This window comes from Oncorhynchus nerka, unplaced genomic scaffold, assembly GCF_034236695.1.
Source record: "Oncorhynchus nerka isolate Pitt River unplaced genomic scaffold, Oner_Uvic_2.0 unplaced_scaffold_1795, whole genome shotgun sequence".
NCBI lineage: Eukaryota > Metazoa > Chordata > Actinopteri > Salmoniformes > Salmonidae > Oncorhynchus > Oncorhynchus nerka.
The window spans coordinates 1-71,941 of record NW_027039526.1 but is presented as its reverse complement, the minus strand read 5'-3'; the positions used below and the strand labels follow the sequence as shown (position 1 = coordinate 71,941).

Here is a 71,941-nt window from a genome sequence, read left to right as displayed (position 1 = left end):
AGTCTACAGTTATAGGAGGAGTCTGTTACCACCTACCTGGTGATATACCGTAGCCCTACCCAGTCTACAGTTATAGGAGTCTGTTACCACCTACCTGGTGATATACCGTAGCCCTACCCAGTCTACAGTTATAGGAGTCTGTTACCACCTACCTGGTGATATACCGTAGCCCTACCCAGTCTACAGTTATAGGAGTCTGTTACCACCTACCTGGTGATATACCGTAGCCCTACCCAGTCTACAGTTATAGGAGCCTGTTACCACCTACCTGGTGATATACCATAGCCCTACCCAGTCTACAGTTATAGGAGCCTGTTACCACCTACCTGGTGATATACCGTAGCCCTACCCAGTCTACAGTTATAGGAGTCTGTTACCACCTACCTGGTGATATACCGTAGCCCTACCCAGTCTACCCAGTCTACAGTTATAGGAGTCTGTTACCACCTACCTGGTGATATACCGTAGCCCTACCCAGTCTACAGTTATAGGAGCCTGTTACCATCTACCTGGTGATATACCGTAGCCCTACCCAGTCTACAGTTATAGGAGCCTATTACCATCTACCTGGTGATATACCGTAGCCCTACCCAGTCTACAGTTATAGGAGCCTGTTACCACCTACCTGGTGATATACCATAGCCCTACCCAGTCTACAGTTATAGGAGCCTGTTACCACCTACCTGGTGATATACCATAGCCCTACCCAGTCTACAGTTATAGGAGCCTGTTACCACCTACCTGGTGATATACCGTAGCCCTACCCAGTCTACCTAGTCTACAGTTATAGGAGCCTGTTACCATCTACCTGGTGATATACCGTAGCCCTACCCAGTCTACAGTTATAGGAGCCTGTTACCACCTACCTGGTGATATACCGTAGCCCTACCCAGTCTACAGTTATAGGAGTCTGTTACCACCTACCTGGTGATATACCGTAGCCCTACCCAGTCTACAGTTATAGGAGCCTGTTACCACCTACCTGGTGATATACCGTAGCCCTACCCAGTCTACAGTTATAGGAGCCTGTTACCACCTACCTGGTGATATACCGTAGCCCTACCCAGTCTACAGTTATAGGAGTCTGTTACCATCTACCTGGTGATATACCGTAGCCCTACCCAGTCTACAGTTATAGGAGCCTGTTACCACCTACCTGGTGATATACCGTAGCCCTACCCAGTCTACAGTTATAGGAGCCTGTTACCACCTACCTGGTGATATACCGTAGCCCTACCCAGTCTACAGTTATAGGAGCCTGTTACCACCTACCTGGTGATATACCGTAGCCCTACCCAGTCTACCCAGTCTACAGTTATAGGAGTCTGTTACCACCTACCTGGTGATATACCGTAGCCCTACCCAGTCTACCCAGTCTACAGTTATAGGAGCCTGTTACCACCTACCTGGTAATATACCGTAGCCCTACCCAGTCTACAGTTATAGAAGTCTGTTACCACCTACCTGGTGATATACCGTAGCCCTACCCAGTCTATAGTTATAGGAGCCTGTTACCATCTACCTGGTAATATACCGTAGCCCTACCCAGTCTACAGTTATAGGAGCCTATTACCATCTACCTGGTGATATACCGTAGCCCTACCCAGTCTACAGTTATAGGAGCCTATTACCATCTACCTGGTGATATACCGTAGCCCTACCCAGTCTACAGTTATAGGAGCCTGTTACCACCTACCTGGTGATATACCATAGCCCTACCCAGTCTACAGTTATAGGAGCCTGTTACCACCTACCTGGTGATATACCATAGCCCTACCCAGTCTACAGTTATAGGAGCCTGTTACCATCTACCTGGTGATATACCGTAGCCCTACCCAGTCTATAGTTATAGGAGCCTGTTACCATCTACCTGGTGATATACCGTAGCCCTACCCAGTCTACCCAGTCTACAGTTATAGGAGCCTGTTACCATCTACCTGGTGATATACCGTAGCCCTACCCAGTCTACAGTTCCACTAGTCTAGACCCCGAGAGATCAGTTCGTAGCCCTACCCAGTCTAGGAGTCTGTTACCACCCCTGGTGAGAGACAGTTACTAGTCCAGACCCCGAGAGACAGTTCCACTAGTTAGACCCCGAGAGACAGTTCCACTAGTCCAGACCCCGAGAGACAGTTCCACTAGTCAGACCCAGACAGTTCCACAGTTAGAGGAGACAGTTCCACTAGTCAGACCCGAGAGACAGTTCCACTAGTCCAGACCCCGAGAGACAGTTCCACTAGTCCAGACCCCGAGAGACAGTTCCACTAGTCCAGACCCCGAGAGACAGTTCCACTAGTCCAGACCCCGAGAGACAGTTCCACTAGTCCAGACCCCGAGAGACAGTTCCACTAGTCCAGACCCCGAGAGACAGTTCCACTAGTCCAGACCCCGAGAGACAGTTCCACTAGTCCAGACCCCGAGAGACAGTTCCACTAGTCCAGACCCCGAGAGACAGTTCCACTAGTCTAGCCCCGAGAGACAGTTCCACTAGTCTAGACCCCGAGAGACAGTTATCCCTAGTCTAGACCCCGAGAGACAGTTCCCCCTAGTCTAGACCCCGAGAGACAGTTCCCCCTAGTCTAGACCCCGAGAGACAGTTATCCCTAGTCTAGACCCCGAGAGACAGTTCCCCTAGTCTAGACCCAGAGAGACAGTTATCCCTAGTCTAGACCCCGAGAGACAGTTCCCCCTAGTCTAGACCCCGAGAGACAGTTCCCCCTAGTCTAGACCCCGAGAGACAGTTCCCCTAGTCTAGACCCCGAGAGACAGTTCCACTAGTCTAGACCCCGAGAGACAGTTCCCCCTAGTCTAGACCCCGAGAGACAGTTCCCCTAGTCTAGACCCCGAGAGACAGTTCCACTAGTCTAGACCCCGAGAGACAGTTCCATTAGTCTAGACCCCGAGAGACAGTTCCACTAGTCTAGACCCCGAGAGACAGTTCCACTAGTCCAGACCCCGAGAGACAGTTCCACTAGTCCAGACCCCGAGAGACAGTTCCACTAGTCCAGACCCCGAGAGACAGTTCCACTAGTCTAGACCCCGAGAGACAGTTCCACTAGTCTAGACCCCGAGAGACAGTTCCACTAGTCTAGACCCCGAGAGACAGTTCCACTAGTCTAGACCCCGAGAGACAGTTCCACTAGTCTAGACCCCGAGAGACAGTTCCACTAGTCTAGACCCCGAGAGACAGTTCCACTAGTCTAGACCCCGAGAGACAGTTCCACTAGTCTAGACCCCGAGAGACAGTTCCACTAGTCTAGACCCTGAGTTCAACAAAAACCCTCTTCGCCAACAGTGTGTTCTTTCAGCCCGGTAGCACCGTGACACGCTATATGATGACGTACAGTGTGTTCTTTCAGCCCGGTAGCACCGTGACACGCTATATGATGACGTACAGTGTGTTTTTTCAGCCCGGTAGCACCGCGACACGCTATATGATGACGTACAGTGTGTTCTTTCAGCCCGGTAGCAACGCAACACGCTAAACGATGTCGTACAATGTGTTTCAGCATTCATAGATAATGTGATAATGGCTGTGGCCACAGGGCTAGGATTCGGCTGCTACTGCAGTTGCTGCTAGGCATCTGGCACTACTTTACTCAGCTTAGCAGCACAATGCCATCTGATTGTGATCATCACTAACCCACTGAAGATAATAGACCACAGACCCCGCCCACAGACCCACGCCCACAGACCCAGCCCAGAGACCCCGCCCACAGACCCCGCCCACAGACCCCACGCCCACAGACCCCACGCCCACAGACCCCCCGCCCACAGACCCCACGCCCACAGACCCCGCCCACAGACCCCGCCCACAGACCCCGCCCACAGACCCCCGCCCACAGACCCCCGCCCACAGACCCCCACAGACCCCACGCCCACAGACCCAGCACATAGCTACCTTTGTTAACATAAACCCTCTGGAGCTACTATGATTAGCTACAACCTCAGAGTCCAGAGATACCAAGATGACCTTCTAGGCAACACAACCACTCCTTAAAGCATTGAATTCAACTACAGTACAATGTGTCAGTTGACTGGAACTGAGCGGACGTCAACGAAGAAACCAAGACAACCAACAACACAAACCCCCTGCTTGGTTTAAAGCAAACCAATTGGCCAATCAACGAAAAGATCCAACCAAAAACATCCCAATACCATCTTTCCCTCAGGAGGTGTGTGGTACTGGGCTAATTTGATTGGACAGCAGCCTGTTCTGTTGAGCCTCGCCAAGAGCAGCAACGTCAGGAAGAACTCTTGTCAGTCCTGCCAGCTTTTTCATTTGTGATAAGCGCTTAAGTTAATGTTATTACATAGTGACCTGCTCTCTAGGAACACATGGTGGGGAAAGCATTGTAACAATACTGGGCCCTGTTATCTGGCAGGGTGAAACACTGACTCAGGTCAGACCTGGGCCAGGTCTGTTAGGTGAAGGCATGGCAGAGAGAAGAGACACTGACTCAGGTCAAACCTGGGCCAGGTCTGTTAGGTGAAGGCATGGCAGAGAGAAGAGACACTGACTCAGGTCAAACCTGGGCCAGGTCTGTTAGGTGAAGGCATGGCAGAGAGTCAGGCAGCAGAAAGAGACAGGATACGTAGAGAGTCAGGCCGTGGAAAGAGACAGGATACGTAGAGAGTCAGGCCGTGGAAAGAGACAGGACACAGAGAGAGTCAGACAGTGGAAAGAGACAGGATACGTAGAGAGTCAGGCCGTGGAAAGAGACAGGATACGTAGAGAGTCAGACCGTGGAAAGAGACAGGATACGTAGAGAGTCAGGCCGCGGAAAGAGACAGGATACGTAGAGAGTCAGGCCGTGGAAAGAGACAGGACACAGAGAGAGCCAGGCCGTGGAAAGAGACAGGACACAGAGAGAGTCAGGCCGTGGAAAGAGACAGGACACAGAGAGAGTCAGGCCGTGGAAAGAGACAGGACACGTAGAGAGTCAGACAGTGGAAAGAGACAGGATACGTAGAGAGTCAGGCCGTGGAAAGAGACAGGATACGTAGAGAGTCAGGCCGTGGAAAGAGACAGGACACAGAGAGAGTCAGGCCGTGGAAAGAGACAGGATACGTAGAGAGTCAGACAGTGGAAAGAGACAGGATACGTAGAGAGTCAGGCCGTGGAAAGAGACAGGATACGTAGAGAGTCAGACCGCGGAAAGAGACAGGATACGTAGAGAGTCAGGCCGCGGAAAGAGACAGGATACGTAGAGAGTCAGGCCGCGGAAAGAGACACGTAGGATCACGAAAGAGAGTCAGGCCGCGGAAAGAGACAGGATACGTAGAGAGTCAGGCCGCGGAAAGAGACAGGATCAGACAGTGGAAAGAGACGTAGAGAGTCAGGCCGTGGAAAGAGACAGGACACGTAGAGAGTCAGGTGTGGAAAGAGACAGGATACGTAGAGAGTCAGACCGTGGAAAGAGACAGGATACGTAGAGAGTCAGGCCGTGGAAAGAGACAGGATACGTAGAGAGTCAGGCCGTGGAAAGAGACAGGATACGTAGAGAGTCAGGCCGTGGAAAGAGACAGGATACGTAGAGAGTCAGGCAGTGGAAAGAGACAGGATACAGAGAGAGTCAGGCCGTGGAAAGAGACAGGATATATAGAGACAGAGGAGTGGCTGAGCTATGGATGGAGTCTCAAGGCCACTGGGCTCGGGTGTAAAACTAGCTAATGCCTCTGATACTGATACGGTGTGTATATACAGGGTGATAAACAGGGCAGATGAGTCACACAGCAACAACACGTGACCCTGACCCAAACACAGCACAGCCCGGCCCGGACCTCGTCCCAAACCACATCATTAAAGAGGGGCGCTAGGCGGATGCCGGGAGGGGGGGTCCACAACAACAACTGAGAGGGCTGAGAAGAAGAGCTCTCCAAGAAGACCTGAGCTCATCACTGAATATCCCTAGACCCTGCTTGCTGACCGGTCTATCAGATCTGAAAGCATTGGGTTTAGTAAGCAGTAGGGTAAATTGCTCACACATGTCTAATCTCTTCAGGTTTACAGGAGAGGCTACTGGCTAGGAATTGATTTGGAATTCTGCCTCCAAGGAACAACGACAGCTGATAGGGGGGCAAGTGATCTAAGGAAGAGAAGACTGACTGATGAGACGAGCACCAATAGCATGAAGCCACGTCACTCCACCACAGGAGCCAGGCGCCGTGTGTCACAGGGAAGAGAGAAATACCTCACCTCTGACCACAGCCCTGGAGATCAAACTAAAACACCTCAGCCATGACAACAGAGATGGATATAGCCTCTGTCAGCTGGGTGTGGAGGCCCTGACCAGCCCTCGATAGATTGCCTTTTGACAGCCTTTACCTATTAGGTGTGGAACCTGGGGAGGGGGCAGTCTGGGAGGAGCCTAGGGGAGGGGGCAGTCTGGGAGGAGCAGTCTGGGAGGAGCCTGGGGGGAGGAGCAGTCTGGGAGGAGCCTGGGGGGGGGGTTTGGGCTATCATCCAGAAGGACATCAAGGGGGCCACTGCCTGTTCAGTCTGGGGGGCAGTCTGGGATCTGAAGGACATCAACCAGGAGCCTGGGGGAGGAGCAGTCTGGGAGGAGCCAGGGGGGAGGAGCAGTCTGGGGGGGTCTGGGGGCAGTCTCAACCAGGGGGAATCAGGGTAGACAACCTGCAACTGACTGCTGTTGGGGGCTGCAGGGGAGATGGGAGGACATAGGTGAGACCTGTATCAGGTCAGCGCCAGTCAATACTTCACAGGAGACCAGCCGAGCCACTGCCTGTTCACCCCTAGAAGGTTACCATCTAGAAGGACATCAACCAGCCGAGCCACTGCCTGTTCACCCCGCTACCATCTAGAAGAAGGACATCAACCAGAACTGCCTGATCATCTAGAAGGACATCAACCAGCCGAGCCACTGCCTGTTCACCCCGCTACCATCTAGAAGATCATCAAGGACATCAACCAGCCGAGCCACTGCCTGTTCACCCCGCTACCATCTAGAAGGACATCAACCAGCCGAGCCACTACCATCATCAACCAGCCGAGCCACTGCCTGTTCACCCGCTACCATCATCAAGGACATCAACCAGCCGAGCCACTGCCTGTTCACCCCGACTACCATCTAGAAGGAATCAACCAGCCGAGCCACTGCCTGTTCACCCCGCTACCATCTAGAAGGACATCCTGAGCCACTGCCTGTTCACCCGCTATCATCTAGAAGGACATCAACCAGAGCCATCAACCATCAGACATCAACCGAGCCACTGCCTGTTCACCCTGCTACCATCTTCACGAGCCCTGCCTACCATCTAGAAGATCACATCAACCAGCCGAGCCACTGCCACTGCCGCTATCATCTAGAAGGACATCAACCAGCCGAGCCACTGCCTGTTCACCCCGCTACCATCTAGAAGGACATCAACCAGCCGAGCTGCACTGCCTGTTCACTGCCCCGTTACCATCTAGAAGGACATCAACCAGCCGAGCCACTGCCTGATCATCTAGAAGGACATCAACCAGCAAGGACATCAACCAGCCGAGCCACTGCCTGTTCACCCTGCTACCATCTAGAAGGACATCAACCAGCCGAGCCACTGCCTGTTCACCCCGCTACCATCTAGAAGGACATCAACCAGCCGAGCCACTGCCTGTTCACCCCGCTATCATCTAGAAGAAGGACATCAACCAGCCGAGCCACTGCCTGTTCACCCCACTACCATCTGAAGGACATCAACCAGCCAGCCACTGCCTGTTCACCCAGTTACCATCTAGAAGGACATCAACCAGCCGAGCCACTGCCTGTTCACCCCGCTACCATCTAGAAGGACATCAACCAGCCGAGCCACTGCCTGTTGTAGAAGGACATCACCAGCCGAGCCACTGCCTGTTCACCCCGTTACCATCTAGAAGATCATCAAGGACATCAACCAGCCGAGCCACTGCCTGTTCACCCCGCTACCATCTAGAAGGACATCAACCAGCCGAGCCACTGCCTGTTCACCCCGCTACCATCTAGAAGATCATCAAGGACATCAACCAGCCGAGCCACTGCCTGACATCAACCAGCCGAGCCACTGCCTGTTCACCCCGCTACCATCTAGAAGGACATCAACCAGCCGAGCCACTGCCTGTTCAACATCAGAAGGACATCAACCAGCCGAGCCACTGCCTGTTCACCCCGCTACCATCTAGAAGGACATCAACCAGCCGACTGCCCACTGCCTGTTCACGAGCCACTGCCTGTTACTACCATCTAGAAGAAGGACATCAACCAGCCGAGCCACTGCCTGTTCACCCCGCTACCATCTAGAAGTTCACCCCACTATCATCAAGGACATCAACCAGCCGAGCCACTGCCTGTTCACTACCATCTATCATCTAGAAGGACATCAACCAGCCGAGCCACTGCCTGTTACCATCTAGACTGCCTGTTCAGATCATCAAGGACATCAACCAGCCGAGCCACTGCCTGTTCACCCCGCTATCATCTAGAAGCCGAAGGACATCAACCAGGAGCCACTGCCTGTTCAACCAGCCACTGCCTGTTCAGCCATCTAGAAGGACATCAACCCTGAGCCACTGCCCGTTACCATCTAGAAGAAGGACATCAACCAGCCGAGCCACTGCCTGTTCACCCCGCTACCATCTAGAAGGACATCAACCAGCCGAGCCACTGCCTGTTCACCCCGCTACCATCTAGAAGGACATCAACCAGCCGAGCCACTGCCTGTTCAGCCACTGCCACTGCCTGTTCACCCCGCTATCATCTAGAAGGACATCAACCAGCCGAGCCACTGCCTGTTCACCCCGCTACCATCTAGAAGATCATCAAGGACATCAACCAGCCGAGCCACTGCCTGTTCACCCCGCTATCATCTAGAAGGACATCAACCAGCCGAGCCACTGCCTGTTCACCCGTTACCATCTAGCCACTGCCTGTTCATCAAGGACATCAACCAGCCGAGCCACTGCCTGTTCACCATCTAGAAGGCTACCATCTAGAAGGACATCAAGGACATCAACCAGCCGAGCCACTGCCTGTTCACCCCGCTACCATCTAGAAGGACCCGAGCCACTGCCTGTTCACCCCGTTACCATCTAGAAGGACATCAACCAGCCGAGCCACTGCCTGTTGTGTTCACCCCGCTATCATCTAGAAGGACATCAACCAGCCGAGCCACTGCCTGTTCACCCGTTACCATCTAGAAGATCATCAAGGACATCAACCAGCCGAGCCACTACCATCTAGAAGGACATCAACCAGCCGAGCCACTGCCTGTTCACCCCGCTACCATCTAGAAGATCATCAAGGACATCAACCAGCCGAGCCACTGCCTGTTCACCCCGCTACCATCTAGAAGGACATCAACCAGCCGAGCCACTGCCTGTTCACCCCGCTACCATCTAGAAGGACATCAACCAGCCGAGCCACTGCCTGTTCACCCCGTTACCATCTAGAAGATCATCAAGGACATCAACCAGCCGAGCCACTGCCTGTTCACGAGCCACTGCCTGTTACTACCATCTAGAAGATCATCAAGGACATCAACCAGAGCCACTGCCTGGCTACCATCAAGGACATCAACCAGCCGAGCCACTGCCTGTTCACCCCGCTATCATCTAGAAGAAGGACATCAACCAGCCGAGCCACTGCCTGTTGTTACCATCTAGAAGATCATCAAGGACATCAACCAGCCGAGCCACTGCCTGCTATCATCTAGAAGGACATCAACCAGCCGAGCCACTGCCTGTTCACCCCGCTACCATCTAGAAGGACATCAACCAGCCGAGCCACTGCCTGTTCACCCCGCTACCATCTAGAAGGACATCAACCAGCCGAGCCACTGCCTGTTCACCCCGTTACCATCTAGAAGGACATCAACCAGCCGAGCCACTGCCTGTTCACCCCGCTACCATCTAGAAGGACATCAACCAGCCGAGCCACTGCCTGTTCAGTTACCATCTAGAAGATCAAGGACATCAACCAGCCGAGCCACTGCCTCACCGCTATCATCTAGAAGGACATCAACCAGCCGAGCCACTGCCTGTTCACCCCGTTACCATCTAGAAGGACATCAACCAGCCGAGCCACTGCCTGTTCAGGAAGGACATCAACCAGCCGAGCCACTGCCTGTTCACCCCGCTACCATCTAGAAGGACATCAACCAGCCGAGCCACTGCCTGTTCACCCCGACATCTAGAAGGACATCAACCAGCCGAGCCACTGCCTGTTCACCCCGCTATCATCTAGAAGGACATCAACCAGCCGAGCCACTGCCTGTTCAGCCACTGCCTGTTACCATCTAGAAGGACATCAACCAGCCGAGCCACTGCCTGTTCACCCCGTTACCATCTATCATCATCTCAACCAGCCGAGCCACTGCCTGTTCAGAAGGACATCAACCAGCCGAGCCACTGCCTGTTCACCCCGCTACCATCTAGAAGGACATCAACCAGCCGAGCCACTGCCTGTTCACCCGCTACCATCTAGAAGGACATCAACCAGCCGAGCCACTGCCTGGCTACATCAACCAGCCGAGCCACTGCCTGTTCACCCCGCTACCATCTAGAAGGACATCAACCAGAGCCACTGCCTGGCTACCATCTAGAAGGACATCAACCAGCCGAGCCACTGCCTGTTCACCCCGTTATCCATCAACCAGAGCCAGACCATCAAGGACATCAACCAGCCGAGCCACTGCCTGTTCACCCCGTTACCATCTAGAAGGACATCAACCAGCCGAGCCACTGCCTGTTCTACCATCCATCAAGGACATCAACCAGCCGAGCCACTGCCTGTTCACCCCGTTACCATCTCAACCAGAGCCAGAAGGACATCAACCAGCCGAGCCACTGCCTGTTCACCCCGCTACCATCTAGAAGGACATCAACCAGCCGAGCCACTGCCTGTTCACTACCATCTAGAAGGACATACCATCACCCCCGTTACCATCTAGAAGGACATCAACCAGCCGAGCCACTGCCTGTTCACCCCGTTACCATCTAGAAGAAGGACATCAACCAGCCGAGCCACTGCCTGTTCACCCCGCTACCATCTAGAAGGACATCAGCCACTGCCTGTTACCATCTAGAAGGACATCAACCAGCCGAGCCACTGCCTGTTCACCCCGCTACCATCTATCATCTAGGACATCTAGCCACTGCCTGAAGGACTGCCATCACCCCGTTACATCTAGAAGGACATCAACCAGCCGAGCCACTGCCTGTTCACCCCGCTACCATCTAGAAGGACATCAACCAGCCGAGCCACTGCCTGTTCACCCCGTTACCATCTAGAAGGACATCAACCAGCCGAGCCACTGCCTGTTCACCCCGCTACCATCTAGAAGGACATCAACCAGCCGAGCCACTGCCTGTTCACCCCGCTACCATCTAGAAGGACATCAACCAGCCGAGCCACTGCCTGTTCACTGCATCTGTTCAGCCGAGCCACTGCCTGTTCACCCCGTTACCATCTAGAAGGACATCAAGGACATCAACCAGCCGAGCCACTGCCACTGCCTGTTCAGCCACCCTGTTACCATCTAGAAGGACATCAACCAGCCGAGCCACTGCCTGTTCACCCCGCTACCATCTAGAAGAAGGACATCAACCAGCCGAGCCACTGCCTGTTCACCCCGCTACCATCTAGAAGGACATCAACCAGCCGAGCCACTGCCTGTTCACCCCGTTACCATCTAGAAGGACATCAACCAGCCGAGCCACTGCCTGTTCACCCCGCTATCATCTAGAAGGCATCAGTAGCCAGGTGCATCAAAGCTGGGACCGAGACATCTAGAGGACATCAACTATCATCTAGAAGGACATCAAAACACTGCTTCTATCTCAAGGCCATCAGACTGTTAAATAGCCATCAATAGCTGGCCTGCCCACCCAGTACCCTGCCATGAGCTTAGTCATCTGAAAATCATCAACCAGCGAGCCAGCCAGCTCAACCACCACTGCCCCGGCTACCATTACATCAAGCCACCCTGCACCATCTAGAAGGACATCAAGGACATCAACCAGCGAGCCACTGCCTGTTCACCCACACACACACCATCACACACTGTTCAACCCTGAGCCACTGCCCTCAGAAGCCACTGCCTGTTCACCCCGCTACCATCTAGAAGGACATCACACCACTGCCTGTTCACCCCACTATCATCAGGACATAATGCCTTTATATATTTCTTAATTCCATTCTTTTACTTCTAGATGTTGTGCCATCAATAGCTGTTAGCCATACTACTGCACTGTTGGAGCTAGACAGACAGATGACAGACAAAACAGACAGACAACAGCCAGACTTAATTCCATTCGGCCAGGCGAGGGCCACTGGCTAGACAGACAGATGACAGCCAGGACAACGCCAGGGCCAGGCGGCGAGGGCCAGGCGAGGGCCAGGCGAGGGCCAGGTGATTGGTGATCTCTGAAACTGCAGCATTGTGGAACGGAGCCCTTGCAGGCTGTGTAGGAGGGAAATTAAAGTCCTTTGATAAGAGTTTAACAAACAAGTAAGCTACTGTTCCAAAATCTACCCCAATTGCCATGTACATTACCCAAGTATGCTAACAAGTCAATTACATGAGTTTCAAGGTAAGAAAGATTACGCAACCTAGAATGAGAGATGGAGAAAACACCAGAGAGAGAGAGACAGAAAGAGAGAGAGAGAGACAGAAAGAGAGAGAGACAGAAAGAGAGAGAGACAGAAAGAGAGAGAGACAGGAAGAGAGAGACAGGAGGCCTTTGCCCTGTGGAGTTGACCCAGATATGATTAGCTAGTTTGGCATTTCCTGTCTCTGTATTTAAATGAGTCTGATCTATGCCTCCATGTCAGAGATCACAGGGATCAGAGCTACAGACCATGAGCCCACTGTAGCCTAACCCTAACTCAATGTGGCTCCTTCTAGAACCTTCCCTAACCCTAACTCAATGTGGCTCCTTCTAGAACCTTCCCTAACCCTAACTCAATGTGGTTCCTTCTAGAACCTTCCCTAACCCTAACTCAATGTGGTTCCTTCTAGAACCTTCCCTAACCCTAACTCAATGTGATTCCTTCTAGAACCTTCCCTAACTCAATGTGATTCCTTCTAGAACATTCCCTAATCCTAATTCAATGTGGTTCCTTCTAGAACCTTCCCTAACTCAATGTGGTTCCTTCTAGAACCTTTCCTACGGCCCTGGACGAAAGTAGGGCACTACATAGGGAATAGGGTGCCATTTGAGGCACACACATGGTCACATTGGTAAATGTGACCATCATCATCACCGTTCTAGCCAAGTGTGTTCACACACACACACACACACACACACACATTGCCCCATCACAGTGTGTATTCTTTGAAGGTGACTCATCTAAGGAAATGATTGCACCATGGCTGTCTGGGCTTGTGCTCCAAAAGACTAAAAACTCCCAAGAACAAACAAGCCCAGTAGGGTAATTATAATCAGGTCCATAATTATTGGCACCATAAAATCAGGTCCATAATTATTGGCACCCTAAAATCAGGTCCATAATTATTGGCACCCTAAAATCAGGTCCATAATTATTGGCACCTAAAATCAGGTCCATAATTATTGGCACCCTAAAATCAGGTCCATAATTATTGGCACCCTAACAATCAGGTCCATAATTATTGGCACCCTAAAATCAGGTCCATAATTATTGGCACCCTAAAATCAGGTCCATAATTATTGGCACCCTAAATCAGGTCCATAATTATTGGCACCCTAAATCAGGTCCATAATTATTGGCACCCTAAATCAGGTCCATAATTATTGGCACCCTAAATCAGGCCCATAATTATTGGCACCCTAAATCAGGCCCATAATTATTGGCACCCTAAATCAGGCCCATAATTATTGGCACCCTAAATCAGGCCCATAATTATTGGCACCCTTGACTCTCTTATCACGTCATCCATTATAATGTAAATGCCTGGCGTTGGCTAAACGGTGTTTTGGTAAAATGACATGAAATTAGGCTCTTTGGCCACGCCCACCAGTGGCATCGAAAAGAGGAATCCTCCGCAGAAAAGAACCCCATACCTCCTGTAAAATATGGTGAGGGGTCCTTGACGTTATGGGGTATACCTCCTGTAAAATATGGTGAGGGGTCCTTGATGTTATGGGGTTTACCTCCTGTAAAATATGGTGAGGGGTGCGCTAGTCATGGGGTATACCTCCTGTAAAATATGGTGAGGGGTCCTTGATGTTATGGGATATACCTCCTGTAAAATATGGTGAGGGGTGCGCTAGTCATGGGGTATACCTCCTGTAAAATATGGTGAGGGGTCCTTGATGTTATGGGGTATACCTCCTGTAATATATGGTGAGGGGTCCTTGATGTTATGGGGTATACCTCCTGTAATATATGGTGAGGGGTCCTTGACGTTATGGGGTATACTTCCTGTAAAATATGGTGAGGGGTCCTTGATGTTATGGGGTATACCTCCTGTAATATATGGTGAGGGGTCCTTGACGTTATGGGGTATACTTCCTGTAAAATATGGTGAGGGGTCCTTGATGTTATGGGGTATACCTCCTGTAAAATATGGTGAGGGGTCCTTGATGTTATGGGGTATACCTCCTGTAAAATATGGTGAGGGGGTCCTTGATGTTATGTGGTATACCTCCTGTAAAATATGGTGAGGGGTCCTTGATGTTATGGGGTATACCTCCTGTAATATATGGTGAGGGGTCCTTGACGTTATGGGGTATACCTCCTGTAAAATATGGTGAGGGGTCCTTGATGTTATGGGGTTTACCTCCTGTAAAATATGGTGAGGGGTCCTTGATGTTATGGGGTTTACCTCCTGTAAAATATGGTGAGGGGTCCTTGATGTTATGGGGTATACCTCCTGTAATATATGATGAGGGGTGCCCTAGTCGTGGGGTATACCTCCTGTAAAATATGGTGAGGGGTCCTTGACGTTATGGGGTATACCTCCTGTAAAATATGGTGAGGGGTCCTTGATGTTATGGGGTATACCTCCTGTAAAATATGGTGAGGGGTCCTTGATGTTATGGGGTATACCTCCTGTAAAATATGGTGAGGGGGTCCTTGATGTTATGTGGTATACCTCCTGTAAAATATGGTGAGGGGTCCTTGATGTTATGGGGTATACCTCCTGTAATATATGGTGAGGGGTCCTTGACGTTATGGGGTATACCTCCTGTAAAATATGGTGAGGGGTCCTTGATGTTATGGGGTTTACCTCCTGTAAAATATGGTGAGGGGTCCTTGATGTTATGGGGTTTACCTCCTGTAAAATATGGTGAGGGGTCCTTGATGTTATGGGGTATACCTCCTGTAATATATGATGAGGGGTGCCCTAGTCGTGGGGTATACCTCCTGTAAAATATGGTGAGGGGTCCTTGACGTTATGGGGTATACCTCCTGTAAAATATGGTGAGGGGTCCTTGATGTTATGGGGTATACCTCCTGTAAAATATGGTGAGGGGTCCTTGATGTTATGGGGTATACCTCCTGTAAAATATGGTGAGGGGTCCTTGATGTTATGGGGTATACCTCCTGTAAAATATGGTGAGGGGTCCTTGATGTTATGGGGTATACCTCCTGTAATATATGGTGAGGGGTCCTTGACGTTATGGGGTATACCTCCTGTAAAATATGGTGAGGGGTCCTTGATGTTATGGGGTTTACCTCCTGTAAAATATGGTGAGGGGTCCTTGATGTTATGGGGTTTACCTCCTGTAAAATATGGTGAGGGGTCCTTGATGTTATGGGGTATACCTCCTGTAATATATGATGAGGGGTGCCCTAGTCGTGGGGTATACCTCCTGTAAAATATGGTGAGGGGTCCTTGACGTTATGGGGTATACCTCCTGTAAAATATGGTGAGGGGTCCTTGATGTTATGGGGTATACCTCCTGTAAAATATGGTGAGGGGTCCTTGATGTTATGGGGTTTACCTCCTGTAAAATATGGTGAGGGGTCCTTGATGTTATGGGGTTTACCTCCTGTAAAATATGGTGAGGGGTGCCCTAGTCATGGGGTATACCTCCTGTAAAATATGGTGAGGGGTCCTTGATGTTATGGGGTATACCTCCTGTAAAATATGGTGAGGGGTCCTTGATGTTATGGGGTTTACCTCCTGTAAAATATGGTGAGGGGTCCTTGATGTTATGGGGTTTACCTCCTGTAAAATATGGTGAGGGGTCCTGATGTCATGGGGTATACCTCCTGTAAAATATGGTGAGGGGTCCTTGATGTTATGGGGTATACCTCCTGTAAAATATGGTGAGGGGTCCTTGATGTTATGGGGTATACCTCCTGTAAAATATGGTGAGGGGTGCCCTAGTCATGGGGTATACCTCCTGTAAAATATGGTGAGGGGTCCTTGATGTTATGGGGTATACCTCCTGTAAAATATGGTGAGGGGTCCTTGATGTTATGGGGTATACTTCCTGTAAAATATGGTGAGGGGTCCTTGATGTTATGGGGTTTACCTCCTGTAATATATGGTGAGTGGTCCTTGATGTTATGGGGTTTACCTCCTGTAATATATGATGTTATTTTTATTTATATTTTACCTTTATTTAACTAGTCAGTTAAGAACAAATTCTTATTTTCAATGACGGCCTAAGAACAGTGGGTTAACTGCCTGTTCAGGGACAGAACGACAGATTTGTACCCTGTCAGCTCGGGGGTTTGAACTTGCAACCTTCCGGTTACTAGTCCAACGCTCTAACCACTAGGCTACGCTGCCACCCCATGGGGTATATTTCCAGCAAGACAACGACCCCAAGCACACACAAAAATCCACAAAGAAATGCTTAATTGACCACAAAGAAAAAACCTTTTCAGTCTCCATTGAAAAAAAAACGTGGTTTGAATTGAAGAGGACAGTCCATAAGTGAGGATATCAAGGACCTGGCAAGATTCTGATTGGAGGAACGGTCTAACGTCCCTCCCAAAGTAGGGAAAAGGTTAACGGTCTGCAATTTCAACTCCGCATTTTGACACACAGCCAGGCAACAACAGGAAGCAGTGTGTCGTCAGCAAATCACAGCACAACAGAGCAGGAGATAAGACTGACTCAGAGTCAGTTCCAGGCACAGTAACGTACAGCGCCAGCAGAGCAGGAGATAAGACTGACTCAGAGTCAGTTCCAGGCACAGTAACGTACAGCGCCAGCAGAGCAGGAGATAAGACTGACTCAGAGTCAGTTCCAGGCACAGTAACGTACAGCGAATCACAGCAGAGCAGGAGATAAGACTGCCTCAGAGTCAGTTCCAGGCACAGTAACGTACAGCGCCAGCAGAGCAGGAGATAAGACTGACTCAGAGTCAGTTCCAGGCACAGTAACGTACAGCGAATCACAGCAGAGCAGGAGATAAGACTGCCTCAGAGTCAGTTCCAGGCACAGTAACGTACAGCGCCAGGGAGGAACATCCTGCAGAAACAACAACTCTTACACCAATCCCATTAAATCCACACGTATAGTTTCTGTTTAGGGACCACTCGGAAAATGGGACCCTATTCTCTACATAGTGCAGCACTTAAGGCCAGGGCATCAAAGTGAGAGTACAAAAAGGTCCCCTAAACAGGGAAATAGGGTGTGATTTAGGAAGCAGACTAGTGCCTATTCCTAATTGAGAACCCCCATGAGTCTAAAAGTAGTGCCCTAACCAGGGAATAGGGTGTGATATAGGAAGCAGACTAGTGCCTATTCCTGATGGAGTCTCTGTATACCAACTCTAGTGTCCATGTTTCCTCCAGTCCTCAATGAATACCAACTCTATTGTCCATGTTTCCCCATTCATTCAACAACAGAGTGGTAAGTAGCTTGTCAACAGTATTGCCAACCTTTGTAAAAGTACCAGAACAACACAGCAGTCCAGGGGCCCTGCCAGTCTAGTCTTTATAAAAGTACCAGAACAACACAGCAGCCCAGGGGCCCTGCCAGTCTTTCTAAAAGTACCAGAACAGGACAGCAGCCCAGGGGCCCTGCCAGTCTAGTTGTTCTAAAAGTACCAGAACAACACAGCAGCCCAGGGGCCCTGCCAGTCTAGTTGTTCTAAAAGTACCAGAACAACACAGCAGCCCAGGGGCCCTGCCAGTCTTTCTAAAAGTACCAGAACAACACAGCAGCCCAGGGGCCCTGCCAGTCTGGTGTTTCTAAAAGTACCAGAACAACACAGCAGTCCAGGGGCCCTGCCAGTCTTTATAAAAGTACCACAACAGAACAGCAGTCCAGGGGCCCTGCCAGTCTGGTGTTTCTAAAAGTACCAGAACAACACAGCAGTCCAGGGGCCCTGCCAGTCTAGTGTTTCTAAAGTACCAGAACAACACAGCAGCCCAGGGGCCCTGCCAGTCTTTCTAAAAGTACCAGAACAACACAGCAGCCCAGGGGCCCTGCCAGTCTTTCTAAAATTACCAGAACAACACAGCAGCCCAGGGGCCCTGCCAGTCTAGTCTTTCTAAAAGTACCAGAACAGAACAGCAGCCCAGGGGCCCTGCCAGTCTTTCTAAAAGTACCACAACAGAACAGCAGCCCAGGGGCCCTGCCAGTCTAGTCTTTATAAAAGAACCAGAACAACACAGCAGTCCAGGGGCCCTGCCAGTCTGGTGTTTCTAAAAGTACCAGAACAACACAGCAGTCCAGGGGCCCTGCCAGTCTGGTGTTTCTAAAAGTACCAGAACAACACAGCAGTCCAGGGGCCCTGCCAGTCTGGTGTTTCTAAAAGTACCAGAACAACACAGCAGTCCAGGGGCCCTGCCAGTCTGGTGTTTCTAAAAGTACCAGAACAACACAGCAGTCCAGGGGCCCTGCCAGTCTGGTGTTTCTAAAAGTACCAGAACAACACAGCAGTCCAGGGGCCCTGCCAGTCTGGTGTTTCTAAAAGTACCAGAACAACACAGCAGTCCAGGGGCCCTGCCAGTCTGGTGTTTCTAAAAGTACCAGAACAACACAGCAGTCCAGGGGCCCTGCCAGTCTATCTAAAAAGGCCTCAGTCATTGATGACATTCTCCACTCCAGTCCTTTTAGGAGGCTATAGGGAGCAAATCATTTCCCATAAGACCCTGAGGACTGGCCAGCTGGCACAGACAGTAAACATGTCCCAAACAGCATCCTATTCACTATATCAAATGTATCACCCTTTGGGCCCTGGTCAAAAAAGTAGTGCACTATATTACAGAATAGAGCGCCACTTGGGAGGCAGAACCATGTTGAACCAATGGAACACTCTAGTGCTGGCTAAAGGCCTAAACTATAGTCATGTGAGGTGGTCACAGTGTGTTCTGGGACAGTCTGTGTGTGTGTGTGTGAGTATACGTGAGTTCTCAGGGCAGAGTAGTGTGTGTGTGTGTGTGTGTATACGTGAGTTCTCAGGGCAGAGTAGTGTGTGTGTGTGTGTGTGTGTGTGTGTGTGTATACGTTAGTCATCGGGGCAGAGTAGTGTGTGTGTGTGTGTGTGTGTGTGTGTGCATACGTGAGTTCTCGGGGCAGAGTAGTGTGTGTGTGTGTGCATACGTGAGTTCTCGGGGCAGAGTAGTGTGTGTGTGTGTGTGCATACGTGAGTTCTCGGGGCAGAGTAGTGTGTGTGTGTGTGTGTGTGTGTGTTCAGAACCAATTGACTGAACAGGAAACTAAAGTGTCTTAGTCCAATCTACCTTGTTAAGTCACTTCAGTCATATTACTATGGAAGCCAGCTCTACTCACAGTAAAACCCTCTCCTACTTGGAGGGAAGCCAGCTCTACTCACAGTAAAACCCTTTGCTACTTGGAGGGAAGCCAGCTCTACTCACAGTAAAACCCTTTGCTACTTGGAGGGAAGCCAGCTCTACTCACAGTAAAACCCTTTGCTACTTGGAGGGAAGCCAGCTCTACTCACAGTAAAACCCTTTGCTACTTGGAGGGAAGCCAGCTCTACTCACAGTAAAACCCTTTGCTACTTGGAGGGAAGCCAGCTCTACTCACAGTAAAACCCTTTGCTACTTGGGAGGGAAGCCAGCTCTACTCACAGGAAAACCCTCTCCTACTTGAAGGGGGAAGCCAGCTCTACTCACAGTAAAACCCCGCTCCTACTTGGAGGGAAGCCAGCTCTACTCACAGTAAAACCCTCTCCTACTTGGAGGGAAGCCAGCTCTACTCACAGTAAAACCCTCTCCTACTTGGAGGGAAGCCAGCTCTACTCACAGTAAAACCCTCTCCTACTTGGAGGGAAGCCAGCTCTACTCACAGGAAAAGGAGGGCAAAGCCTCATCAACTTGAAGAGGGAAACCAGAAAGGGAAACCAAACCAGGATGTGACTCACTCCTAGAGAACTCAAAATAAAACAACAACAACTTGGAGAAACAGTGGAAGCAGTAAACATAAAACACTCCTTCCTCTAAGAAAGAGAAAGGTTTCTTTTCAAAGTGGCGACATCACATGATTAAACCTCCTTACAGTATCAACAGGGACAGAGTCATTTCAGAACAGCCAATCAGCTGCTAACAGTATCAGAACAGCCAGTCAGCTGCTAACAGTATCAGAACAGCCAATCAGCTGCTAACAGTATCAGAACAGCCAATCAGCTGCTAACAGTATCAGAACAGCCAATCAGCTGCTAACAGTATCAGAACAGCCAGTCAGCTGCTAACAGTATCAGCTAACAGTATCAGAAACAGCCAGTCAGCTGCTAACAGTATCAGAACAGCCAGTCAGCTGCTAACAGTATCAGAACAGCCAATCAGCTGCTAACAGTATCAGAACAGCCAGTCAGCTGCTAACAGTATCAGAACAGCCAATCAGCTGCTAACAGTATCAGAACAGCCAGTCAGCTGCTAACAGTATCAGAACAGCCAGTCAGCTGCTAACAGTATCAGAACAGCCAATCAGCTGCTAACAGTATCAGAACAGCCAATCAGCTGCTAACAGTATCAGAACAGCCAGTCAGCTGCTAACAGTATCAGAACAGCCAGTCAGCTGCTAACAGTATCAGAACAGCCAATCAGCTGCTAACAGTATCAGAACAGCCAGTCAGCTGCTAACAGTATCAGAACAGCCAGTCAGCTGCTAACAGTATCAGAACAGCCAGTCAGCTGCTAACAGTATCAGAACAGCCAATCAGCTGAACAGCCAATCAGCTGCTAACAGTATCAGAACAGCCAATCAGCTGCTAAGTATCAGAACAGCCAGTCAGCTGCTAACAGTATCAGAACAGCCAATCAGCTGCTAACAGTATCAGAACAGCCAATCAGCTGCTAACAGTATCAGAACAGCCAGTCAGCTGCTAACAGTATCAGAACAGCCAATCAGCTGCTAACAGTATCAGAACAGCCAATCAGCTGCTAACAAAATGAGTTGGGGGAAACCGTTCTACTTCCCAAGGCGTATTGACTGTGTTCCAAATTATACCCTATTCCCTATTGAGTGCCAGGCTCTGTTCAAAAGTAATGCACTATATAGGGAATAGGGCTCTGGTCTATAGTAGTACCACTATATAGGGAATAGGGCTCTGGTCTATAGTAGTACCACTATATAGGGAATAGGGCTCTGGTCTATAGTAGTACCACTATATAGGGAATAGGGCTCTGGTCTATAGTAGTACCACTATATAGGGAATAGGGCTCTGGTCTATAGTAGTACCACTATATAGGGAATAGGGCTCTGGTCTATAGTAGTACCACTATATAGGGAATAGGGCTCTGGTCTATAGTAGTACCACTATATAGGGAATAGTGCTCCATTTGAGAAGCAAACAAAGTCTGGGCATCAATACAGGCGGTAGAAGTAACACGTCGTCAAGCTCCCCACATTCTTCCCTCTAGTGTGTAGAGTCAGACAGAGCTGTCAGGGATACAGAATACTATTGTGTTGTTGACCTAGATAAAGAGGCAGTCTTTCAGGGTGAACCACATTTCTCTGTTTACTTAAAAACATACTCCCCTGTTCACTCAGTCTGCATTAACCACCTGGACAAACTCTCCACAGGGACGTCTTTTAACAAAAAGGGAATAGGGCTGTACAGAGTTTGATAGAACAGGGGCTAGAAGAATGTATCGCACGGCTAGTCATCAGACACAAGACCTGTGAAAACAAATGCAACATATATCTCCAAACCGTTTAGTCAACCAATGACTGCAGAGGTTAGATTGACCCTCACACTTTAACCTCACGGACAATACAGTCACTTCCTGACTCAACTACAACTGTACAGTCACTTCCTGAGTCAGCTAGACTACAACTGTACAGTCACTTCCTGAGTCAGCTGGACTACAACTGTACAGTCACTTCCTGCTACAAATACAACATAATGACAGCTCCATACTATAACCCTGTGGAACAGGGGGCCAGCTCCATACTATAACCCTGTGGAACAGTAGGGAACAGGGGGCCAGCTCCATACTGTAAGTGGAACAGGGCCAGGTCCATACTAGTAACCCTGTGGAACAGTAGGGAACAGGGGGCCAGCTCCATACTGTAACCCTGTGGAACAGTAGGGAACAGGGGGCCAGCTCCATACTATAACCCTGTGGAACAGTAGGGAACAGGGGGCCAGCTCCATACTGTAACCCTGTGGAACAGGGGGCCAGCTCCATACTATAACCCTGTGGAACAGTAGGGAACAGGGGGCCAGCTCCATACTGTAACCCTGTGGAACAGTAGGGAACAGTGGGACAGCTCCATACTGTAACCCTGTGGAACAGTAGGGAACAGGGGGCCAGCTCCATACTATAACCCTGTGGAACAGTAGGGAACGGGGGCCAGCTCCATACTATAACCCTGTGGAACAGTAGGGAACAGGGGGCCAGCTCCATACTATAACCCTGTGGAACAGTAGGGAACAGGGGGCCAGCTCCATACTATAACCCCGTGGAACAGGGGGCCAGCTCCATACTATAACCCTGTGGAACAGTAGGGAACAGGGGGCCAGCTCCATACTATAACCCTGTGGAACAGGGGGCCAGCTCCATACTATAACCCTGTGGAACAGGGGACCAGCTCCATACTGTAACCCTGTGGAACAGTAGGGAACAGGGGGCCAGCTCCATACTATAACCCTGTGGAACAGTAGGGAACAGGGGGCCAGCTCCATACTATAACCCTGTGGAACAGGGGGCCAGCTCCATACTATAACCCTCTGGAACAGGGGACCAGCTCCATACTATAACCCTGTGGAACAGTAGGGAACAGGGGGCCAGCTCCATACTATAACCCTGTGGAACAGGGGGCCAGCTCCATACTATAACCCTGTGGAACAGGGGGCCAGCTCCATACTATAACCCTGTGGAACAGTAGGGAACAGGGGCCAGCTCCATACTGTAACCCTGTGGAACAGTAGGGAACAGGGGCCAGCTCCATACTATAACCCTGTGGAACAGGGGCCAGCTCCATACTATAACCCTGTGGAACAGGGGGCCAGCTCCATACTGTAACCCTGTGGAACAGGGGCCAGCTCCATACTATAACCCTGTGGAACAGTAGGGAACAGGGGCCAGCTCCATACTATAACCCTGTGGAACAGGGGCCAGCTCCATACTATAACCCTGTGGAACAGTAGGGAACAGGGGGCCAGCTCCATACTATAACCCTGTGGAACAGGGGGCCAGCTCCATACTATAACCCTGTGGAACAGGGGGCCAGCTCCATACTATAACCCTGTGGAACAGTAGGGAACAGGGGGCCAGCTCCATACTGTAACCCTGTGGAACAGTAGGGAACAGGGGGCCAGCTCCATACTATAACCCTGTGGAACAGGGGACCAGCTCCATACTATAACCCTGTGGAACAGGGGGCCAGCTCCATACTATAACCCTGTGGAACAGTAGGGAACAGGGGGCCAGCTCCATACTATAACCCTGTGGAACAGGGGACCAGCTCCATACTATAACCCCGTGGAACAGGGGGCCAGCTCCATACTATAACCCTGTGGAACAGGGGACCAGCTCCATACTGTAACCCTGTGGAACAGTAGGGAACAGGGGGCCAGCTCCATACTATAACCCTGTGGAACAGGGGGCCAGCTCCATACTATAACCCTGTGGAACAGTAGGGAACAGGGGGCCAGCTCCATACTATAACCCTGTGGAACAGGGGGCCAGCTCCATACTATAACCCTGTGGAACAGGGGGCCAGCTCCATACTATAACCCTGTGAAACAGGGGGCCAGCTCCATACTATAACCCTGTGGAACAGGGGGCCAGCTCCATACTATTACCCTGTGGAACAGGGGGCCAGCTCCATACTATAACCCTGTGGAACAGTAGGGAACAGGGGGCCAGCTCCATACTGTAACCCTGTGGAACAGTAGGGAACAGGGGGCCAGCTCCATACTATAACCCTGTGGAACAGTAGGGAACAGGGGGCCAGCTCCATACTATAACCCTGTGGAACAGTAGGGAACAGGGGGCCAGCTCCATACTATAACCCTGTGGAACAGGGGACCAGCTCCATACTATAACCCTGTGGAACAGTAGGGAACAGGGGGCCAGCTCCATACTGTAACCCTGTGGAACAGGGGACCAGCTCCATACTATAACCCTGTGGAACAGTAGGGAACAGGGGGCCAGCTCCATACTGTAACCCTGTGGAACAGGGGACCAGCTCCATACTATAACCCTGTGGAACAGGGGACCGCCTCCATACTATAACCCTGTGGAACAGTAGGGAACAGGGGGCCAGCTCCATACTATAACCCTGTGGAACAGGGGGCCAGCTCCATACTATAACCCCGTGGAACAGGGGGACAGCTCCATACTATAACCCCGTGGAACAGGGGGACAGCTCCATACTATAACCCTGTGGAACAGTAGGGAACAGGGGGCCAGCTACATACTATAACCCTGTGGAACAGGGGGCCAGCTCCATACTATAACCCCGTGGAACAGGGGGCCAGCTCCATACTATAACCCTGTGGAACAGGGGGCCAGCTCCATACTATAACCCTGTGGAACAGTAGGGAACAGGGGACCAGCTCCATACTATAACCCTGTGGAACAGGGGACCAGCTCCATACTATAACCCTGTGGAACAGGGGCCAGCTCCATACTATAACCCTGTGGAACAGTAGGGAACAGGGGGCCAGCTCCATACTATAACCCTGTGGAACAGGGGACCAGCTCCATACTATAACCCTGTGGAACAGGGGGCCAGCTCCATACTATAACCCTGTGGAACAGTAGGGAACAGGGGGCCAGCTCCATACTATAACCCTGTGGAACAGGGGACCAGCTCCATACTATAACCCTGTGGAACAGGGGGCCAGCTCCATACTATAACCCTGTGGAACAGGGGACCAGCTCCATACTATAACCCTGTGGAACAGGGGGCCAGCTCCATACTATAACCCTGTGGAACAGGGGCCAGCTCCATACTATAACCCTGTGGAACAGTAGGGAACTATAACCCTGTGGACCAGCTCCATACTATAACCCTGTGGACCAGGGGGCCAGCTCCATACTATAACCCTGTGGAAGGGGGCCAGCTCCATAGGTGGACCAGGGGGCCAGCACCATACTATAACCCTGTGGAACAGGGGCCAGCTCCATACTATAACCCTGTGGAACAGGGGGCCAGCTCCATACTATAACCCTGTGGAACAGGGGCCAGCTCCATACTATAACCCTGTGGAACAGTAGGGGGAACAGGGGACAGGGGGCCAGCTCCATACTATAACCCTGTGGAACAGGGGGCCAGCTCCATACTATAACCCTGTGGAATACTGTAACCCTGTGGAACAGGGGCCAGCTCCATACTATAACCCTGTGGACCAGCTCCATACTATAACCCTGTGGAACAGGGGGCCAGCTCCATACTATAACCCTGTGGAACAGGGGGCCAGCTCCATACTATAACCCTGTGGAACAGGGGGCCAGCTCCATACTATAACCCTGTGGAACAGTAGGGAACAGGGGCCAGCTCCATACTATAACCCTGTGGAACAGGGGGCCAGCTCCATACTATAACCCTGTGGAACAGTAGGGAACAGGGGCCAGCTCCATACTATAACCCTGTGTGGAACAGGGGCCAGCTCCATACTATAACCCTGTGGAACAGGGGCCAGCTCCATACTATAACTATAACCCTGTGGAACAGTAGGGAACAGGGGGCCAGCTCCATACTATAACCCAGTAGGGAACAGGGCCAGCTCCATACTATAACCCCGGGAACAGGGGACCAGCTCCATACTATAACCCTGTGGAGGGGACAGCTCCATACTATAACCCTGTGGAACAGGGGGCCAGCTCCATACTACCCCGTAACCCTGTGGAACAGTAGGGAACAGGGGCCAGCTCCATACTATAACCCCGTGGAACAGTAGGGAACAGGGGACCAGCTCCATACTATAACCCTGTGGAACTATAACCCTGTGGACCAGGGAACAGGGGCCAGCTCCATACTATAACCCTGTAACCCTGTGGAACAGGGGACCAGCTCCATACTATAACCCTGTGGAACAGGGGCCAGCTCCATACTATAACCCTGTGGAACAGTAGGGAACAGGGGCCAGCTCCATACTATAACCCTGTGGAACAGGGGACCAGCTCCATACTATAACCCTGTGGAACAGGGGACCAGCTCCATACTATAACCCTGTGGAACAGGGGACCAGCTCCATACTATAACCCTGTGGAACAGGGGAACACCCTGTGGAACAGGGGCCAGCTCCATACTATAACCCTGTGGAACAGGGGCCAGCTCCATACTATAACCCTGTGGAACAGGGGAACCCTGTGGAACAGGGGCCAGCTCCATACTATAACCCTGTGGAACAGGGGCCAGCTCCATACTATAACCCTGTGGAACAGGGGACCAGCTCCATACTATAACCCTGTGGAACAGTGGAACAGGGGCCAGCTCCATACTATAACCCTGTGGAAAGGGGGCCAGTAACCCTGTGGAACAGGGGCCAGCTCCATACTATAACCCTGTGGAACAGGGGCCAGAACACCCTGTGGGGGCCAGCTCCATACTATAACCCTGTGGAACACCAGCTCCATACTATAACCCTGTGGAACAGGGGCCAGCTCCATACTATAACCCTGTGGAACAGGGGACCAGCTCCATACTATAACCCTGTGGAACAGGGGAACAGGGGGCCAGCTCCATACTATAACCCTGTGGAACAGTACCCTGGGAACAGGGGGCCAGCTCCATACTATAACCCTGTGGAACAGGCTCCATACTATAACCAGAACAGGGGGCCAGCTCCATACTATAACCCTGTGGAACAGGGGCCAGCTCCATACTATAACCCTGTGGAACAGGGGACCAGCTCCATACTATAACCCTGTGGAACCCTGTGGACCAGCTCCATACTATAACCCTGTAGGGAACAGGGGCCAGCTCCATACTATAACCCTGTGGACAGGGGCCAGCTCCATACTATAACCCTGTGGAACAGGGGCCAGCTCCATACTATAACCCTGTGGAACAGTAGGGAACAGGGGCCAGCTCCATACTATAACCCTGTGGAACAGGGGCCAGCTCCATACTATAACCCTGTGGAACAGCTCCATACTATAACCCTGTGGAACAGGGGCCAGCTCCATACTATAACCCTGTGGAACAGTAGGGAACAGGGGCCAGCTCCATACTATAACCCTGTGGAAAGGGGCCAGCTCCATACTATAACCCTGTGGAACAGGGGGCCAGCTCCATACTATAACCCTGTGGAACAGGGGGCCAGCTCCATACTATAGGGAACAGGGGCCAGCTCCATACTATAACCCTGTGGAAACAGTGGAACAGGGGGGGCCAGCTCCATACTATAACCCTGTGGAAACAGCTCCATACTATAGGGAACAGGGGCCAGCTCCATACTATAACCCTGTGGAACAGGGGACCAGCTCCATACTATAACCCTGTGGAACAGGGGACCAGCTCCATACTATAACCCTGTGGAACAGGGGACCAGCTCCATACTATAACCCTGTGGAACAGTAGGGAACAGGGGGCCAGCTCCATACTATAACCCTGTGGAACTATAACCCTGTGGAACAGGGGCCAGCTCCATACTATAACCCTGTGGAACAGGGGGCCAGCTCCATACTATAACCCTGTGGAACAGGGGGCCAGCTCCATACTATAACCCTGTGGAACAGGGGGCCAGCTCCATACTATAACCCTGTGGAACAGGGGGCCAGCTCCATACTATAACCCTGTGGAACAGGGGCCAGCTCCATACTATAACCCTGTGGAACAGGGGCCAGCTCCAGGGAACAGGGGGCCAGCTCCATACTATAACCCTGTGGAACAGTAGGGAACAGGGGGCCAGCTCCATACTATAACCCTGTGGAACAGGGGACCAGCTCCATACTATAACCCTGTGGAACAGTAGGGAACAGGGGGCCAGCTCCATACTATAACCCTGTGGAACAGGGGGCCAGCTCCATACTATAACCCTGTGGAACAGTAGGGAACAGGGGGTAACCCTGTGGAACAGGGGACCAGCTCCATACTATAACCCTGTGGAACAGGGGACCAGCTCCATACTATAACCCTGTGGAACAGTAGGGAACAGGGGGCCAGCTCCATACTATAACCCTGTGGAACAGGGGGCCAGCTCCATACTATAACCCTGTGGAACAGGGGACCAGCTCCATACTATAACCCTGTGGAACAGGGGGCCAGCTCCATACTATAACCCTGTGGAACAGTAGGGAACAGGGGGCCAGCTCCATACTATAACCCTGTGGAACAGGGGGCCAGCTCCATACTATAACCCTGTGGAACAGGGGGCCAGCTCCATACTATAACCCTGTGGAACAGGGGGCCAGCTCCATACTATAACCCTGTGGAACAGTAGGGAACAGGGGACCAGCTCCATACTATAACCCTGTGGAACAGGGGACCAGCTCCATACTATAACCCTGTGGAACAGGGGCCAGCTCCATACTATAACCCCCTGTGGAACAGTAACCCTGGGAACAGGGGACCAGCTCCATACTATAACCCTGTGGAACAGGGACCAGCTCCATACTATAACCCTGTGGAACAGTAGGGAACAGGGGGCCAGCTCCATACTATAACCCTGTGGAACAGGGGACCAGCTCCATACTATAACCCTGTGGAACAGGGGGCCAGCTCCATACTATAACCCTGTGGAACAGTAGGGAACCCTGTGGGGACCAGCTCCATACTATAACCCTGTGGAACAGGGGCCAGCTCCATACTATAACCCTGTGGAACAGGGGGCCAGCTCCATACTATAACCCTGTGGAACAGTAGGGAACAGGGGGCCAGCTCCATACTATAACCCTGTGGAACCCTGTGGAACAGGGGACCAGCTCCATACTATAACCCTGTGGAACAGGGGGCCAGCTCCATACTATAACCCTGTGGAACAGCTCCATACTATAACCCTGTGGAACAGGGGCCAGCTCCATACTATAACCCTGTGGAACAGGGGCCAGCTCCATACTATAACCCTGTGGAACAGGGGCCAGCTCCATACTATAACCCTGTGGAACAGGGGGGCCAGCTCCATACTATAACCCTGTGGGCCAGCTCCATACTATAACCCTGTGGAACAGGGGCCAGCTCCATACTATAACCCTGTGGAACAGGGGCCAGCTCCATACTATAACCCTGTGGAACAGGGGGCCAGCTCCATACTATAACCCTGTGGAGGGGCCAGCTCCATACTATAACCCTGTGGAACAGGGGCCAGCTCCATACTATAACCCTGTGGAACAGGGGACCAGCTCCATACTATAACCCTGTGGAACAGGGGCCAGCTCCATACTATAACCCTGTGGAACAGGGGCCAGCTCCATACTATAACCCTGTGGAACAGGGGGCCAGCTCCATACTATAACCCTGTGGGAACAGGGGACCAGCTCCATACTATAACCCTGTGGAACAGGGGGCCAGCTCCATACTATAACCCTGTGGAACAGTAGGGAACAGGGGGCCAGCTCCATACTATAACCCTGTGGAACAGTAGGGAACAGTGGGCCAGCTCCATACTATAACCCTGTGGAACAGGGGACCAGCTCCATACTATAACCCTGTGGAACAGTAGGGAACCAGCTCCATACTATAACCCTGTGGAACAGGGGGGCCAGCTCCATACTATAACCCTGTGGAACAGTAGGGAACAGGGGCCAGCTCCATACTATAACCCTGTGGAACAGGGGCCAGCTCCATACTATAACCCTGTGGAACAGTAGGGAACAGGGGACCAGCTCCATACTATAACCCTGTGGAACAGGGGCCAGCTCCATACTATAACCCCGTGGGCCAGGGACCCATACTATAACCCCGTGGAACAGTAGGGAACAGGGGACCAGCTCCATACTATAACCCCGTGGAACAGTAGGGAACAGGGGACCAGCTCCATACTATAACCCTGTGGAACAGGGGACCAGCTCCATACTATAACCCTGTGGACCAGTAGGGAACAGAGGGCCAGCTCCATACTATAACCCCGTGGAACAGGGGACCAGCTACATACTATAACCCTGTGGAACAGGGGACCAGCTCCATACTATAACCCTGTGGAACAGGGGGCCAGCTCCATACTATAACCCTGTGGAACAGGGGACCAGCTCCATACTATAACCCTGTGGAACAGGGGACCAGCTCCATACTATAACCCTGTGGAACAGGGGACCAGCTCCATACTATAACCCTGTGGAACAGGGGCCAGCTCCATACTATAACCCTGTGGAACAGGGGACCAGCTCCATACTATAACCCTGTGGAACAGGGGACCAGCTCCATACTATAACCCCGTGGAACAGGGGGCCAGCTCCATACTATAACCCTGTGGAACAGTAGGGAACAGGGGGCCAGCTCCATACTATAACCCTGTGGAACAGGGGACCAGCTCCATACTATAACCCTGTGGAACAGGGGACCAGCTCCATACTATAACCCTGTGGAACAGGGGGCCAGCTCCATACTATAACCCTGGAACAGGGGGAACCCTGTGGAACAGGGGCCAGCTCCATACTATAACCCTGTGGAACAGGGGACCAGCTCCATACTATAACCCTGTGGAACAGGGGACCAGCTCCATACTATAACCCTGTGGAACAGGGGACCAGCTCCATACTATAACCCTGTGGAACAGTAGGGAACAGGGGGCCAGCTCCATACTATAACCCTGTGGAACAGGGGACCAGCTCCATACTATAACCCTGTGGAACAGTAGGGAACAGGGGGCCAGCTCCATACTATAACCCTGTGGAACAGGGGACCAGCTCCATACTATAACCCTGTGGAACAGTAGGGAACAGGGGGCCAGCTCCATACTATAACCCTGTGGAACAGTAGGGAACAGGGGGCCAGCTCCATACTATAACCCTGTGGAACAGTAGGGAACAGGGGCCAGCTCCATACTATAACCCTGTGGAACAGGGGGCCAGCTCCATACTATAACCCTGTGGAACAGGGGGCCAGCTCCATACTATAACCCTGTGGAACAGGGGGCCAGCTCCATACTATAACCCTGTGGAACAGTAGGGAACAGGGGGCCAGCTCCATACTATAACCCTGTGGAACAGGGGCCAGCTCCATACTATAACCCTGTGGAACAGGGGACCAGCTCCATACTATAACCCTGTGGAACAGGGGACCAGCTCCATACTATAACCCTGTGGAACAGGGGGCCAGCTCCATACTATAACCCTGTGGAACAGGGGGCCAGCTCCATACTATAACCCTGTGGAACAGGGGCCAGCTCCATACTATAACCCTGTGGAACAGGGGACCAGCTCCATACTATAACCCTGTGGAACAGGGGACCAGCTCCATACTATAACCCTGTGGAACAGTAGGGAACAGGGGACCAGCTCCATACTATAACCCTGTGGAACAGGGGGCCAGCTCCATACTATAACCCTGTGGAACAGTAGGGAACAGGGGGCCAGCTCCATACTATAACCCTGTGGAACAGGGGGCCAGCTCCATACTATAACCCTGTGGAACAGGGGGCCAGCTCCATACTATAACCCTGTGGAACAGGGGACCAGCTCCATACTATAACCCTGTGGAACAGGGGACCAGCTCCATATTATAACCCTGTGGAACAGGGGACCAGCTCCATACTATAACCCAGTGGAACAGGGGGCCAGCTCCATACTATAACCCCGTGGAACAGGGGACCAGCTCCATACTATAACCCTGTGGAACAGGGGACCAGCTCCATATTATAACCCTGTGGAACAGTAGGGAACAGGGGGCCAGCTCCATACTATAACCCTGTGGAACAGGGGACCAGCTCCATACTATAACCCTGTGGAACAGGGGACCAGCTCCATACTATAACCCTGTGGAACAGTAGGGAACAGGGGCCAGCTCCATACTATAACCCTGTGGAACAGGGGGCCAGCTCCATACTATAACCCTGTGGAACAGTAGGGAACAGGGGGCCAGCTCCATACTATAACCCTGTGGAACAGGGGACCAGCTCCATACTATAACCCTGTGGAACAGGGGACCAGCTCCATACTATAACCCTGTGGAACAGGGGGCCAGCTCCATACTATAACCCCAGGGGGACCAGCTCCATACTATAACCCTGTGGAACAGGGGACCAGCTCCATATTATAACCCTGTGGAACAGTAGGGAACAGGGGGCCAGCTCCATACTATAACCCTGTGGAACAGGGACCAGCTCCATACTATAACCCTGTGGAACAGGGGACCAGCTCCATATAACTGTGGAACCCAGTAGGGAACAGGGGGCCAGCTCCATACTATAACTGTGGAACAGTGGAACAGGGGCCAGCTCCATACTATAACCCTGTGGAACAGTAGGGAACAGGGGGCCAGCTCCATACTATAACCCTGTGGAACAGGGGACCAGCTCCATACTATAACCCTGTGGAACAGTAGGGAACAGGGGGCCAGCTCCATACTATAACCCTGTGGAACAGGGGACCAGCTCCATACTATAACCCTGTGGAACAGGGGGCCAGCTCCATACTATAACCCTGTGGAACAGGGGGCCAGCTCCATACTATAACCCTGTGGAACAGTAGGGAACAGGGGACCAGCTCCATACTATAACCCTGTGGAACAGGGGGCCAGCTCCATACTATAACCCTGTGGAACAGTAGGGAACAGGGGGCCAGCTCCATACTATAACCCTGTGGAACAGGGGGCCAGCTCCATACTATAACCCTGTGGAACAGTAGGGAACAGGGGACCAGCTCCATACTATAACCCTGTGGAACAGGGGCCAGCTCCATACTATAACCCTGTGGAACAGTAGGGAACAGGGGGCCAGCTCCATACTATAACCCTGTGGAACAGGGGGCCAGCTCCATACTATTACCCTGTGGAACAGGGGGCCAGCTCCATACTATAACACTGTGGAACAGGGGGCCAGCTCCATACTATAACCCTGTGGAACAGGGGGCCAGCTCCATACTATAACCCTGTGGAACAGGGGGCCAGCTCCATACTATAACCCTGTGGAACAGGGGGCCAGCTCCATACTATAACCCTGTGGAACAGGGGGCCAGCTCCATACTATAACCCTGTGGAACAGTAGGGAACAGGGGGCCAGCTCCATACTATAACCCTGTGGAACAGTAGGGAACAGGGGACCAGCTCCATACTATAACCCTGTGGAACAGGGGGCCAGCTCCATACTATAACCCTGTGGAACAGTAGGGAACAGGGGGCCAGCTCCATACTATAACCCTGTGGAACAGGGGCCAGCTCCATACTATAACCCTGTGGAACAGGGGGCCAGCTCCATACTATAACCCTGTGGAACAGGGGGCCAGCTCCATACTATAACCCTGTGGAACAGGGGGCCAGCTCCATACTATAACCCTGTGGAACAGTAGGGAACAGGGGGCCAGCTCCATACTATAACCCTGTGGAACAGGGGACCAGCTCCATACTATAACCCTGTGGAACAGGGGGCCAGCTCCATACTATAACCCTGTGGAACAGGGGGCCAGCTCCATACTATAACCCTGTGGAACAGGGGGCCAGCTCCATACTATAACCCTGTGGAACAGGGGGCCAGCTCCATACTATAACCCTGTGGAACAGGGGGCCAGCTCCATACTATAACCCTGTGGAACAGGGGGCCAGCTCCATACTATAACCCTGTGGAACAGGGGGCCAGCTCCATACTATAACCCTGTGGAACAGTAGGGAACAGGGGACCAGCTCCATACTATAACCCTGTGGAACAGGGGGCCAGCTCCATACTATAACCCTGTGGAACAGTAGGGAACAGGGGACCAGCTCCATACTATAACCCTGTGGAACAGGGGCCAGCTCCATACTATAACCCTGTGGAACAGTAGGGAACAGGGGCCAGCTCCATACTATAACCCTGTGGAACAGGGGACCAGCTCCATACTATAACCCTGTGGAACAGTAGGGAACAGGGGCCAGCTCCATACTATAACCCTGTGGAACAGGGGACCAGCTCCATACTATAACCCTGTGGAACAGGGGGCCAGCTCCATACTATAACCCTGTGGAACAGTAGGGAACAGGGGCCAGCTCCATACTATAACCCTGTGGAACAGGGGGCCAGCTCCATACTATAACCCTGTGGAACAGGGGACCAGCTCCATACTATAACCCTGTGGAACAGGGGGCCAGCTCCATACTATAACCCTGTGGAACAGTAGGGAACAGGGGGCCAGCTCCATACTATAACCCTGTGGAACAGTAGGGAACAGAGGGCCAGCTCCATACTATAACACTGTGGAACAGTAGGGAACAGGGGGCCAGCTCCATACTATAACCCTGTGGAACAGGGGCCAGCTCCATACTATAACCCTGTGGAACAGGGGCCAGCTCCATACTATAACCCTGTGGAACAGGGGACCAGCTCCATACTATAACCCTGTGGAACAGTAGGGAACAGGGGCCAGCTCCATACTATAACCCTGTGGAACAGGGGGCCAGCTCCATACTATAACCCTGTGGAACAGGGGGCCAGCTCCATACTATAACCCTGTGGAACAGTAGGGAACAGGGGGCCAGCTCCATACTATAACCCTGTGGAACAGGGGGCCAGCTCCATACTATAACCCTGTGGAACAGTAGGGAACAGGGGGCCAGCTCCATACTATAACCCTGTGGAACAGTAGGGAACAGGGGCCAGCTCCATACTATAACCCTGTGGACCAGTAGGGAACAGGGGGCCAGCTCCATACTATAACCCTGTGGAACAGGGGGCCAGCTCCATACTATAACCCTGTGGACCAGTAGGGAACAGGGCCAGCTCCATACTATAACCCCGTGGAACAGTAGGAAAAAGACTGTCAGGAGCTACAGGCCTGGACAAGTCAGGAGGAGTTATACTACTCTACAGTACACACAAAGTAGGAAATGAATAATTACATGTCAGCATCTGGCCCACTGTCACAGCTCCAAGGTATAATGACTTAGCATCTTGTTTTTTTACACTTGGCACTACCCATCTCTGTCTCTCCCTCTATGGGTGGTCCGAGTCAGGTCTCAGTGTGCTCACGTGTTCCGGACCAGTCCAGAACCACCGGTACACACACACACACACGTGTTCCGGACCAGGCCAGAACCACTGGTATACGTGTTTGAAGACTGTCGGCCTGCTGAGCTGAAGCCTCGACATTCTCTCAGAGAGCTGATACAAGGCCTGCTGAGCTGAAGCCTCGACATTCTCTCAGAGAGCTGATACAAGGCCTGCTGAGCTGAAGCCTTGACATTCTCTCAGAGAGCTGATACAAGGCCTGCTGAGCTGAAGCCTTGACATTCTCTCAGAGAGCTGATACAAGGCCTGCTAAGCTGAAGCCTCGACATTCTCTCAGAGAGCTGATACAAGGCCTGCTGAGCTGAAGCCTTGGCATTCTCTCAGAGAGCTGATACAAGGCCTGCTGAGCTGAAGCCTTGACATTCTCTCAGAGAGCTGATACAAGGCCTGCTGAGCTGAAGCCTGGTCATTCTCTCAGAGAGCTGATACAAGGCCTGCTGAGCTGAAGCCTGGTCATTCTCTCAGAGAGCTGATACAAGGCCTGCTGAGCTGAAGCCTCAGTCTTTAGGTCTCAGGCAAGGTTTCTCATCAAACAAGCAATGTATTTTTTCTTCCTGCACCACAAGGAAATATAGTCCAGCTCAACTTCAGCATCACAGTTCGTACGGAGCTGGAACATTTAAAACTGGACATAAGGTTTTTTTTTATTTTTAAAAGGACTATGTAATTATACGGCCATCAGCTGCACCTATTACAATAAACAGCAGCAGATCATTAGACTGTTGCTGACGTCCCTGGTTGGAAACACTGATGAAAAGGGGAAGATCTGAGTCGGGGGGGTTTAGAAGGAAAGAAAGCTCCAGAAGAATCATCGGAGCCAGTTAAAACACTACTGCCTTGGACGGGCCCCCCCCCTTTACCCACAATGCATTTGGAAAATTTAAAAACAGTTTTATGCCTGGAGTGGAAAAGAGGAGTGTGATTGTGATGATGTCAGCACCAGGTCAATGGAAGCTACTGGAAGGATCCCAAATGGAGAGTTACATCTCATAGGAGGTCAATGGAAGCTACTGGAAGGATCCCAAATGGAGAGTTACATCTCATAGAGACCAATGGAAGCTACTGGAAGGATCCCAAATGGAGAGTTACATCTCATAGAGACCAATGGAAGCTACTGGAAGGATCCCAAATGGAGAGTTACATCTCATAGAGACCAATGGAAGCTACTGGAAGGATCCCAAATGGAGAGTTACATCTCATAGACCAATGGAAGCTACTGGAAGGATCCCAAATGAGAGTTACATCTCATAGGAGGTCAATGGAAGCTACTGGAAGGATCCCAAATGGAGAGTTACATCTCATAGGAGACCAATGGAAGCTACTGGAAGGATCCCAAATGGAGAGTTACATCTCATAGAGACCAATGGAAGCTACTGGAAGGATCCCAAATGGAGAGTTACATCTCATAGAGACCAATGGAAGCTACTGGAAGGATCCCAAATGGAGAGTTACATCTCATAGAGACCAATGGAAGCTACTGGAAGGATCCCAAATGGAGAGTTACATCTCATAGAGACCAATGGAAGCTACTGGAAGGATCCCAAATGGAGAGTTACATCTCATAGAGGTCAATGGAAGGATCCCAAATGGAGAGTTACATCTCATAGAGACCAATGGAAGCTACTGGAAGGATCCCAAATGGAGAGTTACATCTCATAGACCAATGGAAGCTACTGGAAGGATCCCAAATGGAGAGTTACATCTCATAGACCAATGGAAGCTACTGGAAGGATCCCAAATGGAGAGTTACATCTCATAGGAGGTCAATGGAAGCTACTGGAAGGATCCCAAATGGAGAGTTACATCTCATAGGAGGTCAATGGAAGCTACTGGAAGGATCCCAAATAGAGAGTTACATCTCATAGAGGTCAATGGAAGCTACTGGAAGGATCCCAACTAGAGAGTTACATCTCATAGAGACCAATGGAAGCTACTGGAAGGATCCCAACTAGAGAGTTACATCTCATAGAGACCAATGGAAGCTACTGGAAGGATCCCAAATGGAGAGTTACATCTCATAGACCAATGGAAGCTACTGGAAGGACCCCCCCCCCCCCCCCCAGAGTCAAATACACACTGCTACCCCCCAGAGTCAAATACACACTGCTCCCCCAGAGTCAAATACACACTGCTACCCCCCACAGAGTCAAATACACACTGCCGCCCCCCACCCAGAGTCAAATACACACTGCCCCCCCCAGAGTCAAATACACACTGCCCCCCCCACAGAGTCAAATACACACTGCCCCCCCACCCAGAGTCAAATACACCCTGCTACAGACGGATAGTAAAGGAATCCTAACTGAAGACTTATTGAAGACTTCATAAACCCTTTATAAGGTGTATATAGATGGTTCAGAAATCACTCATAACAAACACCTTGCTGTTAAGCATCTATGAAGTGCTTTTGAAGCATTTAGGGTTAGGGTTCTATAAAGCCTTCATGATATGGACTTCGTTTCAAGTGGGACGGAGGGATGGAAAAGGAGGAGCGGGATCTTACCTAGAATGGAGTGGACTCTGACAGATAGCTGAGTTCTCAGGATCAGGATGGGCTTCTTCCCTCTACTGTGGAGAGAGAGAGAGAGAGAATACTTTAGTTAATAGAGGAGAGAGAGAGGAGAGAGAATACTTTAGTGAATAAAGGAGGAGAGAGAGGAGAGAGAGAATACTTTAGTGAAGAGAAGAGAGAGGAGAGAGAGAATACTTTAATGAGGAGGAGAGAGAGAATACTTTAGTTAATAGAGGAGAGAGAGAGGAGGAGAGAGAATACTTTAGTTAATAGAGGAGAGAGAGGAGGAGAGAGAACAGGCTGGGTTTATGTACAGCACTTTGAGAAATCAGCTGATGTACGAAGGGCTAAATAAATACATTTGATTTCAATACTTTAGTTAATAGAGGAGAGAGAGGAGAGAGAGAATACTTTAGTTAATAGAGGAGAGAGAGGAGGAGAGAGAATACTTTAGTTAATAGAGGAGAGAGAGGAGGAGAGAGAATACTTTAGTTAATAGAGGAGAGAGAGAGAGGAGGAGAGAGAATACTTTAGTTAATAGAGGAGAGAGAGAGAGGAGGAGAGAGAATACTTTAGTTAATAGAGGAGAGAGAGAGGAGGAGAGAGAGAGGAGAATACTTTAGTTAATAGAGGAGAGAGAGAGGAGGAGAGAGAATACTTTAGTTAATAGAGGAGAGAGAGAGAGGAGGAGAGAGAATACTTTAGTTAATAGAGGAGAGAGAGAGAGGAGGAGAGAGAATACTTTAGTTAATAGAGGAGAGAGAGAGGAGGAGAGAGAATACTTTAGTTAATAGAGGAGAGAGAGAGGAGGAGAGAGAATACTTTAGTTAATAGAGGAGAGAGAGAGGAGGAGAGAGAATACTTTAGTTAATAGAGGAGAGAGAGAGGAGGAGAGAGAATACTTTAGTTAATAGAGAGAGAGAGAGAGGAGAGAGAGAATACTTTAGTGAAGAGGAGAGAGAGAGGAGGAGAGAGAATACTTTAGTTAATAGAGGAGAGAGAGAGAGGAGGAGAGAGAATACTTTAGTTAATAGAGGAGAGAGAGGAGGAGAGAGAGAATACTTTAGTTAATAGAGAGAGAGAGAGGAGGAGAGAGAATACTTTAGTTAATAGAGGAGAGAGAGGAGGAGAGAGAATACTTTAGTTAATAGAGGAGAGAGAGAGAGGAGGAGAGAGAATACTTTAGTTAATAGAGAGAGAGAGAGAGGAGGAGAGAGAATACTTTAGTTAATAGAGAGAGAGAGAGAGGAGAGAGAGAGAATACTTTAGTTAATAGAGGAGAGAGAGGAGGAGAGAGAGAATACTTTAGTTAAGGAGAGAGGAGAGAGAGGATACTTTAGGAGAGAGAATACTTTAGTTAATAGAGAGAGAGAGAGAGGAGAGAGAATACTTTAGTTAATAGAGGAGAGAGAGGAGGAGAGAGAATACTTTAGTTAATAGAGAGAGAGAGAGGAGGAGAGAGAGAATACTTTAGTTAATAGAGGAGAGAGAGAGGAGGAGAGAGAGAATACTTTAGTTAATAGAGGAGAGAGAGAGAGAGAGAGAGAATACTTTAGTTAATAGAGGAGAGAGAGAAGGTCATAGGGAGAAATATCCATGGAGAGGACGTGGCTCAATACGGCCTACTGCCAGGGGAACGGTGCCCAGAGGACGTGGCTCAATACGGCCTACTGCCAGGGGAACGGTGCCCAGAGGACGTGGCTCAATACGGCTACTGCCAGGGGAACGGTGCCCAGAGGACGTGGCTCAATACGGCCTACTGCCAGGGGAACGGTGCCCAGAGGACGTGGCTCAATACGGCTACTGCCAGGGGAACGGTGCCCAGAGGACGTGGCTCAATACATCCTACTGCCAGGGGAACGGTGCCCAGAGGACGTGGCTCAATATGGCCTACCGCCAGGGGAACGGAGCCCAGAGGACGTGGCTCAATACATCCTACTGCCAGGGGAACGGAGCCCAGAGGACGTGGCTCAATACGGCCTACTGCCAGGGGAACGGAGCCCAGAGGACGTGGCTCAATACGGCCTACTGCCAGGGGAACGGTGCCCAGAGGACGTGGCTCAATACGGCCTACTGCCAGGGTAACGGTGCCCAGAGGACGTGGCTCAATACATCCTACTGCCAGGGGAACGGAGCCCAGAGGACGTGGCTCAATACGGCTACTGCCAGGGGAACGGAGCCCAGAGGACGTGGCTCAATACGGCTACTGCCAGGGGAACGGAGCCCAGAGGACGTGGCTCAATACATCCTACTGCCAGGGGAACGGAGCCCAGAGGACGTGGCTCAATACATCCTACTGCCAGGGGAACGGAGCCCAGAGGACGTGGCTCAATACGGCCTAGTGCCAGGGGAACGGAGCCCAGAGGACGTGGCTCAATACATCCTACTGCCAGGGAAACGGAGCCCAGAGGACGTGGCTCAATACATCCTACTGCCAGGGGAACGGTGCCCAGAGGACGTGGCTCAATACGGCCTACTGCCAGGGTAACGGTGCCCAGGGGACGTGGCTCAATACGGCCTACTGCCATGGGACGTGGTTCAATACGGCCTACTGCCAGGGGAACGGTGCCCAGAGGACGTGGCTCAATACATCCTACTGCCAGGGTAACGGTGCCCAGAGGACGTGGCTCAATACATCCTACTGCCAGGGGAACGGAGCCCAGAGGACGTGGCTCAATACGGCCTACTGCCAGGGGAACGGAGCCCAGAGGACGTGGCTCAATACATCCTACTGCCAGGGGAACGGTGCCCAGAGGACGTGGCTCAATACGGCCTACTGCCAGGGTAACGGTGCCCAGAGGACGTGGCTCAATACATCCTACTGCCAGGGGAACGGAGCCCAGAGGACGTGGCTCAATACGGCTACTGCCAGGGGAACGGAGCCCAGAGGACGTGGCTCAATACGGCTACTGCCAGGGGAACGGAGCCCAGAGGACGTGGCTCAATACGGCCTACTGCCAGGGGAACGGTGCCCAGAGGACGTGGCTCAATACGGCCTACTGCCAGGGGAACGGTGCCCAGAGGACGTGGCTCAATACGGCCTACTGCCAGGGGAACGGAGCCCAGAGGACGTGGCTCAATACATCCTACTGCCAGGGGAACGGTGCCCGGAGGACAGACTGCATTATGTATCATGTCAGTTCATTTTCCGTTCTAAGAGCAAACCATTCCACATAGTAACGTGGCTGTGAGAGTTGAGTTGAGTTGAGATTCCCCTCTTTCTGAGTGCTGAGGAGGTTCACGGAGTTGAGATTCCCCTCTGTCTGAGTGCTGGAGAGGTTCACAGAGTTGAGATTCCCCTCTTTCTGAGTGCTGGAGAGGTTCACGGAGTTGAGATTCCCCTCTGTCTGAGTGCTGGAGAGGTTCACAGAGTTGAGATTCCCCTCTTTCTGAGTGCTGGAGAGGTTCACGGAGTTGAGATTCTCCTCTGAGTGCTGGAGAGGTTCACGGAGTTGAGATTCCCCTCTGTCTGAGTGCTGAGGAGGTTCACGGAGTTGAGATTCTCCTCTGTCTGAGTGCTGGAGAGGTTCACGGAGTTGAGATTCCCCTCTGTCTGAGTGCTGGAGAGGTTCACGGAGTTGAGATTCCCCTCTGTCTGAGTGCTGGAGAGGTTCACGGAGTTGAGATTCTCCTCTGAGTGCTGGAGAGGTTCACGGAGTTGAGATTCCCCTCTGTCTGAGTGCTGAGGAGGTTCACGGAGTTGAGATTCCCCTCTGTCTGAGTGCTGGAGAGGTTCACGGAGTTGAGATTCCCCTCTGTCTGAGTGCTGAGGAGGTTCACGGAGTTGTTCACTCCTGCTACCCAGAGTGCTGACACAGACGGGGCTAGACTGTAGATATCTCCTGCTACCCAGAGTGCTGACACAGACGGGGCTAGACTGTAGATATCTCCTGCTACCCAGAGTGCTGACACAGATGGGGCTAGACTGTAGATATCTCCTCCTACCCAGAGTGCTGACACAGACTGGGCTAGACTGTAGATATCTCCTGCTACCCTGAGTGCTGACACAGACGGGGCTAGACTGTAGATATCTCCTGCTACCCAGAGTGCTGACACAGACGGGGCTAGACTGTAGATATCTCCTGCTACCCTGAGTGCTGACACAGACGGGGCTAGACTGTAGATATCTCCTCCTACCCAGAGTGCTGACACAGACTGGGCTAGACTGTAGATATCTCCTGCTACCCTGAGTGCTGACACAGACGGGGCTAGACTGTAGATATCTCCTGCTACCCAGAGTGCTGACACAGAAGGGGCTAGACTGTAGATATCTCCTGCTACCCAGAGTGCTGACACAGAAGGGGCTAGACTGTAGATATCTCCTGCTACCCAGAGTGCTGACACAGACGGGGCTAGACTGTAGATATCTCCTGCTACCCAGAGTGCTGACACAGATGGGGCTAGACTGTAGATATCTCCTGCTACCCAGAGTGCTGACACAGATGGGTCTAGACTGTAGATATCTCCTGCTACCCAGAGTGCTGACACAGATGGGGCTAGACTGTAGATATCTCCTGCTATCCAGAGTGCTGACACAGATGGGGCTAGACTGTAGATATCTCCTGCTACCCAGAGTGCTGACACAGACTGGGCTAGACTGTAGATATCTCCTGCTACCCAGAGTGCTGACACAGACTGGGCTAGACTGTAGATATCTCCTGCTATCCAGAGTGCTGACACAGATGGGGCTAGACTGTAGATATCTCCTGCTACCCTACTGTCATCCCAATAAACACAACAATGGCCTGAATGAGACGGCTGGTCCAGCAGGGATTATATACTATGGAAGATTCTGGAGGAGAGCAGAGGAGAAGAGCAGAGAGGTATGGAGACTATGCTGTGTCAGGGTGTGTGTGTCAGGGTGTGTGTGTGTGTGTGTGTGTGTGTGTGTGTGTGTGTGTGTGTGTGTGTCAGGTGTGTGTGTGTGTGTGTGTGTCAGGGTGTGTGTGTGTGTGTGTGTGTGTCAGGGTGTGTGTGTGTGTGTCAGGGTGTGTGTGTGTCAGGGTGTGTGTGTCAGGGTGTGTGTGTGTCAGGGTGTGTGTGTGTAAGTACTCATCAAATCTTATCACACATACAAGCTGACCCACTCACATGACAATTAGCACCCTGCCGTTTTCCAGATCCTTCAAATGACTCTCTCCCTCTCCCCTCCCCACATCCCTCCCTCCCTCCCCTCCCCTCCTCCTCCTCCTCCTCTCCTCCCCTCCCCAGTATTTCAGCTGTGTGACCACACAGTTCCACAGAACGTGTGCCCCCCTCCTCCCCCTCCCCTCCCCCTCCTCCTCTCCCCACATCCCTCCTCCTCCTCTCCCCACATCCCTCCCTCCCCTCTCCTCCTCTCCCCACATCCCTCCCTCCCCCCCTCCTCCTCCCTCCCCACATCCCTCCCTCCCCTCCCCTACTCCTCCTCCTCCTCTCCCCACATCCCTCCCCCCTCCCTCCTCCTCCTCCTCTCCCCACATCCCTCCCTCCCCCTCCTCCTCCTCTCCCCACATCCCTCCCCCCCCCCTCCTCTCCCCCTCCCTCCCCCTCCCCCCACATCCCTCCCTCCCCTCCCCTCCTCCCTCCCCACATCCCTCCCTCCCCTCTCCTCCTCTCCCCACATCCCTCCCTCCCCTCCCCTACTCCTCCTCCTCCTCTCCCCACATCCCTCCCTCCTCCTCCTCCCACATCCCTCCCTCCCCTCCTCTCCCCTCCCCACATCCCTCCCTCCCCCTCCTCCTCCCCCACATCCCTCCCTCCCCCTCCTCTCCTCCCCTCCCGCTCCTCCTCCTCTCCTCCCCTCCCCACATCCCCCTCCCTCCCCTCCTCCTCCTCCTCTCCTCCTCCTCTCCCCACATCCCTCCTCCTCCTCCTCTCCTCTCCCCACATCCCTCCCTCCCTCCCCTCCCCTCCTCCTCCTCCTCCTCTCCCCACATCCCTCCCTCCTCCTCCTCCTCCCCTCCCCACATCCCTCCCTCCCCTCCCCCCTCCTCCTCTCCCCACATCCCTCCCTCCCCCTCCTCCTCCTCCTCTCCCCACATCCCTCCCTCCCCTCCCCTCCTCCTCCTCTCCTCCCCACATCCCTCCCTCCCCTCCCCCCCTCCTCCTCCTCCTCTCCTCCCCACTTCCCTCCCTCCCCTCCTCCTCCTCCTCCTCCTCCTCTCCTCCCCAGTATTTCAGCTGTGTGACCACACTGTTCCACACAACGTGCCCTTGTCCCAGCTCTCCTGTGATCTCCATGTTCATAAGACCAGTTACCCAGGACTGTGTCACAAATGGCAGCCTATGCCCTAAACAGTGTACTACTTGTGGCCAGAGCCCTAAAGGCCCCCCGGGTCAAAAGTAGTGGACTATAAAAAGGGGGAAAGGGCTGACAAGGACTCCGGCTTCAACAACAACATTGGGTAACATGTCCCAGTAGTTCTAACAGGGGAAACCTGCTTCCAAATCAAACACACTACAGATGTCTGATCGTGACGTTTTTCCCCTCAGAGTCGATTCGGTCATTTTAGGAGGCCTGTAGGTCTCTCCCATTCATGTTGTCAGCCTGCTGCTGCTTCTAGCCTGAGGTGATGTAGCTGCTTCTAGCCTGAGGTGATGTAGCTGCTTCTAGACTGAGGTGATGTAGGTGCTGCTGCTGCTTCTAGACTGAGGTGATGTAGCTGCTGCTGCTGCTTCTAGACTGAGGTGATGTAGCTGCTGCTGCTGCTGCTTCTAGACAGAGGAGATGTAGCTGCTGCTGCTGCTGCTTCTAGACTGAGGTGATGTAGCTGCTGCTGCTGCTTCTAGACTGAGGTGATGTAGCTGCTGCTGCTGCTTCTAGACTGAGGTGATGTAGCTGCTGCTGCTGCTGCTTCTAGACTGAGGAGATGTAGCTGCTGCTGCTGCTGCTTCTAGACTGAGGTGATGTAGCTGCTGCTGCTGCTGCTTCTAGACTGAGGAGATGTAGCTGCTGCTTGCTTCTAGACTGAGGTGATGTAGCTGCTGCTGCTGCTTCTAGACTGAGGAGATGTAGCTGCTGCTGCTGCTGCTTCTAGACTGAGGAGATGTAGCTGCTGCTTCTAGACTGAGGTGATGTAGCTGCTGCTGCTGCTGCTTCTAGACTGAGGAGATGTAGCTGCTGCTGCTGCTTCTAGACTGAGGTGATGTAGCTGCTGCTGCTTCTAGACTGAGGTGATGTAGCTGCTGCTGCTTCTAGACTGAGGTGATGTAGCTGCTGCTGCTGCTGCTTCTAGACTGAGGTGATGTAGCTGCTGCTGCTTCTAGACTGAGGTGATGTAGCTGCTGCTGCTGCTTCTAGACTGAGGTGATGTAGCTGCTGCTGCTTCTTCTAGACTGAGGTGATGTAGCTGCTGCTGCTGCTTCTAGACTGAGGTGATGTAGCTGCTGCTTCTAGACTGAGGTGATGTAGCTGCTGCTGCTGCTTCTAGACTGAGGTGATGTAGCTGCTGCTGCTGCTTCTAGACTGAGGTGATGTAGCTGCTGCTGCTGCTTCTAGACTGAGGAGATGTAGCTGCTGCTTCTAGACTGCTGCTGCTGCTGCTTCTAGACTGAGGTGATGTAGCTGCTGCTGCTGCTGCTTCTAGACTGAGGAGATGTAGCTGCTGCTGCTGGTGATTCTAGACTGAGGTAGACTGAGTGAGCTGCTGCTGCTGCTTCTTCTAGACTGAGGTGATGTAGCTGCTGCTTCTAGACTAGACTGATGGCTGCTGCTTCTAGACTGAGGCTGCTGCTGCTGCTTCTAGACTGAGGAGATGTAGCTGCTGCTTCTAGACTGAGGTGATGTAGCTGCTGTTGCTGCTTCTAGACTGAGGAGATGTAGCTGCTGCTGCTTCTAGACTGAGGTGATGTAGCTGCTGCTGCTGCTGCTTCTAGACTGAGGAGATGTAGCTGCTGCTTCTAGACTGAGGTGATGTAGCTGCTGCTTCTAGACTGAGGTGATGTAGCTGCTGCTGCTGCTGCTTCTAGACTGAGGAGATGTAGCTGCTGCTTCTAGACTGAGGTGATGCTGCTGCTGCTTCTAGACTGAGGTGATGTAGCTGCTGCTTCTAGACTGAGGTGATGTAGCTGCTGCTGCTGCTTCTAGACTGAGGAGATGTAGCTGCTGCTGCTGCTTCTAGACTGAGGTGATGTAGCTGCTGCTGCTTCTAGACTGAGGTGATGTAGCTGCTGCTGCTGCTTCTAGACTGAGGTGATGTAGCTGCTGCTTCTAGACTGAGGAGATGTAGCTGCTGCTGCTGCTTCTAGACTGAGGTGATGTAGATGTGAATGATCCGGGCCCCGCCTCTTGCGGAGGGGGGGAAGAGAATGTCACTGTCACAGGGAACAGCGGGACAAAACTCCTCTTTGTCTACATCCCAAATAGCACCTTATTCCCATAGGGCTCTAGCGAAAGGTAGTGTACTGTATAGAGAAGAGGGTGCTATGTGGGATGCAGGCAACGTCATGTGATCTAGAGAGGAAAGACAGAATGCTTTGTGAGGTCAAATCAGATTCAAATCAGATTCAGGCACAAGTTAATGAATGGGGCCCATAGATGATAAACAGCGCTAGTTGCAGTAAGACAATCCCAGTCTGTTCTGGGGAGAATTGTACTTGATGTCTATATGAATTATCCTCCATAATGGTTCTGTGCAGTAATCACATCTACCTGTGTTCTAGAAAGGTCTTTAGTCCTCCAGACGGGTTCTGTGTGGTAATCACATCTACCTGTGTTCTAGAAAGGTCTTTAGTCCTACCTGTGTTCAGAAAGGGTTCTGTTCTGTGGTAATCACATCTACCTGTGTTCTAGAAAGGTCTTTAGTCCTCCAGACGGGTTCTGTGTGGTAATCACATCTACCTGTGTTCTAGAAAGGTCTTTAGTCCTCCAGACGGGTTCTGTGTGGTAATCACATCTACCTGTGTTCTAGAAAGGTCTTTAGTCCTCCAGAATGGTTCTGTGCCGTAATCACATCTACCTGTGTTCTAGAAAGGTCTTTAGTCCTCCAGAATGGTTCTGTGTGGTAATCCCATCTACCTGTGTTCTAGAAAGGTCTTTAGTCCTCCAGAATGGTTCTGTGCAGTAATCACATCTACCTGTGTTCTAGAAAGGTCTTTAGTCCTCCAGAATGGTTATGTGCAGTAATCACATCTACCTGTGTTCTAGAAAGGTCTTTAGTCCTCCAGACGGGTTCTGTGTGGTAATCACATCTTCCTGTGTTCTAGAAAGGTCTTTAGTCCTCCAGAATGGTTCTGTGTAGTAATCACATCTACCTGTGTTCTAGAAAGGTCTTTAGAAAGGCAAACTATCTACTATTAAACTCGGACAAAACAGAGATGCTTGTTCTAGGTCCCAAGAAACAAAGAGATCTTCTGTTGAATCTGACAATTAATCTTAATGGTTGTACAGTCGTCTCAAATAAAACTGTGAAGGACCTCGGCGTTACTCTGGACCCTGATCTCTCTTTTGAAGAACATATCAAGACCATTTCGAGGACAGCTTTTTTCCATCTACGTAACATTGCAAAAATCAGAAACTTTCTGTCCAAAAATGATGCAGAAAAATTAATCCATGCTTTTGTCACTTCTAGGTTAGACTACTGCAATGCTCTACTTTCCGGCTACCCGGATAAAGCACTAAATAAACTTCAGTTAGTGCTAAATACGGCTGCTAGAATCCTGACTAGAACCAAAAAATTTGATCATATTACTCCAGTGCTAGCCTCTCTACACTGGCTTCCTGTCAAAGCAAGGGCTGATTTCAAGGTTTTACTGCTAACCTACAAAGCATTACATGGGCTTGCTCCTACCTAGCTCTCTGATTTGGTCCTGCCGTACATACCTACACGTACACACGGTCACAAGACGCAGGCCTCCTAATTGTCCCTAGAATTTCTAAGCAAACAGCTGGAGGCAGGGCTTTCTCCTATAGAGCTCCATTTTTATGGAACGGTCTGCCTACCCATGTCAGAGACGCAAACTTGGTCTCAACCTTTAAGTCTTTACTGAAGACTCATCTCTTCAGTGGGTCATATGATTGAGTGTAGTCTGGCCCAGGAGTGGGAAGGTGAACGGAAAGGCTCTGGAGCAACGAACCGCCCTTGCTGTCTCTGCCTGGCCGGTTCCCCTCTTTCCACTGGGATTCTCTGCCTCTAACCCTGTTACGGGGGCTGAGTCACTGGCTTACTGGGGCTCTCTCATGCCGTCCCTGGAGGGGGTGCGTCACCTGAGTGGGTTGATTCACTGTTGTGGTCAGCCTGTCTGGGTTGGCGCCCCCCCCTTGGGTTGTGCCGTGGCGGAGATCTTTGTGGGCTATACTCGGCCTTGTCTCAGGATGGTAAGTTGGTGGTTGAAGATATCCCTCTAGTGGTGTGGGGGCTGTGCTTTGGCAAATGTAAATGTTATATCCTTCCTGTTTGGCCCTGTCCGGGGGTGTCCTCGGATGGGGCCACAGTGTCTCCTGACCCCTCCTGTCTCAGCCTCCAGTATTTATGCTGCAGTAGTTTATGTGTCGGGGGGCTAGGGTCAGTTTGTTATATCTGGAGTACTTCTCCTGTCCTATTCGGTGTCCTGTGTGAATCTAAGTGTGCGTTCTCTAATTCTCTCCTTCTCTCTCTCTCTCGGAGGACCTGAGCCCTAGGACCATGCCCCAGGACTACCTGACATGATGACTCCTTGCTGTCCCCAGTCCACCTGGCCATGCTGCTGCTCCAGTTTCAACTGGCCTGGGCCCTAGGACCATGTCCCAGGACTACCTGACATGACTCCTTGCTGTCCCCAGTCCACCTGGCCATGCTGCTGCTCCAGTTTCAACTGTTCTGCCTTACTATTATTCGACCATGCTGGTCATTTATGAACATTTGAACATTTTGGCTATGTTCTGTTATAATCTCTACCCGGCACAGCCAGAAGAGGACTGGCCACCCCACATAGCCTGGTTCCTCTCTAGGTTTCTTCCTAGTTTTTGGCCTTTCTAGGGAGTTTTTCCTAGCCACCGTGCTTTTACACCTGCATTGCTTGCTGTTTGGGGTTTTAGGCTGGGGTTCTGTACAGCACTTTGAGATATCAGCTGATGTACGAAGGGCTATATAAATAAATTTAATTTGATTTGATTTAGTCCTCCAGAATGGTTCTGTGTAGTAATCACATCTACCTGTGTTCTAGAAAGGTCTTTAGTCCTCCAGACGGGTTCTGTGTGGTAATCACATCTACCTATGTTCTAGAAAGGTCTTTAGTCCTCCAGACGGGTTCTGTGTGGTAATCACATCTACCTGTGTTCTAGAAAGGTATTTTTCACACTCCTCCTCACCCTGACTGTGTCTTCATGTTGTGTTGCTGTAGAACTCATAGTTCACCCTGAAACACCCTGACTGTGTCTTCATGTTGCTGTAGAACTCATAGTTCACCCTGAAACACCCTGACTGTGTCTTCATGTTGCTGTAGAACTCATAGTTCACCCTGACTGTGTCTTCATGTTGCTGTAGAACTCATAGTTCACCCTGAAACACCCTGACTGTGTCTTCATGTTGTGTTGCTGTAGAACTCATAGTTCACCCTGATACACCCTGACTGTGTCTTCATGTTGCTGTAGAACTCATAGTTCACCCTGACTGTGTCTTCATGTTGCTGTAGAACTCATAGTTCACCCTGAAACACCCTGACTGTGTCTTCATGTTGTGTTGCTGTAGAACTCATGGTTCCCCCTGAAACACCCTGACTGTGTCTTCATGTTGCTGTAGAACTCATAGTTCACCCTGACTGTGTCTTCATGTTGCTGTAGAACTCATGGTTCACCCTGACTGTGTCTTCATGTTGCTGTAGAACTCATAGTTCACCCTGACTGTGTCTTCATGTTGCTGTAGAACTCATAGTTCACCCTGACTGTGTCTTCATGTTGCTGTAGAACTCATAGTTCACCCTGAAACACCCTGACTGTGTCTTCATGTTGTGTTGCTGTAGAACTCATAGTTCACCCTGAAACACCCTGACTGTGTCTTCATGTTGCTGTAGAACTCATAGTTCACCCTGAAACACCCTGACTGTGTCTTCATGTTTCTGTAGAACTCCTGGTTCACCCTGAAACACCCTGACTGTGTCTTCATGTTTCTGTAGAACCCATGGTTCCCCCTGAAACACCCTGACTGTGTCTTCATGTTGTGCTGCTGTAGAACTCATGGTTCACCCTGACTGTGTCTTCATGTTGCTGTAGAACTCATAGTTCACCCTGACTGTGTCTTCATGTTGCTGTAGAACTCATAGTTCACCCTGACTGTGTCTTCATGTTGCTGTAGAACTCATAGTTCACCCTGACTGTGTCTTCATGTTGCTGTAGAACTCATAGTTCACCCTGAAACACCCTGACTGTGTCTTCATGTTGCTGTAGAACTCATAGTTCACCCTGAAACACCCTGACTGTGTCTTCATGTTGTGTTGCTGTAGAACTCATAGTTCACCCTGAAACACCCTGACTGTGTCTTCATGTTGCTGTAGAACTCATAGTTCACCCTGAAACACCCTGACTGTGTCTTCATGTTGCTGTAGAACTCATAGTTCACCCTGACTGTGTCTTCATGTTGCTGTAGAACTCATGGTTCCCCCTGACTGTGTCTTCATGTTGTGCTGCTGTAGAACTCATGGTTCCCCCTGATACACCCTGACTGTGTCTTCATGTTGCTGTAGAAGTCATAGTTCACCCTGACTGTGTCTTCATGTTGCTGTAGAACTCATAGTTCACCCTGAAACACCCTGACTGTGTCTTCATGTTGCTGTAGAACTCATGGTTCACCCTGAAACGCCCTGACTGTGTCTTCATGTTGCTGTAGAACTCATAGTTCACTCTGAAACACCCTGACTGTGTCTTCATGTTGTGTTGCTGTAGAACTCATAGTTCACCCTGAAACGCCCTGACTGTGTCTTCATGTTGTGCTGCTGTAGAACTCATAGTTCACCCTGAAACACCCTGACTGTGTCTTCATGTTGTGTTGCTGTAGAACTCATAGTTCACCCTGAAACACCCTGACTGGAGCTCAGTGAAGGAAAGGTCAACCAGAAGGAGGAAAGGAGAGGAGGAGCTCAGTGAAGGAAAGGTCAACCAGAAGGAGGAAAGGAGAGGAGGAGCTCAGTGAAGGAAAGGTCAACCAGAAGGAGGAAGGGAGAGGATGAGCTCAGTGAAGGAAAGGTCAACCAGAAAAAGGAAAGGAGAAGAGGAGAGGTGTCCTTACCCCACGTCGTCATAGAGCTGTTCCACCTCATCTTTCTGTTCCCCCAGAGACAGGTCCAGGTCCAGGTAGTTCCCATTGGGGGCCATCTGCAGAGCACACTCCTCCAACTGGGGCGGAACAAAGACAGGGACAGCCATGTCAGGGGGGGGTAGTGAAATATTTACTCAAACAGGCATAAACACAGTCAACAACAGTAAACAGTAAACAACAACATTTAAACATTTATTTATTTTCATATTTTATGACTTGTTTTTTTTAACCTCCATTTGGTAGTTAGTTTTGTCTCATCGCTGCAACTCCCGTAAGGACTCGGGAGAGGCGAAGGTCGAGAGCCGTGCGTCCTCCGAAACACAACCCAACCAAGCCGCACTGCTCCTTGACACAATGACCACTTTAATCCGGGAAGCCAGCCGCACCAATGTGTCGGAGGAAACAACCTGGTCAGCGTGCACTACACCCGGCCCGCCACAGGAGTCCCTAGTGAGCGATGGGACAAGAACATCCCTGCCGGTCGAACCCTCCCCTGACCCGGACGACGCTTGCACCGCCCGGTGGGTCTCCCAGTCGCAGCCGGCTGCGACAGAGCCTGGACTCTAACCCAAAAACTCTAGTGGCAAAGCTAGCACTGCGACGCAGTGTCTTAGACCACTGCGCCACTCGGGAGGCTTTTTTGATATCTTAACATTGGTATCATTGTTCTAACATAGAAAGAGTCCATCTTCCATCTAACTCAGAGGTTAAAATATTAGAATAAATACTCTGTCTAGCATTGATGATGTCATCAGCTTGATTACACAGGCATTGTTCCTGAGCCCCCCCTGAGCTGTTGTTCTGAGTCGGGATACAACGGCCCTTCACTTTCTATGGAATATACAGGCATAGGCTACCTGCTTTCTACAGACTGTGAATCAGGCCTTCATGGTCGAATTACTGCAGAGAAACCCACTACTAAAGGACACCAATAAGAAGAAGAGACTTGCTTGGGCCAAGAACCACCACCAATGTACATTAGACCCCTCAGGAGACTGAAAGGATTCGACATGGGTCCCCAGACCCTCAAAAGGTTCTACAGCTGCACCATCGAGAGCATCCTGACCGGTTGCATCACCGCCCGGTATGGCAACTGCTCGGCATCTGACCGTAAGGTGCGACAGAGGGTCGCGTGTACGGCCCAGTACATCACTGGGACCGAGCTTCCTGCCATCCAGGACCTCTATACCAGGCGGTGTCAGAGGAAGGCCCTATAGAGGGTGGTACGTACGGCCCAGTACATCACTGGGGCCGAGCTTCCTGCCATCCAGGACCTATATAATAGGCGGTGTCAGAGGAAAGTCCCAAAAATTGTCAGAGACTCCAGTCACCCAAGTTATAGACGGTTCTCTACCGCACAGTAAGTGGTACCGGAGAGCCAAGTCTAGGACCAAAAGGCTCCTCAACAGCTTCTACCCCCAAGCCATTAGACTGCTGAACAACTCATAAGAATCACCCCCGGACAATTTACACTGACACCCCCCCCCCCACCCCACTGTACACTGCTGCTACTTGCAGTTTGTTTGTTACCTATGCAGTCACTCCCCCCACCTAAATGTACAGATTACCTAACCCCTACACACTGACTTGGGTCCGGTGCCCCCTGTATATAACCTCCACATTGACTCTGTACCGTAATACCCTGTATATAACCTCCACATTGACTCTGTACCGGTGCCCCCTGTATATAACCTCCACATTGACTCTGTACCGTAATACCCTGTATATAACCTCCACATTGACTCTGTACCGGTGCCCCCTGTATATAACCTCCACATTGACTCTGTACCGTAACACCCTGTATATAGCCTCCACATTGACTCTGTACCGTAATACCCTGTATATAGCCTCCACATTGACTCTGTACCGGTACCCCCTGTATTTAGTCTCCACATTGACTCTGTACCGTAATACCCTGTATATAGCCTCCACCATTGACTCTGTACCGTAATACCCTGTATATAGCCTCCACCATTGACTCTGTACCGTAACACCCTGTATATAGCCTCCACATTGACTCTGTACCGTAACACCCTGTATATAGCCTCCACATTGACTCTGTACCGTAACACCCTGTATATAGCCTCCACATTGACTCTGTACCGGTACCCCTGTATATAGCCTCCACATTGACTCTGTACCGTAATACCCTGTATATAGCCTCCACATTGACTCTGTACCGGTACCCCTGTATATAGCCTCCACATTGACTCTGTACCATTGGTACCCCTGTATATAGCCTCCACATTGACTCTGTACCGTAACACCCTGTATATAGCCTCCACATTGACTCTGTACCGTACCCCCTGTATATAGCCTCCACATTGACTCTGTACTGGTACCCCCTGTATATAGCCTCCACATTGACTCTGTACCTGTAATACCCTGTATATAGCCTCCACATTGACTCTGTACCGTAATACCCTGTATATAGCCTCCACATTGACTCTGACCGTAATACCCTGTATATAGCCTCCACATGGACTCTGTACTGGTACCCCTGTATATAGCCTCCACATTGACTCTGTACCGTAATACCCTGTATATAGCCTCCACATTGACTCTGTACCGTAATACCCTGTATATAGCCTCCACATTGACTCTGTACCGTAATACCCTGTATATAGCCTCCACATTGACTCTGTACTGGTACCCCCTGTATATAGCCTCCACATTGACTCTGTACCGTAATACCCTGTATATAGCCTCCACATTGACTCTGTACCGTAATACCCTGTATATAGCCTCCACATTGACTCTGTACCGTAATACCCTGTATATAGCCTCCACATTGACTCTGTACCGTAATACCCTGTATATAGCCTCCACATTGACTCTGTACCGTAATACCCTGTATATAGCCTCCACATTGACTCTGTACCGTAATACCCTGTATATAGCCTCCACATGGACTCTGTACCGTAATACCCTGTATATAGCCTCCACATTGACTCTGTACCGTAATACCCTGTATATAGCCTCCACATTGACTCTGTACCGTAATACCCTGTATATAGCCTCCACATTGACTCTGTACCGTAATACCCTGTATATAGCCTCCACATTGACTCTGTACCGTAATACCCTGTATATAGCCTCCACATTGACTCTGTACCGTAATACCCTGTATATAGCCTCCACATTGACTCTGTACTGGTACCCCCCGTATATAGCCTCCACATTGACTCTGTACCGGTACCACCTGTATATAGCCTCCACATTGACTCTGTACTGGTACCCCCCGTATATAGCCTCCACATTGACTCTGTACCGGTACCACCCGTATATAGCCTCCACATTGACTCTGTACCGTAATACCCTGTATATAGCCTCCACATTGACTCTGTACCGTAATACCCTGTATATAGCCTCCACATTGACTCTGTACCGTAATACCCTGTATATAGCCTTCACATTGACTCTGTACCGTAATACCCTGTATATAGCCTCCACATTGACTCTGTACCGTAATACCCTGTATATAGCCTCCACATTGACTCTGTACCGTAATACCCTGTATATAGCCTCCACATTGACTCTGTCCCGTAATACCCTGTATATAGCCTCCACATTGACTCTGTACCGTAATACCCTGTATATAGCCTCCACATTGACTCTGTACCGTAATACCCTGTATATAGCCTCCACATTGACTCTGTCCCGTAATACCCTGTATATAGCCTCCACATTGACTCTGTACCGTAATACCCTGTATATAGCCTCATTATTGTTATTCTTATTGTGTGACTTTTTATTTTAGTCTACTTGGTAAATATTTTCTTCTTCTTGAACTGCACTGTTGGTTAAGGGCTTGTCAGTCAGCATTTCACAGTAAGGTCTACACTGTTGGTTAAGGGCTTGTCAGTCAGCATTTCACAGTAAGGTCTACACTGTTGGTTAAGGGCTTGTCAGTCAGCATTTCACAGTAAGGTCTACACTGTTGGTTAAGGGCTTGTCAGTCAGCATTTCACAGTAAGGTCTACACTGTTGGTTAAGGGCTTGTCAGTCAGCATTTCACAGTAAGGTCTACACTGTTGGTTAAGGGCTTGTCAGTCAGCATTTCACAGTAAGGTCTACACTGTTGGTTAAGGGCTTGTCAGTCAGCATTTCACAGTAAGGTCTACACTGTTGGTTAAGGGCTTGTCAGTCAGCATTTCACAGTAAGGTCTACACTGTTGGTTAAGGGCTTGTCAGTCAGCATTTCACAGTAAGGTCTACACTGTTGGTTAAGGGCTTGTCAGTCAGCATTTCACAGTAAGGTCTACACTGTTGGTTAAGGGCTTGTCAGTCAGCATTTCACAGTAAGGTCTACACTGTTGGTTAAGGGCTTGTCAGTCAGCATTTCACAGTAAGGTCTACACTGTTGGTTAAGGGCTTGTCAGTCAGCATTTCACGGTAAAGTCTACACTGTTGGTTAAGGTCTTGTCAGTCAGCATTTCACGGTAAAGTCTACACTGTTGGTTAAGGGCTTGTCAGTCAGCATTTCACGGTAAGGTCTACACTGTTGGTTAAGGGCTTGTCAGTCAGCATTTCACAGTAAGGTCTACACTGTTGGTTAAGGGCTTGTCAGTCAGCATTTCACAGTAAGGTCTACACTGTTGGTTAAGGGCTTGTCAGTCAGCATTTCACAGTAAGGTCTACACTGTTGGTAAAGGGCTTGTCAGTCAGCATTTCACAGTAAGGTCTACACTGTTGGTTAAGGGCTTGTCAGTCAGCATTTCACAGGAAGGTCTACAGTTGTATTCGGCGCATGTGGCAAATAAAGTTTGATTTGATTACACCGGTGGAACTGAGTCCAAATGTGATTTTTGGTTCCAACCGCCGTGTCTTTGTGAGAGCGCTGTGGGTGAACGGATGATCTCTGAATGTGTCGTTTCCACTGTGAAGCATGGAGGAGGAGGTGTGATGGTGTGGGGGTGCTTTGCTGGTGACACTGTGATTTATTTAGAATTCAAGGCACACTTAACCAGCATGGCTACCACAGAATTCTGCAGCCATCCCATCTGGTTTGGGCTTAGTGGGACTATCATTTGTTTTTCAACAGGACAATGACCCAACACACCTCCAGGCTGTGTAAGGGCTGTTTGACCAAGAAGGAGAGTGATGGAGTGCTGCATCAGATGACCTGGCCTCCACAATCACCCAACCTAAACCCAATTGAGATGGTTTGGGATGAGTCGGACCGCAGAGTGAAGGAAAAGCAGCCAACAAATGCTCAGCATAATGTGGGGACTCCTTCTAGACTGTTGGGAAAGCATTCCAGGTGAAGCTGGTTAGGAGTGCCAAGAGCAAGCAAAGGGTGGCTACTTTGAAGAATCTCAAATATATTTTGATTTGTTTAACACTTTTTTGGTTACTACATGATTCCATATTCAAATTCAAATTCAAATTTATTTATTTATATAGCCCTTCGTACATCAGCTGATATCTCAAAGTGCTGTACAGAAACCCAGCCTAAAACCCCAAACAGCAAACAATGCAGGTGTAAAAGCACTTTAAAAATATGTGTTATGTCATAGTTTTGATGTTTTCACTATTATTCTACAAATGTAGAAAATAGTAAAAACAAAGAAAAACCCCTTGAATGAGTAGATATGTCTAAACTGTAGACAGGTACAGTAGGTTACATACTTTCCACAGACATGATCACATTAAAGTATGCAGCCTCACAACCTTTAAATACCAACCAATCCAGATTGTCTTGACAGAATGACAACAATGCCAACCAAGGGAGGAAAAATACATTAAAACATAAATAAATCAAGCATACCACAATTAACCAGCTATCCAAACACTGCAGAAGGAACTGAGCTCCAGTAAGCACCATGCTTGAGGGAGGAAGCTAGCCTGGGCCTGTTTCTGCTCCTTCAGCTTGAGGGGGAGGAAGCTAGCCTGGGCCTGTTTCTGCTCTCTCAACTCCTTCAGCTTGAGGAGGGAGGAAGCTAGCCTGGGCCTGTTTCTGCTCCTTCAGCTTGAGGAGGGAGGAAGCTAGCCTGGGCCTGTTTCTGCTCTCTCAACTCCTTCAGCTTGAGGGAGGGAGGAAGCTAGCCTGGGTCTGTTTCTGCTCCTTCAGCTTGAGGAGGGAGGAAGCTAGCCTGGGCCTGTTTCTGCTCTCTCAACTCCTTCAGATTGAGGGAGGGAGGAAGCTAGCCTGGGTCTGTTTCTGCTCCTTCAGCTTGAGGGAGGGAGGAAGCTAGCCTGGGCCTGTTTCTGCTCTCTCAACTCCTTCAGCTTGAGGGAGGGAGGAAGCTAGCCTGGGCCTGTTTCTGCTCCTTCAGCTTGAGGGGGGAGGAAGCTAGCCTGGGCCTGTTTCTGCTCTCTCAACTCCTTCAGCTTGAGGAGGGAGGAAGCTAGCCTGGGCCTGTTTCTGCTCCTTCAGCTTGAGGAGGGAGGAAGCTAGCCTGGGCCTGTTTCTGCTAGCCTGGGTCTCAACTCCTTCAGCTTGAGGGAGGGAGGAAGCTAGCCTGGGTCTGTTTCTGCTCCTTCAGCTTGAGGAGGGAGGAAGCTAGCCTGGGTCTGTTTCTGCTCTCTCAACTCCTTCAGCTTGAGGGAGGGAGGAAGCTAGCCTGGGTCTGTTTCTGCTCCTTCAGCTTGAGGAGGGAGGAAGCTAGCCTGGGCCTGCCTGTTTCTTTCTCAACTCCTTCAGCTTGAGGAGGGAGGAAGCTAGCCTGGGTTTCTGCTCTCTCAACTCTGTTTCTGCTCTCTCAACTCCTTCAGACTCCTTCAGCTTGAGGAGGGAGGAAGCTAGCCTGGGTCTGTTTCTGCTCCTTCAGCTTGAGGGAGGGAGGAAGCTAGCCTGGGTCTGTTTCTGCTCTCAACTCCTTCAGCTTGAGGAGGGAGGAAGCTAGCCTGGGCCTGTTTCTGTTTCTCAACTCCTTCAGCTTGAGGGAGGGAGGAAGCTAGCCTGGGTCTGTTTCTGCTCCTTCAGCTTGAGGGGGAGGAAGCTAGCCTGGGCCTGTTTCTGCTCTCTCAACTCCTTCAGCTTGAGGAAGGAGGAAGCTAGCCTGGGTCTGTTTCTGCTCCTTCAGCTTGAGGGGGAGGAAGCTAGCCTGGGTCTGTTTCTGCTCTCTCAACTCCTTCAGCTTGAGGGAGGGAGGAAGCTAGCCTGGGTCTGTTTCTGCTCCTTCAGCTTGAGGGGGGAGGAAGCTAGCCTGGGTCTGTTTCTGCTCTCTCAACTCCTTCAGCTTGAGGAGGGAGGAAGCTAGCCTGGGTCTGTTTCTGCTCTCTCAACTCCTTCAGCTTGAGGAAGGAGGAAGCTAGCCTGGGTCTGTTTCTGCTCCTTCAGCTTGAGGAGGGAGGAAGCTAGCCTGGGCCTGTTTCTGCTCTCTCAACTCCTTCAGATTGAGGAGGGAGGAAGCTAGCCTGGGTCTGTTTCTGCTCCTTCAGCTTGAGGGGGGAGGAAGCTAGCCTGGGTCTGTTTCTGCTCTCTCAACTCCTTCAGCTTGAGGGAGGGAGGAAGCTAGCCTGGGTCTGTTTCTGCTCTCTCAACTCCTTCAGCTTGAGGAGGGAGGAAGCTAGCCTGGGTCTGTTTCTGCTCTCTCAACTCCTTCAGCTTGAGGAGGGAGGAAGCTAGCCTGGGTCTGTTTCTGCTCCTTCAGCTTGAGGAGGGAGGAAGCTAGCCTGGGTCGGTTTCTGCTATCTCAACTCCTTCAGCTTGAGGGGGGAGGAAGCTAGCCTGGGTCTGTTTCTGCTCCTTCAGCTTGAGGAAGGAGGAAGCTAGCCTGGTTTCTGCTATCTCAACTTTCTTGCTATCTCAACTCCTTCAGCTTGAGGGGGAGGAAGCTAGCCTGGGTCTGTTTCTGCTCCTTCAGCTTGAGGAGGGAGGAAGCTAGCCTGGGCCTGTTTCTGCTCTCTCAACTCCTTCAGCTTGAGGGAGGGAGGAAGCTAGCCTGGGTCTGTTTCTGCTCCTTCAGCTTGAGGGGGGAGGAAGCTAGCCTGGGTCTGTTTCTGCTCTCTCAACTCCTTCAGCTTGAGGAGGGAGGAAGCTAGCCTGGGTCTGTTTCTGCTCCTTCAGCTTGAGGAGGGAGGAAGCTAGCCTGGGTCTGTTTCTGCTCCTTCAGCTTGAGGAGGGAGGAAGCTAGCCTGGGTCGGTTTCTGCTCCTTCAGCTTGAGGAGGGAGGAAGCTAGCCTGGGTCGGTTTCTGCTATCTCAACTCCTTCAGCTTGAGGAGGGAGGAAGCTAGCCTGGGTCTGTTTCTGCTCCTTCAGCTTGAGGAGGGAGGAAGCTAGCCTGGGTCTGTTTCTGCTCTGTCAACTCCTTCAGCAACTGTTACGTCAATGCCAGTAACGGAGTTCGCAAGAGTACAACCTGATCTGGGACCGGACTAGAACTAGGAGGAAGCAGCATCCTAATACCTGATCTGGGACCAGGCTAGAACTAGAAGGAAGCAGCATTCTAATACCTGACCTGGGACCAGACTAGAACTAGGAGGAAGCATCATTCTAATACCTGACCTGGGACCAGACTAGAACTAGGAGGAAGCAGCATTCTAATACCTGACCTGGGACCAGACTAGAACTAGGAGGAAGCAGCATTCTAATACCTGACCTGGGACCAGACTAGAACTAGGAGGAAGCATCATTCTAATACCTGACCTGGGACCAGACTAGAACTAGGAGGAAGCATCATTCTAATACCTGACCTGGGACCAGACTAGAACTAGGAGGAAGCAGCATCCTAATACCTGACCTGGGACCAGACTAGAACTAGGAGGAAGCATCATTCTAATACCTGACCTGGGACCAGACTAGAACTAGGAGGAAGCATCATTCTAATACCTGACCTGGGACCAGACTAGAACTAGGAGGAAGCAGCATTCTAATACCTGACCTGGGACCAGACTAGAACTAGGAGGAAGCATCATTCTAATACCTGACCTGGGACCAGACTAGAACTAGGAGGAAGCAGCATTCTAATACCTGACCTGGGACCAGACTAGAACTAGGAGGAAGCATCATTCTAATACCTGACCTGGGACCAGACTAGAACTAGGAGGAAGCATCATTCCAAGACCTCATCTCATCAGAATATTACACTATTATAACACCATCCACACTATTCCAGTAGTGCCTGTGGCTTCCCATGCCTTGTTGTGTCCCAAATAGCAACCTACTCCCTATAGGTGTGCAATACGTCTGTAAAGTTAGTGCACTACAGTGCATTCAGAAAGTATTCAGACCCCTTCCCTTTTTCCACATTGTTACGTTACAGCCTTATTCTAAAAATGAATAAAATCACCGCCCCCCCCCCCCTCAATCTATACACAATACCCCATAATGACATCACAATACCCCATAATGACATCACAATACCCCATATTGACATCACAATACCCCCTAATGACATCACAATACCCCATAATTACAAAGCCAAAATACATTTAGAAAGTTTAGCTAATTTACAAAAAATACAAAAACATCACATTTAAGTATTCAGATCCTTGACTCAGTACTTTGTCGAAGCACCTTTGGCAGCGATTACAGCCTGGAGTCTTCTTGGATATGACATTACAAGCTTGGCACACCTGTGTTTGGAGAGTTTCTCCCATTCTTCTCTGCAGATCCTCTCAAGCTCTGTCAGGTTGGATGGGGAGCGTCGCTGCACGGCTATTTTCAGGTCTCTTCAGAGATGTTAGATCGGATTCAAGTGTTACACCTTTATTTCAACAAGGAACACAGACTGAGACCAAGGTCTCTGACAGCTGGGCCCTGCGTATACATGTTTACATATAGTTTAGGTACAATGAGTCCGGGCTCTGGCTGGGCCACTCAAGCACATTCAGAGATTTGTCCCAAAGTCACTCCTGCGTTGTCTTGGCTTTGCGCTTAGGGTCGTTGTCCTGTTGGAAGGTGAACCTTTGACCCTGTCTGAGGTCCTGAACGTTCTGAGAGTCCTTTAGGTGCCTTTTAGCAAATTCAAAGTGGGCTGTCATGGGTATTTTACTGAGGAGTGGCTTCCGTCTGGCCACTCTACCATAAACGCCTGATTGGTGGAGTGCTGCAGAGATGGTTATCCTTCTAGAAGGTTCTCCCATCTCCACAGAGGATCTCTGGAGCTCTGTCAGAGTGACCATTCGGTTCTTGGTCGTCTCCCTGACCAAGGCCCTTCTCCCCCGATAGTCCAGTTTGGCCGAACAGCCAGCTCTAGGAAAAGTCTTGGTGGTCACTGTGTTCTTGGGGACCTTCAATGCTGCAGAAATGTTTTGGTACCCTTCCCCAGATCTGTGCCTCGACACAATCCTGTCTCGGAGCTCTACAGACAATTCCTTCAACCTCATGGCTTGGTTTTTGCTCTGACATGAACTGTCAACTGTGGGACCTTATATAGACAGGCGTGTTCCTTTCCAAATCATGTCCAATCAATTGAATTTACCACAGGTGGACTCCAATCAAGTTGTAGAAACATCTGAAGGATGATCAATAGAAACAGGATGCACCTGAGATCAATTTAGAGTCTCATAACAAAGGGCTGGTACATATAGGACTGGTACATACAGGGCTGGTGCATACAGGGCTGGTACATACAGGGCTGGTACATACAGGGCTGGTACATACAGGGCTGGTACATACAGGGCTGGTACATACAGGGCTGGTACATACAGGGCTGGTACATACAGGGCTGGTACATACAGGGCTGGTACATACAGGGCTGGAACACACAGGGCTGGTACATACAGGGCTGGTACATACAGGGCTGGTACATACAGGGCTGGTACATACAGGGCTGGTACATACAGGGCTGGTACACACAGGGCTGGAACACACAGGGCTGGTACATACAGGGCTGGTACACACAGGGCTGGTACACACAGGGCTGGTACATACAGGGCTGGTACATACAGGGCTGGTGCACACAGGGCTGGTGCACACAGGGCTGGAACACACAGGGCTGGAACATACAGGGCTGGTACATACAGGGCTGGTACATACAGGGCTGGAACACACAGGGCTGGTACATACAGGGCTGGTACATACAGGGCTGGTACCAGACTGGTACATACAGGGCTGGTACATACAGGGCTGGTACATACAGGGATGGTACCAGACTGGTACATACAGGGCTGGTACATACAGGGCTGGTACATACAGGGCTGGTACAAGACTGGTACATACAGGGCTGTTACATACAGGGCTGTTACATACAGGGCTGTTACATACAGGGCTGGTACCAGACTGGTACATACAGGGCTGGTACCAGACTGGTACATACAGGGCTGGTACCAGACTGGTACATACAGGGCTGGTACATACAGGGCTGGTACCAGACTGGTACATACAGGGCTGGTACATACAGGGCTGGTATCTGCAGTGTATCGTGTTTACAGATCCCACCCTTTCCTTGGGTATTAACTCCACTTAGACTAGACTTAGACTCGGGGGGTCAGGGGGTATCAAAACACCGACTGGGGGGTCAAAACACCGACAGGGGTATCAAAACACCGACTGGGGGGGGTCAGGGGGTATCAAAACACCGACTGTAACAGAAACACTTAATATACTAACAAACTAAAACGAAGAACAGAGAAAAAACATTAATGTTATTATGTTGAGATAATAAAAACACAATTCCCACAACAAAGAAACTATAAGGAATAGAGAAAAGAAAAACTATAAGGAATAGAGAAAAGAAAAACTATAAGGAATAGAGAAAAAAAAACTTCGTTGTTTAGTCCTCCAACGCTGAACTAACTGTTAGACTCATTAATCTGATACAAGACAGGTTTAGACATTATGGACATTTCCATGCTATCTCTCTAACAGCCCGGGAAGTATCTGTTTACATCCCAAATGGCACCCTATTCCCTACATAGTGCACTATTGTTGACCAAGAGCCCTTAGGGTAGAGCACTATGAAGGGAATAGGGTGCCATTTGGGATCTGGCGGGACTCACCCCGGGGCAAGGGAGTGATTAGGCTGATTTGTAAAGGAATGTTTTTAAAAGGAGACAAGTAGTCTCTAGTTTTTAATCATGGAGAAATACAGGGTTGTGATGGGTTGGAAGGGGGTTAACACAGAGGGGTTGGAAGGGGGTTAACACAGAGGGGTTGGAAGGGGGTTAACACAGAGGGGTTGGAAGGGGGTTAACACAGAGGGGTTGGAAGGGGGGGTTAACACAGAGGGGTTGGAAGGGGGTAGGGTTAACACAGAGGGGTTGGGTTAACACAGAGGGGTTAGAAGGGGGTAGGGTTAACACAGAGGGGTTGGAAGGGGGTTAACACAGAGGGGTTGGAAGGGGGTTAACACAGAGGGGTTGGAAGGGGTTTGGGTTAACACAGAGGGGTTGGAAAGGGTTTGGGTTAACACAGAGGGGTTGGAAAGGGTTTGGGTTAACACAGAGGGGTTGGAAAGGGTTTGGGTTAACACAGAGGGGTTGGAAGGGGTTAACACAGAAGGGTTGGAAGGGGTTAACACAGAAGGGTTGGAAGGGGTTAACACAGAGGGGTTGGAAGGGAGTAGGGTTAACACAGAGGGGTTAGAAGGGAGTAGGGTTAACACAGAGGGGTTGGAAGGGGTTAACACAGAGGGGTTGGAAGGGGGTTAACACCGAGGGGTTGGAAGGGGGTTAACACCGAGGGGTTGGAAGGGGTTGGGTTAACACAGAGGGGTTGGAAGGGGTTGGGTTAACACAGAGGGGTTGGAAGGGGGTTGGGTTAACACAGAGGGGTAGGAAGGGGTTAACACAGAGGGGTTGGAAAGGGGTTAGAAGGGGGTAGGGTTAACACAGAGGGGTTGGAAGGGGTTAACACAGAGGGGTTGGAAGGGGGTTAACACAGAGGGGTTGGAAGGGGGTTAACACAGAGGGGTTGGAAGGGAGTAGGGTTAACACAGAGGGGTTAGAAGGGAGTAGGGTTAACACAGAGGGGTTGGAAGGGGTTAACACAGAGGGGTTGGAAGGGGGTTAACACAGAGGGGTTGGAAGGGGGTTAACACAGAGGGGTTGGAAGGGGGTTTACACAGAGGGGTTGGAAGGAGGTTAACACAGAGGGGTTGGAAGGGGTTAACAGAGGGGTTGGAAGGGGTTAACACAGGGGTTAGAAGGGGGTTAACAGAGGGGTTGGAAGGGGTTAACACAGAGGGGTTTACACAGAGGGGTTAACACAGAGGGGTTGGAAGGGGGTTAACACAGAGGGGTTGGAAGGGGTTAACACAGAGGGGTTGGAAGGAGGTTAACACAGAGGGGTTGGAAGGGGTTAACACAGAGGGGTTAACACAGAGGGGTTGGAAGGGGTTAACACAGAGGGGTTGGAAGGGGTTAACACAGAGGGGTTGGAAGGGGTTAACACAGAGGGGTTGGAAGGGGTTAACACAGAGGGGTTGGAAGGGGGTTAACACAGAGGGGTTGGAAGGGGGTTAACACAGAGGGGTTGGAAGGGGTTAACACAGAGGGGTTGGAAGGGGTTAACACAGAGGGGTTGGAAGGGGGTTAACACAGAGGGGTTGGAAGGAGGTTAACACAGAGGGGTAGGAAGGGGGTTAACACAGAGGGGTTGGAAGGGGGTTAACACAGAGGGGTTAACGCAGAGGGGTTGGAAGGGGGTTAACGCAGAGGGGTTGGAAGGGGTTAACGCAGAGGGGTTGGAAGGGGGTTAACGCAGAGGGGTTGGAAGGGGGTTAACGCAGAGGGGTTGGAAGGGGGTTAACACAGAGGGGTTAGAAGGGGGTAGGGTTAACACAGAGGGGTTGGAAGGGGTTAACACAGAGGGGTTGGAAGGGGCTTAACACAGAGGGGTTGGAAGGGGTTAACACAGAGGGGTTGGAAGGGAGTAGGGTTAACACAGAGGGGTTAGAAGGGAGTAGGGTTAACACAGAGGGGTTGGAAGGGGTTAACACAGAGGGGTTGGAAGGGGGTTAACAAGACATTGGAAGGGGGTTAACACAGAGGGGTTGGAAGGGGGTTAACACAGAGGGGTTGGAAGGGGTTGGGTTAACACAGAGGGGTTGGAAGGGGTTGGGTTAACAGAGAGGGGTTGGAAGGGGGTTGGGTTAACACAGAGGGGTAGGAAGGGGGTTAACACAGAGGGCTTGGAAGGGGGTTAACACAGAGGGGTTAACAGAGGAGTTGGAAGGGGTTAACACAGAGGGGTTAGAAGGGGGTAGGGTTAACACAGAGGGGTTGGAAGGGGTTAACACAGAGGGGTTGGAAGGGGGTTAACACAGAGGGGTTGGAAGGGGTTAACACAGAGGGGTTGGAAGGGGGTTTACACAGAGGGGTTGGAAGGGGGTTTACACAGAGGGGTTGGAAGGGGTTTACACAGAGGGGTTGGAAGGGGGTTTACACAGAGGGGTTGGAAGGAGGTTTACACAGAGGGGTTGGAAGGGGGTTTACACAGAGGGGTTGGAAGGAGGTTAACACAGAGGGGTTGGAAGGGGCTTAACACAGAGGGGTTGGAAGGGGGTTAACACAGAGGGGTTAACACAGAGGGGTTAACACAGAGTGGTTGGAAGGGGTTAACACAGAGGGGTTAACACAGAGGGGTTGGAAGGGGGTTAACACAGAGGGGTTGGAAGGAGGTTAACACAGAGGGGTAGGAAGGGGGTTAACACAGAGGGGTTGGAAGGGGGTTAACACAGAGGGGTTAACGCAGAGGGGTTGGAAGGGGGTTAACGCAGAGGGGTTGGAAGGGGTTAACGCAGAGGGGTTGGAAGGGGTTAACGCAGAGGGGTTGGAAGGGGGTTAACGCAGAGGGGTTGGAAGGGGTTAACGCAGAAGGGTTGGAAGGGGGTTAACGCAGAGGGGTTGGAAGGGGTTAACGCAGAGGGGTTGGAAGGGGTTAACGCAGAGGGGTTGGAAGGGGGTTAACGCAGAGGGGTTGGAAGGGGGTTAACGCAGAGGGGTTGGAAGGGGGTTAACGCAGAGGGGTTGGAAGGGGGTTAACGCAGAGGGGTTGGAGGGGCTTAACACAGAGGGGTTGGAAGGGGCTTAACACAGAGGGGTTGGAAGGGGGTTAACACAGAGGGGTTGGAAGGGGGTTAACACAGAGGGGTTGGAAGGGGTTAACACAGAGGGGTTGGAGAGGGGTTAACACATAGCGGTTAACACAGAGGGGTTAACACAGAGGGGTTGGAAGGGGTTAACACAGAGGGGTTGGAAGGGGTTAACACAGAGGGGTTGGAAGGGGCTTAACACAGAGGGGTTGGAAGGGGCTTAACACAGAGGGGTTGGAAGGGGCTTAACACAGAGGGGTTGGAAGGGGCTTAGGGGCTTAACACAGAGGGGTTGGAAGGGGCTTAACACAGAGGGGTTGGAAGGGGCTTAACACAGAGGGGTTGGAAGGGGCTTAACACAGAGGGGTTGGAAGGGGCTTAACACAGAGGGGTTGGAAGGGGCTTAACACAGAGGGGTTGGAAGGGGCTTAACACAGAGGGGTTGGAAGGGGCTTAACACAGAGGGGTTGGAAGGGGCTTAACACAGAGGGGTTGGAAGGGGTTAACACAGAGGGGTTGGAAGGGGCTTAACACAGGGGGGTTGGAAGGGGCTTAACACAGAGGGGTTGGAAGGGGCTTAACACAGAGGGGTTGGAAGGGGTTGGGGGCTTAACACAGAGGGGTTGGAAGGGGCTTAACACAGAGGGGTTGGAAGGGGTTAACACAGAGGGGTTGGAAGGGGGTTAACACAGAGGGGTTGGAAGGGGTTAACACAGAGGGGTTAGAAGGGGTTAACACAGAGGGGTTAGAAGGGGGTTAACACAGAGGGGTTAGAAGGGGGTTAACACAGAGGGGTTAGAAGGGGGTTAACACAGAGGGGATGGAAGGGGGTTAACACAGAGGGGTTGGAAGGGGGTTAACACAGAGGGGATGGAAGGGGGTTAACACAGAGGGGTTGGAAGGGGGTTAACACAGAGGGGTTAGAAGGGGGTTAACACAGAGGGGTTGGAAGGGGGTTTACACAGAGGGGTTAACACAGAGGGGTTAACTCAACATTTGCATTTGAGCTAAATATATTTTACTCAAACTTCAGCAAACTAGAGAATGAAACAGTCCTTGATCAACTATCTATTCACCTGCATGTTCAAGTTTAGATAACTTTCCCGAGGTAAGTTATTCATTTATAAAGGCTACCTTCTTTTTGAAATATGCAACAACTGGACTGTCAATCAAGTACCGGTAGGCTCCTTTTGACAAGGATACCCGTCTTGTGGTTGACATGACCATGGACGTCAGCCAGTCACTCACCATCGGGGATCACACCTGTGTAGGTCGGCTGCTGGTGGCTTTCAGCATATTTTCCGAACGCACCAAGTTATTTTAGAAAGGCGACGAGGCTGTCCAATTTTTAAAAAAACTTACCTTCAGCGGTGCCTCCAGGAGTTTGTGAACCCCGGCTATCTGCTCAATCAAGGCGATGTTTTCGTCCAGATCATAGGGCGGCGGTCTCCGTGGCTCCGGGAAGTTGGTACAGACGAAAGGGTCCGAGTCCTCCAAATACTGCACTCGGCAGGTTATAATGGCCATGGCTTTTCCTCAGCCGGCTGGCGTTAACGTTTCTCTGCTGTCAGTCGCGGTGTAGAGCTGTGTCCCTGCGGATATATTCCTCTTGTCCTAAACTTCCATTTTAAAATAAAGAAGGAAAAAACGCGGCGACTTATTCCTCCCCGCTTGACGCTCTTTCTCTCGGTGTTCAAGGGAAACTGTTGCTGTACCAGAACACACCAGCGGACAACCCCTTGCTGTGACCGTGTGACGTCAGGTATCAGGAAGCGGAGTGCGAGGGGTTCGGAACTGCTGCTGGAAGTTGCGAATGAGTGACTCATGAGATGGAAATAGACAGAGCTACAGCTGGCACAGCAGTTAAACTGAGACGATTCAAACTGCTAGTTCGGCGGAAAACATAAACTTACTAAACACTTGGGAGGGGGAAAAAAAATAGTGGGAGAAGCCTAATATTAAACGAGGAATCGATTATTGATAGTCTAATTAGGTATGCTAATGTTTTTGCTCATTTGTTTAATTGACACCCGCCAATTAAGACGGTTAACGTTAGATCCGTCCCCAAAGTAATTAGGATAAACATTGACAATGATAGAGCGCTCTCTGCTGGATTGACTGTGAAGTGGACATTTAATCTGCCCTGTAGGCCTTTATATTTTATTTGACATATTTATGAACACAACAAATACAAAAGCAGAAATATACAAACAAGAGTACATAAACCTAACAGACGGGGGTTTTACATATCGAGATACATTTTCAATTTGTTAAGATGTTTTATGGTGTGTATTGCTCTTTTGTTTTCTACATTTAACGATCATTTCTAAATAATATTTAAATTCTATTTTAAATAATATGAAGAGGGGTTTGTTCTCCGTCCACTTCGTTTTATGGATAAAGAATTTTCCATGAAAGATAAACAAATTAACAATGAAAGTTATATCAGGGTCTGTATCATTCGGATCACAATAACACAAAATAACAGTCTCTCAGATTAACATTAATAGTAGTTTCTTTTCAAATAAAATATTCTGACTCACTCCAACATCTTCTGACTCACCTCAATATCTTCTGACTCACTCCTCACTCCAACATCTTCTGACTCACTCCAACATCTTCTGACTCACTCCAATATCTTCTGACTCACTCCTCACTCCAACATCTTCTGACTCACTCCAACATCTTCCAACTCACTCCAACATATTCTAACTCACTCCAACATATTCTGACTCACTCCAACATCTTCTAACTCACTCCAACATCTTCTAACTCACTCCAACATCTTCTGACTCACTCCAACATCTTCTGACTCACTCCAACATCTTCTAACTCACTCCAACATCTTCTAACTCACTCCAACATCTTCTAACTCACTCCAACATCTTCTAACTCACTCCAACATCTTCTGACTCACTCCAACATCTTCTGAATCACTCCAACATCTTCTAACTCACTCCAACATCATCTGACTCACTCCAACATCTTCTGACTCACTCCAACATCATCTGACTCACTCCTCACTCCAACATCATCTGACTCACTCCAACATCTTCTGACTCACTCCAACATCATCTGACTCACTCCAACATCTTCTGACTCACTCCAACATCTTCTAACTCACTCCAACATCTTCTAACTCACTCCAACATCTTCTGACTCACTCCAACATCTTCTGACTCACTCCAACATCTTCTAACTCACTCCAACATCTTCTAACTCACTCCAACATCTTCTAACTCACTCCAACATCTTCTAACTCACTCCAACATCTTCTGACTCACTCCAACATCTTCTGACTCAACATCTTCCAACATCTTCTGAATCACTCCAACATCTTCTAACTCACTCCAACATCATCTGACTCACTCCAACATCTTCTGACTCACTCCAACATCATCTGACTCAACTCACTCCAACATCATCTGACTCACTCCAACATCTTCTGACTCACTCCAACATCATCTGACTCACTCCAACATCTTCTGACTCACTCCAACATCTTCTGACTCACTCCAACATTATCTGACTCACTCCAACATCTTCTGACTCACTCACTCCAACATCTCTGACTCCAACATCTTCTGACTCACTCACTCCAACATCTTCTGACTCACTCCAACATCTCTGACTCCAACATCTTCTGACTCACTCCAACATCTTCATAACTCACTCCAACATCTTCTGACTCACTCCAACATCTTCTAACTCAACATCTTCTAACTCCAACATCTTCTTCTCCAACATCTTCTGACTCACTCCAACATCTTCTAACTCACTCCAACATCTTCTAACTCACTCCAACATCTTCTAACTCACTCCAACATCTTCTGACTCACTCCAACATCTTCTGACTCACTCCAACATCTTCTGAATCACTCCAACATCTTCTAACTCACTCCAACATCATCTGACTCACTCCAACATCTTCTGACTCACTCCAACATCATCTGACTCACTCCTCACTCCAACATCATCTGACTCACTCCAACATCTTCTGACTCACTCCAACATCATCTGACTCACTCCAACATCTTCTGACTCACTCCAACATCTTCTGACTCACTCCAACATTATCTGACTCACTCCAACATCTTCTGACTCACTCCTCACTCCAACATCTTCTGACTCACTCCAACATCTTCTGACTCACTCCTCACTCCAACATCTTCTGACTCACTCCAACATCTTCTAACTCACTCCAACATATTCTAACTCACTCCAACATATTCTGACTCACTCCAACATCTTCTGACTCACTCCTCACTCCAACATCTTCTGACTCACTCCAACATCTTCTAACTCACTCCAACATATTCTAACTCACTCCAACATATTCTGACTCACTCCAACATCTTCTAACTCACTCCAACATATTCTAACTCACTCCAACATATTCTGACTCACTCCAACATCTTCTAACTCACTCCAACATATTCTAACTCACTCCAACATATTCTAACTCACACCAACATCTTCTAACTCACTCCAACATCTTCTAACTCACTCCAACATCTTCTGACTCACTCCAATATCTTCTGACTCACTCCAACATCTTCTAACTCACTCCAACATCTTCTGACTCACTCCAACATCTTCTGACTCACTCCAACATCTTCTGATATAAGAACAGTCCCAGTTCTGGGTCACAACCACAAAATAAACATTTGTTATCAATAGATATTTTAAATCTGTGTAATAATAAATAAAAATAATAATAATAAAGATCTTTACAAGGTAGGTTGTTTGTATGATACTTCTTTCACCTCATTAGATTTACAATATTTACCAGATAACGAGAAGTTTGTTCCAGGTCACTTGTCCGAGGGCTGCATTCCAGTACATTTTAGCAGAGGGAATAGTAACACGTTGACATAGTTTTCTTATAAACATGTTATTACATTTACAGTTTAAAACGTCAATTCCTTCTAGTTATATTGAGGCTACAAAATCCTCAACAGTTGCACTTGGAGTATTGTTACATTCCCCTAAAAGAAGAATAGCACCTTTTAGGGACCGCTCTAACAGCACCGTTAGGGACAGCTCTAACAACACCTTTAGGGACCGCTCTAACAGCACCGTTAGGGACCGCTCTAACAGCACCTTTAGGGACCGCTCTAACAGCACCGTTAGGGACAGCTCTAACAGCACCGTTAGGGACAGCTCTAACAGCACCTTTAGGGACCGCTCTAACAGCACCGTTAGGGACCGCTCTAACAGCACCTTTAGGGACCGCTCTAACAGCACCTTTAGGGACAGCTCTAACAGCACCTTTAGGGACCGCTCTAACAGCACCGTTAGGGACAGCTCTAACAGCACCTTTAGGGACAGCTCTAACAGCACCTTTAGGGACAGCTCTAACAGCACCTTTAGGGACCGCTCTAACAGCACCGTTAGGGACAGCTCTAACAGCACCGTTAGGGACAGCTCTAACAGCACCTTTAGGGACAGCTCTAACAGCACCTTTAGGGACAGCTCTAACAACAGACAGCCTAACAGCACCTTTAGGGACCGCTCTAACAGCACCGTTAGGGACAGCTCTAACAGCACCTTTAGGGCTCTAACACACAGCTCTAACAGCACCACAGCGTTAGCACCTTTAGGGACAGCTCTAACAGCACCTTTAGGGACAGCTCTAACAGCACCGTTAGGGACAGCTCTAACAGCACCGTTAGGGACAGCTCTAACAGCACCTTTAGGGACAGCTCGTTAACAGCTCTAACAGCACCTTTAACAGCAGGGACCAGCTTTCTAACAGCACCGTTAGGGACAGCTCTAACAGCACCTTTAGGGACAGCTCTAACAGCACCGTTAGGGACAGCTCTAACAGCACCTTAGGGACAGCTCTAACAGCACCTTAGGACAGCT

General features: G+C 50.5%; 1 protein-coding gene across 1 annotated transcript; it reads right to left on the bottom strand.

The window, feature by feature from the left end:
* Window positions 1–37,700: 37,700 nt before the first annotated feature.
* LOC135567792 (FH1/FH2 domain-containing protein 1-like) lies at window positions 37,701–67,965 on the bottom strand. The gene is made up of 3 exons (XM_065015009.1): window positions 67,436–67,965; window positions 51,119–51,225; window positions 37,701–37,993 (listed from the first exon to the last, which is right to left on the bottom strand). The coding sequence occupies exons 1-3, from the start codon at window positions 67,598–67,600 to the stop codon at window positions 37,867–37,869; spliced, it is 399 nt and encodes a 132-aa protein (XP_064871081.1). The 5' UTR covers window positions 67,601–67,965; the 3' UTR covers window positions 37,701–37,866.
* Window positions 67,966–71,941: the final 3,976 nt, after the last annotated feature.

What these genes read in the sequence shown, in the direction of transcription:
- LOC135567792 (XM_065015009.1), bottom strand. Translation starts at nt 67,600, where the DNA reads ATGGCCATTATAACCTGCCGAGTGCAGTATTTGGAGGACTCGGACCCT. An exon ending in TCCTGGAGGCACCGCTGAAG is followed by an intron (nt 51,226 to 67,435) that starts GTAAGTTTTTTT and finishes GTTCCGCCCCAG; the next exon opens with TTGGAGGAGTGTGCTCTGCA. An exon ending in CAGCTCTATGACGACGTGGG is followed by an intron (nt 37,994 to 51,118) that starts GTAAGGACACCT and finishes CTCTCTCCACAG; the next exon opens with TAGAGGGAAGAAGCCCATCC.